Source organism: Phyllostomus hastatus, unplaced genomic scaffold, assembly GCF_019186645.2.
Source record: "Phyllostomus hastatus isolate PE091 unplaced genomic scaffold, TTU_PhHast_1.1 phas_contig_17, whole genome shotgun sequence".
Taxonomy (NCBI): Eukaryota; Metazoa; Chordata; class Mammalia; order Chiroptera; family Phyllostomidae; genus Phyllostomus; species Phyllostomus hastatus.
In genome coordinates this window covers 20,883,274-20,950,029 of record NW_025333664.1, presented here as the reverse complement: position 1 = coordinate 20,950,029, position 66,756 = coordinate 20,883,274, and the positions used below count along the sequence as shown (strand labels likewise).

The window sequence follows — 66,756 nt, the reverse complement described above, 5'->3', positions numbered from 1 at the left end:
GGTTTCTGCCTCCAAGGAGCTGGCTCTGCCAGGAAGAGGGGAATGATTTTTCATACTCCGGGACCCTGACTCTCCTGCCAAGCCATGTTGCTGCACAAGCTGGCGGCTCTCCGCCAGCACTGGGGGCATTTTCCGTGGCCAAGGAGCCACTGTGGTTGTAAGATGGTACCCACAGTTGCAGGAATCCTGGGGTCTGGAGATGTGGCTGCCAAGAGGTATCTGGGAGGGAGACTGGGAAGGAAGCAGAGAAGCCAAGGAGGCCTGTGGTCTCAAGTTGTAAGTCCCTGGCAGTTGGCTTTTGTTGTAAGGGGAGCAAGGGGAAGAGGTAACAGTAGGATGGGGAGCAAATGACACCTTTCTATATCATTGCACTCCTTGAAGGGTCTATATCACAGTAACCATGGGGTCCCGTGGAACCCTATATGAACTGATTCTGTACCCCTGAGTAGCAGTGTCTTAACCTTAGAAACTGGGTATAAGAACAGTGGGAAATAAAGCTATCGGTGTTTCAACTTACCTAGTTGGTACTTGAATTTCTTTCTTGCTTTCTAGTTTGAGATGTGTACTTGGGTATTTGAGCACAGGGCTCTGTGATAGGAATTTGCACTCATGATTGTGGTATCAATACACTGAATTACTGTTCAGTAATCCACAGGAGGAATACACTTCCCTGCCCCACTGATGTTGACCTTGGCCATGAGATTCGCTTTAGCCAATGGGATGTTAGAGAATGTGATGTAAGCAGAGGTTTAAAATGTGCCTGTGGGGTTGGCCTGCCCTCCAGCCTTTTGCCCTGAAAAGGACATAGTCCAAGAAAGATGAGTGACATGTGGTGCAGATCTGGACCCCACCTGCAGCTTGCAGTTAAACCCAGCTGATCCCAGCCTCAGTTAGAACCCCAGCTGACCTGTGGACATGTGAGAGAGGAGTACATGCTTAACCTTATAAGCCTTTGAGTTTCAGGGTTGTTCTGTTACATAGCATTATTGTAAAAATAGCTGACTGAGACACGAACTCAAGAGTTGGAGCCTACTAATATGTGGACAAGATCAAGAAGTCACTTCATGCCCTCCTGCTCTATCAGTTCACACTGCTCCACACTCTGATTTTTCCCCTGGTCACAGAGAAGACAGGCGAAACATGGGGACAGATACAATGCCAAAAGCATGATCCATGAAAGAAACAACTGATACACTGGACTCCTTTAAAACTAAAAACTTTGCTCTGAGAAGGACAGAGAAATTAAAATTAAGGAAAAGACAAACTCTGATATGGGAGAACATATTTGCAAAACACATATCTGTTAAAGACATGATGTCTAAAATATATAAAAAACTTTTTTTTAATTTTAGTTTTTTAAAATTATTTTATTGTTGTTCAATTACAGTTGTCTGCATTTTCTCCCCACCCCAGCCAAACCCTCTTCCCTCCCTTGTTTCCACCTTCCCCCGTGATCTTGTCCATGAGTCCTTTATAGTAGTTCCTGAAAACTCTTCCCTTCCTTGTCCCCTCCCCCTCCCCTCTGGTTATTTTTAGATTGTTCGTAATTTCAATGACTCTGGTTATATTTTATTTGCTTTTCACAAAAAACTCTTAAAACTCAACAAAAAGAAAACAACCCAATTAAAAAGTGGGCAAAAGACCTGGACAGACACCTCACAAAAGAAAATATGCAGGTGGCAAGTAAGCATATGAAAAGATGCTCAGTATTAGATGTCATTAGAGAAATGCAAATTAAAACAACAATGAGATACCACTACCTGCCTATTGGAATGGCCAAAGCCTAGAACACTGACAGCACTGAATACTGGTAAAATGTGAAGAAGCAGGAACCCTCACTCATTCACTGCTGGTGGTATTGCAAAATGGAGTAGCCACTTGGGAAGACATTTGACAGTTTCTTATAAAACTAAAAATACTCTTACTATATTATTCAGCAACGCACTTCTTGGTATTTACCCAAATGAGTTGAAAACTTATATCCATACAAATAACTACACACTAATGTTTGTAGTAGCTCTATTTGTAACTGTCAAAACTTGGAAGCAACTAAGATGTCCTTCAATAGGTGAATGGATAAACAAATGGTGGTACATTCATATAATGCAATATTGTTCAGCAATAAAAGGAAATGAGCTATCAAGACTCATAGAAGAAACTTAAATGCATATTGCTGAGTGAAAGAAGCCAATCTGAAAAGGCTGCATGCTGTCTATTCCAATTATGTGACATTCTGGAAAAGGAAAACTATAGAGACAGTTAAAAACCAGCAATTGCCAGGGGTGTGGTGGGGAGGGAAGGTGGGATGAATAGGTACAGCATAGCAGATTTTTAGGGCAGTGAAACTATTCTGTATGATACTCTTCAGTGGTAGATACATATCATTACATATCTGTTAAAACTCACAGAATGTACAGCATGGAGTGATCAATGTAAACTATGAACTTTGATTAGTAACAATGTATCAATATTGGCTCATCAGCTATAACATTATACCACATTAATGCAAGATGTTACTAATACAGAAAACTGGTGATGTTAATAAAGCAATATGTTAATAATACAGGAAACAAGATGAAGAGGTGTATGGGAACTCTGCACTTTCCACTCACTTTTATGTAAACCCAAAACTGCTCTAAAATATAAAGTCTAATAAATGAACAAAACAAAACATGGGGATAAATGTTGTGGCACCAGTTCTACAGGAACACTGCATGCAGTCCTACCCTGGAAGGTGGCAAAGGAAAGCGTGGACACAAGGCCCCACATCGACTTGTTTCAGTCTAGCCTCTAGCTGTGGCTTTCAGTTTAAATGTGGGGAAAACACTGGTTTCCCTGTGATTTGGAATAAAACTGCCTCCTTCCTCCCCAACCTAGGCCCTCAATTTTGTCCTGTCTCTATCCTCATCACAGTATATCCGACATAAGGCTATATCAATTTGCATTCTATTTGCATCCCTTCCCTCCTAGAGGTTGGCAGTGACTACTAGTTGTCCCCATATCCACGTTCCCCCTTCTTCTAGAGAAATAGAATTTGTATCAGGGGCATGTGACTACCCAAAATGACTACCCAGAGTGACTACACTTTCCACTTCCTTTTGCAGCAAAGTGTGACCATGTGATTAAGTTCTGATTAGCGGGTTGTAAGTGCAAGTGTGGTATAGCACTTTCTAGCATCCTTTCTTAAAAAGATAGCTGATGTGGTCCTGGCTGGTGTGGTTCAGTGGATTGAGTGCTGGCCTGCAAACCAAAGGGTCACTGGTTTGATTCCCAGTCAGGGCAGATGCCTGAGTTGGGATGGATCCCTGGGGGGTGTGCAAGAGGCAACCACACATCGATGTTTCTCTCCCTCTCTTCTCCCTCCCTTCCCCTCTCTAAAAGTAAATAAATAAAATCTTTGTTTTTTAAAGACAACTGATGTGAGTGCTGGATGGGCAACTCAGTTGGTTAGAGCATCATCCCGATATACCAAGGTTATGGGTTCGATCCCCAGTCAGAGCACATACAGAAAACAACCCATGAATGCATCAGTAATGTGACTGGGTTGCTTGTCTTCTTAGCCATTGGGTTGCTTCTTTTCTTAGCCAATCACATGCACATTCTAGATGGCATGACAGAGGAAAAGATTAAAAGTAAGGGGCAAAGGGGCCACACCCATTGTTGTTTTTGTTGTTGTTGTTGTTGAGAGTGAGAGAGAGAAGGGAAAGAGAAACATTGATTTGTTGTTCCACTTATTGATGCATTCATGGGTTGTTTTCTGTATGTGCTCTGACTGAGGATTGAACCTAATGTTCATAGCAGCACAATTTACAATAGCCAAGTGTTGGAAGCAACCTAGATGCCCGTCAATAAATGAATGGATCAAAAAAACTACAGTACATTTACACAATGGAATTCTATGCAGCAGAAAGAAAGAAGGAGCTCCTACCCTTCGTGACTGCATGGATGGAACTGGAGAGCATTATGGTAAGCGAAATAAGCCAGGCAGTGAAAGACAAACACCATATGATCTCACCTTTAACAGGAACCTAATCAACAAAACAAACAAACAAGTAAAATATAACCAAAGACACTAAAATAGATAACAGGCTGACAGTGACCAGAGGGGAGAGGGAAGGGAATTTCAGGGAAAAAGGGTGAAGGGTTTGCAGGAACACATATAAAGGACACACAGACAAAAACAAAGGGGGGGGGTGGAAATGGGAGGGAGGTGGGGAGGGCTGGGAGGGTGGGCTGGGATGGAAGTAAAAAGCAGAAAACTGTACTTGAACAATAATTAAAATAATTTTTAAAATATATTTTATTGATTATGCTATTACAGTTGTCCCATTTCCCCCCTTCACTCCCCTCCACCCTGTACACCTTCTCCCACCCACATTCCCCCCTTTAGTTCATGTCCATGTGTCATACTTATAAGTTCTTTAGCTTCTACATTTCTCATACTGTTCTTACCCTCCCCCTGTCTATTTTCAACCTACAATCTATGCTACTTATTCTCTGTACCTTTTCCCCCTCTCTCCTCCTCCCACTCCCCTGTTGCTAACCCTCCATGTGATCTCCATTTCTGTGGTTCTGTTCCTGTTCTAGTTGTTTGCTTAGTTTTTTTTGGTTTTGCTTTAGGTGTGGTTGTTAATAATTGTGAGTTTGCTGTTCTTTTAACTATACATGTTTTTTTTATCTTCTTTTCTTAGATAAGTCCCTTTAACATTTCATAAAATAAGGGCTTGGTGATGATGAACTCCTTTAACTTGACCTCATCTGAGAAGCACTTTATCTGCCCTTCCATTCTAAATGAAAGCATTGCTTGATAGAGTAATCTGCGATATAGATCCTTGTCTTTCATGACTTGGGATACTTCTTTACAGCCCCTTCTTGCCTGTAAGATCTCTTTTGAGAAGTCAGCTGACAGTCTGATGGGAACTCCTTTGTAGGTGACTGTCCCCTTACCTCTTGCTGCTTCTAGGATTCTCTCCTCTCCTTCATTTTTACCTTGGCTAGTGTAATTATGATGTGCCTTGGTGTGATTCTTCTTGGGTCCAACTTCTTTGGGTCTCTCTGAGCTTCCTGGACTTCCTGGGAGTCTATTTCCTTTGCCAGAATGGGGAAGTTCTCCTTTATTATTTGTTCAAATACGTTTTCAATCTGTTGCTTTACCTCTTCCCCTTCCGGTACCCCTATAATTCGGATGTTGGAACGTTTAAAGATGTCCTGGAGGTTCCTAGGCTTCTCCTCATTTTTTTGAATTCTTATTTCTCCATTCTTTCCTGTTAAGTTGTTTCTTTCTTCTTCTGGTCCACTCTATTGTTTTGAGTACCAGTTTCCTTCCCATCACTATTGGTTCCCTGTGCATTTTCCTTCATTTCTTTTATGGTAACCTGCATTTGTTCATCTAATATGCGACCAAAATCAACAAATTCTGTGAGCTTCCTGATCACCAGTGTTTTGAACTGTGCGTCTGATAGGTTAGCTATCTCTTGGTTGCTCAAAAGGATGAGTTCTGGGGCACTGATTTGTTCTTCTGTTTGAGCCATCTCTCTCTCTCTCTCCCTCTTTTTTTTTTGGTCTGGTTGCTCCTGTTACAGTGAGGGGCAGGGCCTTAGGTGTTCACCAGGGGTGGGCACCCCAGTCGCTAGATTGTGACGTTGTAATGTGAGGGCAGGGTCGAGAGGGAACAATGGCGGTAGCTCCGTTCTCCGTGGGACCTCAGTCCCTTCCCTAGGATCCTGGGTTGTGCACCCTGCCCTGCTCCACAATCACTGCCTCACTGGGTCTGCCAGCTGCCACTTGCGTACTCAGGGTTCACCCATTGCAATCTTTCGCGCCCCAGATGCCTTACGCGCCCCTGATTGCCTTATGCGCCCAACTCTCTCTGCTCTCCACACCTCAACCTGCGCCTGGCTGCTCAGCTCTGTGCCTCCTACCGGTCTGGATGAATGGGTTTACTTCAACTTCTTGGCTGTACGACTTTCATTCAGATAAATTTTCTGTCAGTTCTGGGTGTTATTCTGCCTCTAAATTGTTGTTGTTCCAATCTTGGTTGTGTGTGGAGGTACAGTGCACCCACCTATGCCTCCATCTTGGCCTGAAGTCTAAAATAAATTTTTAAAAAGACTTAAAAAATAGAATGTGCATGTGAAAGGTGGAGCTCTCACTCCCATACTGGACCCTGCGGAAAACGAGAGAATTCTAGGGATGGTGAAGCTGGGTGGAACCTGGGTCTCTGAAGAAATCTGAGGCACAGCCCTGTACAGCTAGGGCGGCCATCCAGACTTTTACATGAGAGGGCATGGCGTGTACTGTCAGGACCCCTTCAACATTATCTGCATCACTGTGCCCAAGGGCTCTCTTCCTAACACCGCAAAGAACTCAGCTGGCAGTGTTGCAAGAAGGCAGAAAGTGGCAAGGAATTACCACCCTCTAGGATCAGTCCTGAACTAATGATTTTTGGGAGTTGGTATATAAATACTCCAGCTCTCTTGCCTCTTTGTTGGGATAACTGTGACATGTGTGTTTTGCATTGATTCCCAGAATTTCCCCAAAGGATTAAGCTTCAGTTACCCACAGAGGTAACTTGCTTGACAACATACCCACCTCAAGTATAGTTCCAACATAAATGTCGCTTGAGAGTTTCATTGATAGTCATGAATAAGAAGAAAATGAAATAAGTATGCATGTCTTCAATCATTAGTAGATGACATGAGTAACTTCTTTGCTGAATAAGGTAAGAGTTTCCAGCACAATTCTATGCTGATCACAATGCAACAGCTACAGACACAACACACTTAAAGTTTCACCTGCATTACTGTATTAACATTGCTTCCATTAGTTTAAGTCTAGACCTGGATTTGGCAAACTACAGCAAACCACATTTTACTGGAATGCAGCCACACCATTATTTGTTGTCTGTAGCCGTTGTTGGTGCCACAAGGCAGAGTCGAGTAGTTGTGACCCAATCACATGGTCTTCAAAGCCTAAAATATTGACTATGTGGTCCTCTACAGAAAAACTTTGCTAGCGAAGCAATAACGCAAGTCCTAATTTGTAGCACTTGCTGATTTTTGTGTTGTAAATGGTACCACTGTGGCCACTTCAAACTGCCAACCAGAAATGCGTTATGACGTTCGTGGCCCTTTGGCACCTTTGCCTTTGCTGGAACCTTCTTCCATAAAATACGTACTCTATTTATAAATATATTAAATTAAATATAAACTATAGTTGACAACTGCATTGATATCAAGATGAAAATGTTAATATTGTATATGAAAATATTTTCTTCCATCCAAAGTTCATTTTTTTCCCTTCTGATTTCAAAAAAAAATTAATTTTTTTCCCTTCTGATTTCAAAAAAAAATAATTTTTTTTGAACACTTTTGTGGCCCCTAAAAGTGTGGTGGGCTTTTGCACACTTGCCTCCTGTGTTAACGGTTAAGTCGGCTCTGCTACCAACCCAAAGCCGCTGAACACGGAGCTGGGAAGGTGTATGCAGTAGCATTCCACTGCACAGCAGTACACATAAAATAGATGTAAATGACTCCAGAGCATTGATGAGCAAGATATAGTGAAACGACTAGGAAGTGATGAGTTTTAAATATAGAATGTTTTGTTTTTAACATTTAATTTTAAATTTATATAATCTAAATTTAAATAATGCCCAGGTTCAACAATCACAAAATTCCTGAAAATTTCACTATCAGCTCTTACAAGAAGTATGATCCAGCTCCTACACACCAGTGCCCTCTGAGGCCCCTTCATTTCTCAAATAAACTACTTTTGCTTGAATCCTTGTCTCAGAGTTGGTTTCTGGGGGAAACTAAACTAGAGGAAAGGAAGCTTTCATCTTGTCAAGCCCCTATTATTGGGGGTGGGGTGGGGTTACCTGGATCTATTCCCAACTGATAGAGCGAGGCTTGAGATTCATTTGTAATGCAAGCATTCAACAAATATTTTTTTTAGCATGTACTTCATAGGGACATAGTTGGGAACAATATAGACCCAACCCGGGCCTTCATGGGAGATGGACAATAACAAATAACCAAATTATACCTATATCTGTATGTGTGGCCAGGGATTCCCTCTCAGGGGAGGCAATGGTTGAGCTGAGAGCTAAACATGAGAAGGAGCTAACCACACACAATTTGGGAAAAGAGGATCCCAGACGGGAGGAACTGCAAGTGCAAAGGCCCTCAAGCGGAGATGAGCTTGTCAAGTTCTGAGGAGGTCTGTGTGGGCGGACCCATTTAAGTGGAGGGGAGAATGGCAGGAGATAAGGCCAGATCATGCAATGCCTTGCAGGCCATGGTGAGGACTTAGGATTTTCTATGAATCACAACGGGAAGCCCTTGAGAGTTTTAAACAGGGGAGAAATACAATCTGATTCTTGTTTTTGAAAGACTGCTTTGGCTGTTAAATGTACACTAGAGATTAGAGCTGACAAGAGTAATGTAGGAAAACCAGGTAGAAGGCTGCCACAGAGGCCTACATGACAGAAGAGGGTGGCATGGGCAAGGATGGCACAGTGAATTGTTACAAAATAACCCCCAATGAATCATACCTGCTTAAACTCATGCCCTTGTGTGGTTCCCTCTGACTTTGACACTGGACTGACCTTGCAATTTGTTTTGACCAATAGAATGGGGCAGAAATGATGCTATGGGACTTTGAAGCTTAGGCCTTATGAAGAGCCTTGCAGCTTCTCCCTTACCTTCACAGAATCCCTGGGGCCACAATGAGAAGAAGCCTAGGCTATCTATCCCCTTTACGGACTAGAGAGCATGCAGAGAGAGAGGCCTATCTAATAACCGGCACCAACCACATAGATATAGGAGGCTACCTTGTACCCTTCAGCCCCAGTTGAGCCATCAGATGAGAATGCATGACAGATTCCAAATGAGACCATTGAAATTGTCCAGACTGCCAACCCACACAAGCAAGATAATTAATAAATCATTGTTTTAAGCTGCTAAGTTTTAGGATGGTGTGTTATACAGCAACAGATACCTGAAACCAGTGTGAGAAAGATACAGATTAGTAGATCCTACCTTTCTCCTTGGAGACACCTAAGGATTAGATTTGTTTCCTCTAATCCCAATTCCACTCTCGTTCTCCCAGGTACCTGAAACTACATGGCCTGATGTTACTATAACACCCTTTGCTTTAAAATTGGTTTTGTCTACCTGTTTGTACAGCAGAGGTATGGATGCAACCCAGTGGATTTGAGTCAAGCCTTAACCCCCTTCTCATCTGTTGGGTTACCTCGTCCATCTTCTTCAACATCTCTTTATCTTAACATTTCCATCATTCCAAAGATAAGAAGGACTGTCCTGGTGACCTCAAAATAATAATAATATTAAACATGTATACAACATAGCACTTATGTGATAGGAACTATTCTAAACTTTTGACATATATTAACTTATTCAGTCCACATAACCATCCTACTAGGTCTGTTATGATATCTGCTCTACCGATGAGGAACTTGAGGTCTAGAGAGTTTTAAAAACCTCACACCTATTAGGATAGTTATCATGAAAAACAACAGAAAATAAGTGCTAGTGGAGAAATTGGAATGCTTGTGCATTGCTGGTGGGAATGTAAAATGGTACAGCCCCTGTGGAATATAGTATGGAAGTTCCTCAAGAAGTTAAACATAAAATTACCACATTATTCAGCAATTCTCTTTCTGGATATATGCCCCAAAGAACTGAAAGCTGAGACTGAAACAGATATTTGTATGCCCATGTTCACAACAAATTGTGGAAAATGAAGCTTAGGAATGCTGAGTGACTTGGCTCAAGTCACACACTTACCTAACTAGCACATGGTGAAGTCCACATTCAAAGATGTCTTTCTCCTCTAAATAAGCTGCTTTTCATTCATTCATTTAACAAATAGTGTATTGTATTGGGCAACTACCATACGCCCGAAGGAGTATACATGAGTATAGTGTCAACTGTGTAACATTATGTCATTGGATCCTTATCATAAAACTACGATCAAGATATTATAATACCCCCCTCCCCATTTTTCGGATGAAAATGACGCAGGACGAGGTATAACAAAAGACTGAATCCTATCCTAATAGGTTTTACATTCTATTGGAGAGGATGTAGAGTAGTCAAGCAAGTAATTAAATATGTAGTTACAAATTATTCTCGGAGTCGGGCTGCTGTTGAAGCCCTGGTACCCACCACAGTTTCTTAAATCAAGGCCTCTGGTAACCCTGGCAACGGGTTTTCCGGCCAATAATAAAGATGGCGCCCAAAGAACGTGCGCGTTTACGCACACCCCTCGTTACCCACAATGCAGTGGGGGGAGGGGGAGGAGCAGTCTCTGCCAGGAGCTAATATGGCTCCCGTAGTTACACCATCCTCTCCTCCCCTTATCAGCGATTGACTGCCTAGACCAGGATACGGATGAGGAGCTAGGTGTACTTTGCCCCTCCTGACCCCAAGTACAGGAGCTGCTGAAGCCCGGCGGCACCTTGCGGTGTTTAAGTCGGTAACTAGGGAAACACCACTTCCGTCGACGTCATCACGGCAACACGTGGATCCAAGATGGCGGCTGCGATGGTGAGTGAAGGAGACTCCGGGAACCGTAGCTAGAGCGGAGTTCTCCCGGGGATCTCAGGACCTTCCCGCACCGCATGCCTGCCCCGGGCCACCGCCGGAGTCCCTAGATGAGGCCTGAGGGACGTCCCTGACTGAGCTTGTCTCAAAATTCCCCTCTCCGGCGTTGGCCCCCACTCAGGCTTGTCAAGGCCTGGAGTTTTAGGGGAGGCACTGGGTGTGAGAAAAGGTCTCGGCTACTGCCTCCGCCGGTTCCCATTCCGGCTTTGGTCTCAGCCTTCTGTGACCTCTATTTAACAATTTTCACTTCCTAACCCTACTCCTACGAGGAGGCCCCTGTTATTACCGCCCTCGCTCCTCCCTCTCACGTCCAGATCCTGCTCTCTCCGCCTCCCCGCTGTCCTGACCAGTCCATGGATGCGACCTCACCCCTGACCAGCCTCGCAGCCCCAAGCCGTGTTTCAGATCCTTTCCCGAGCCCAGTCCTCACCTCCATCCTCACCTGTTCCCACCGCGCACCGGTCTCGACTGCCGTTATCCCGTAGCCTTATCCATCCCTACCCTACAGTCTATCCCCAGACCTTTCCCTATTTTTCCTGTCTCCTCTCTGTCAACTTCCTACCTCTCCACTGGTTCTCAAACTTCATAAGGCTAGGGAGGAAGATAGGCCTGTTGAAAATGCAGTTTCCTGAGCCCACTCGTAAAGATTCTCATTTTTTAGGGCTAGGTGATGCCCAGGAATCCGCAGTTTTATAAGCACTCCAGTAATTATGATGGAGGTGGTCTGCACTACGTTTTAAAAAACACTCTACTACCCTTCCTGGCTGTCTCCCCTTTTCATGCCCCTGCCAGGGCCACATAGACTGTTAGGGATGAAGGTTTATTAGCATGCAGCTCTTTAGTATGAAGCCCGTGTGTGGGCAAGGGTGCTGTGTGCCTGGAAAATGGGTCAGAACTTGTTGGCTCCTTGTACAAAACCCTGGAAGTAGATTTCTGAAGGAATGGCCTTTCATCCAGAACCTCAGCTCACATTCTGCTTGTAAAAATTGAAGTCATTTTTTTCAAAAGACTTTATTTATTTATTTACTTTTAAAGAGGGGAAGGGAAGGAGAGAGGGAAGGAAACATCAATGTGTGGTTGCCCCTCACGCGCCCCCTACTGGGGACCTGGCCCCACAACCCAGGCATGTGCCCTGACTGGGAATCAAACTGCCCAGTCTTAGGTTTGCAGGCTGGCACTCAGTCCACTGAGCCACACCAGCCACGGCAAATTGAAATCTTTTAATCCAGAGTGGGTTTTTTAGGTCTTCCTGTATGTTGCTTCCTTAGCTGATAATTTTATCCTGGGAGTGAATGCAAAGGAAGACACAGAGAAAAAGAAGTGACGTTTGACTGTAACAAAGGAAAATTCTTGTTTAAATTCTTTGGTGTTGGTTTTCTCCAAACAAGGGTAGGTTATTGGCTGATAATGAGTTTCCCTCCTTCTGCTAACCACCTGATAACTTACCCTTTTTGTTTAATGAGGGCTTCCTTATTTAGAACAGGGTTAGGTAAAAGAGATTTCACAGCCTTGCCTGATTTCTATGCTGTCAGACCAGTCTGAACCATGAATGGAGAAAAATCCCACAAGTGGTATGTTGAAACCACATTCAGAACAAGGATGGTGTAAGAACCTAGGGAAAGTCACACCCTCGCTTGCCTGCCGTAGGGAAAAAGTTCTGTCAAGTGGCATTTATACAATTGCACTGGGAAATTCCTGCCCTGTTCAGGGGTTTTAAAGAAGTAACGAGTTAGCAACACATATTTCTGGAACACATTTATATAATTAGCAACTGTTTGTGTGCTGGTCTGTGCCAAGGCCTAGGGATGTAGTTGTGAATTAGAGGGTCAAGGTCCACCCTTGTGGATCTTTTCTAGCCTGAGGAGAGAGAACAAGTAAACAAATACATGAACAAGATAATGTCAGTGGTAAGTGATGTGAATATAGTAACTGGTTTCAAGAAACTGAAGATGTAATATACACAGTGACCCACAGAGGTCAGTGTAAAGAGTGCACACAAAAAACTGCATGTTTGATGCAATAGTGAGAAGGTGGGGAAGCAAGTTTATTACAGGGGAATACGTGTAACAGGCCAAGTGGGGTCACAGATAGACTTTTATTACACGGAAGTCAGAGCAGCCCCCACACCCTCTTATATATGGGCTGTTTCACAACCATTGGGGATGTAAGCATGTGTGTGAGTCTGCTTTGGGGTGTGTGGCTTTCTGAGGCAAGTCATACAACCAAAGAGGAACTGAGCTAGTGGACTCAGTGACCGTGGGAACAGGCTTGGTTTTGGGTTTGTTCTTTTGTTTTGAAAGTAGGGGTGTGGGTACAAGTTTCAAGTTGTAGTGTGTGGGCTTTTCCCTCTCCCTTTTTTTAGTGAGTGGCTCTTCTTCCCCAAGGGTTGGGCTGCCACCTCCCAGGTCTTTGTTAGTACAGTGGGTGTTTCTTGAACCTGCAGGACTAGAGTTGGTATAACTGAAGTTCTCTCTGGTTTTCCTGCCTTCCTCCTGCGCTGGGTTTGGAGGACTCTATAAAGTTCCAGGATATAAGTGGGTCACAGGTGAAAGGCAGGCTCCTATCTCACTCTTTATGGAAATACTGAGCATATAGAATATGCTTTGGGGACTGTTATTGGGGTGGAACTTGGGAAATGTCCATTGAGTACATTTATAGACATCTCAGGCGTTTAGAAACCTCCATTTGGAGGATAAAATTCTGTGTACTTCTCTCACATGTCATTGTTCATATTGTTTTGGGTTTTGCCTTTTCTCCTTTTTTTATTGGATATCATTTGGATACCATAAAATTTGCCCTTTTCAAGTATGCCGTTTGGTGATTTTTTGTATAGTCACAGTTGTGCAACCTTCACCACTATCTTCTTGCAGAACATGTTCACCCCAAAAAGAAACCCATTAGCAGTCTCTTCCCACACTCCCCCTCTCCTGCCCCCCACAACCACTAATTTACTTTCTGTCTGTATAGATTTGCCTGTTCTGTACATTTCATGTAAATGGAATCATATACTATGTGGTGTTTAGTAAATGGCTTTCTTTTTCTTTCTTTTTTAAGATTTTATTTTATTTTTAAGGGAAGGGAAGGGAGGGAGAAAGACGGAGAGAAACATCAATGTGTGATTGCCTCTCGTGCCTCCCACAAGGGCCCTAGCCCGCAACCCAGGCATGCGCCCTGACTGAGAATAGAACCAACAACCCTTTAGTTTGCTGGCTGGCACTCAATCCAATCCAGTGAGCCACACCAGCCAGGGCTCTTTTTCTTTTCTTTTTTTAAGATTGATTTATTTTTAGAGAGAGGGGAAGGGAGGGAGAAAGAGAGGGAAAGAAACATCATTGTGTGGTTGCCTGTCGTGCACCCCCTACTGGGGACGTGGTCTGCAACCCAGGCATGTGCCCCAAATGGGAATTGAACTGGTGACCCTTTGGTTCATAGTCCAGCACTCAATCCACTGAGCCACACCAGCCAGGGCAAGATTTTATTTATTTATTTTTAGAGAGAGGGGAAAGGTGGGAGAAAGAGGGAGAGAAACATCAGTGTGTGAGAGATACATGGATCGGTTGCCTCTCGAATGCCCCTAACTGGGGGCCTTGTCCACAACCCAGGCATGTGCCCTGACTGGGAATCAAACCAGCAACCCTTTGGTTCACAGGCTGGCACTCAATCCACTGAGCCACACCAGCCAGGGCTGGCTTTCTTTTTCTTCTTTTTTTACATAGCATAATGTTTTCAAAGGTAGGTGATGTTGTAGCATTTATTAGTACTCCATTCCCTTTTATGGCCAAATAATATTTCATTATATAAATAGACCACGTTTTGTCATTGTATCAGTTGATGTGATTGTTTCCACTTTTTTGCTATTATAAATAACATGGTTATGAACGCTCATTTGCAAGTTTTTGTGTTTTCAGTTTTCTTGGGTTTATACCTAGGAGTGGAATTGCTGCATCAATTCACACTGTTTTGAGTTACTTGGGTTTGACCCAGTCCGGAGGTGGGGAAATGAACTGAATGACCTCAGGGTTCCTTTGAGCAGATGGAGGCAGTGCTAGCCCGTTCCCCCGGCTCAGTCAGAAGCACAGGAACTGATTTTAGTGGTGGAATCTGGATGGTAGAGTCCTAGAACAAGAGACAGGAGGCCTGAACTCTGCCACTAGTCCTGTGGAAAATCACTGTCTCCTCTGGACCTCACGTGTGGGGCAGGCTCCAGCCCACAGAGGAGGAGTCGGCAGCCTGTGCCTAGTCCCAGCACTGCCACTGACCCCCCTCGAGGTGTGGGGCAAACCAGTTTGGCTTTATTGGTTTGTTTCCATATAGGTCATGTGAGATTAAGGTTTGGGCTTTCTTTCAAAAACCTTTTAATTTTATTTCTTTTAATAATTTACTTCTTTATTGTATTTTTTCCCATTACCATTGTACCCTCTTCCATCTCCACCCACCCCCCATCGCTCCTACAACTACCACACAAAGTTTGGACTCGATGATTTTTTAATTCCAGGTTGAAAATTTTTGTGGTTTAGAATACTTACATTTAAGGTGACTTTTGCCAATATGCCTTTAAAATCAGATGGATTTTGTTTTTTCCCCCCAAGATGATAGTCTCTGTGGTCTTTCCAAGCTTTTGTCTGTTGTTGGTTGTGCTGTCTGTCTGATCTCTTGAGTTGCTCAACCCGCACATATTCTGCAGGAACCATTGTGTCTTTGGAGCTGGTGCAGGCCCCAGGCCTCGGGTCCAATGTGTTTCTCCGAGGAATCCCTTTAAAGGAGTGTGCCCTTAATCCCTTCAGGAAGTACAGAGGAGGCAGAGATCACATTAAGTTGTCTCTTGGTTTCTTTTACAGCTTGACACAAGTTCCCCTTTGATCTCATCATTAAAGATGCGGGTCACAGAATGCTTGAGAAGGTTGAGTTTTGATCTCTGACACTGACAGGAAGGTGGGAAGGACCCAGGATGAGCAGGGCCATCTGGCCACAGTCCACGACAGGAGCCACCTACCACCCCCAAACCTGCTTTGATCACTGAACCATTCATTTGCTGACACTGGTGTTTCCCAAATGGGGCACAGTTAGGACCACCCAGGACTTCTCAGTTCTGTCTCATTCCTCATCATTGCCTCCTTCTCTGCCTTCCTACCATGATGTCTCACCTGTGCCTGATTAAGCTGACAGACCTCCGAGGGCCTGAAATCCTGAGGTGTTGTACGCAGAAGGTACATTAAGTGCCACTAGCAGGGACTAGAATTAGTGGACTGATCAGAGTGTAAGGCGCAAAAACGTCGAGTCACTATATTGTTCACCTGAAACTAATATAATCAATATAAGATTATATACCAACTACATATAAAAAACATAAGTTTATTTTACAAATCAAATCACAAGTTGGAACTGAATTCTTCAGGCTGTTCAGAAGGGAGTCTGGGTCCCCGTGACATCTCTGGGCCCGGTTTCTTCCTGAAGTAGATCAGACACTGTGAATTGGCGATCCGTGCGCCACACCTTCACGTGGACTTAGTCGAGGAGGGGGGCAGGCTGGCACAGCACTTCAAATTTTTCAGGTTAGTTGTCAATGTTTAATGATTGGGAGATTTCACAGTTCTAAATTTTCCTTTCTCGAAAATTTGGGTCAAAATTCCCCATCAGCAGCATTCCGCGTGCAGGACCCAGTTTGTCATTTTCTCAATTCCCTCTTGTCTTACTCCTGAGCGGCTTCACCATTTAGTCACTTGCATGACCCCTCTAGGTGATTGAACTAGCAACCCCAAAATGAGATGGTCTCTGTGTAAAGTTTTTCCTACTCTTGATATTCTGACTCAAAAGCTGTTAAAAGTTTGTGGTAATCCCCTGTGTTGCTTGACTTTGAGGAAAAACTTTCTCCTCACATAGTACATGTCAGCTGAGTAACCTTATGCCCATCCAATAGTCCATCTTGTGAAAGTCCATTTCACAGAAGAGACTAAGGCTTGGTCTGAGGGCCTGGCCTAGAATTTGACACTGATTGATCTTATGACTTCTGGCAAACAGTCTGCCTCTTTAAACCTCAGTTACCCTGCTTTAAAAATCTTCTTTTAATTGTAAAACATACATTACATAAAATTCACCATTTTAACAATTTTGTATGTACGGGTCAGTGGCATTGAGTACCTTCACATTGTTGTGTAACCATCACCCCCATCCAGCTTCAGAACTTTTTATCATCCTTTATTAAATCAGTTTCCTTATTTTTATTTCTTAATTTTTTTGAAAATTTTTATTTATTGAGTGATTTGAGAGAGAGACATCAGTTTATTTTTTCATTTAATTATGCATTCATTGGTTGATTCTTATATGTTCCCTGACCAGGAATCAAACCTGCAACCTTGGCGTATTGGTACTATGCTCTAACCAGTTAGCTCTAACCAATTAGCTCTAACCTGAGCTAATTGGCTAGGGAGTTTTCTTATTTTTAAAATGAGATGATGCTCTCCTCAAAGAGTTATTTTGATGATTAAATGAAATATGAGATGAAACCACCTAGCACAAAGACAGCTAACTTTTCTACTCCAACGTTTGAAGTCTTTTGAGAGGTAAACCATTTAAGCCTGTTGCTTGTACTGAGAATTTATTTTATAAATACTCAAGGCAGAGAGAGAAGGTCAATGCATTTCTTAAGTTTTATTTCTGTACTTTCTGGCCACAAGGTTGAGGTCTGGTTGTCTGTTGCTTGGTGAGGGTGGTCATTTGTTTATTGCATTTCCACAACCTGCTGCAGGTTTTGCCCTACCCCCAAAGAACAGTTTTGAGTCTTTTTTATGTATCTGCTCACAGCTACTCTGTGTCTGTGGGCTCTGAAACAAAGGCTGCATTTTCAGACTCTCCTGTGGCTAATTTGATTCTGTTTTTCTTTTTTCCTGTGAGTTCTTTAGCTCCATGGGGCTGCTTGGTAAGTGTTCTTTAGTTGTCATTAACTATCCAGCATGTGTGGTTGAATTCTTAGGGAGCTTTAGCTGATTGGGTAATTGATTTCAGTTAACTGTTGGCAAACTGTGCCCCAAAGCCTTTTTCTTTGTGTTTTTTTTTTCCCTTAATCTGGGGAGCGATTACTGAGTGATCTCAAAATGGCGACTATATCTTTGAGAAGAAAAAAGAATCTAGCTTACTGTTAAGGAAGGTGCTGCTTTTGCAGCAGGAATGGCATGGAATAGGAACCAGAAAAGCTGTTCAGATTGGCCAGACTGTATCTCTAGGTAATGCTATTTATGGGAAAGGAGGCTGCAAGGCAGAGGGCTCCAGAGAAGAAAAGGTTAACTTCTAGCCACAGAGAAATGTGAGTGAATGAAATAATTTTCAGTTCTCAGGGGAAGCTTCCTATTTTCTTTGGAAGAAGTTAATGGTTCATATCTTTCAAACTGGGTGGTGCAAATTTGGCGAGTGAGGGGTACTCTCTAGTCCTAATACTCCTTCACTGGTCTGTTTGGGAGAGGTTGTTTGTTTGTTTGTTTGTTTGTTTGTTTGTTTTCCCTGGCTGCCAAGAATAAGCTAGATAAGGAAGGCATAACCTTGATTCTTGGGTCTCTTGAGCTTTATAATTTTTCAGGTCACCCGTATCTTTCCCAGTAGTGCGGTGTTAGATTACAGCACAAAGGGCTTCTAGATTGCCATCACCTTGCTCCTTGCCCTGCTACCTCTTCCATCTTGTGACTTGGAACCCAAGCAAAGCAAAATAATGTTGAATGGACTTGTTCACATCTGTTAGGACTCCCACTCCTTTCAGGGCTCTGAACATACAAAAGATGTTTGCTCAGTACTTAATTGACTTTTCAGACTGAACCACACATGAGTGTTCCTGTGGTGATCAATTAAAAATGAAAGGCAAATGCAATGGAATTTCCCAAGAAGCAGGTACTTTGCTACTCCCTAACTTCCTTACAGAAATGAACTGTGAGTCACACATCATCTACTAGGTTGCAAAGGTAAAGAATTACAAAAAGTTGCCCTAGCTGGTGTGGCACAGTGCATTGAGTGCCAGTCTGTGAACTGAAGGGTTGCTGGTTCGATTCCCAGTCTGGGCACATGCCTTGGTTGCTGGCCGGGGGCCCAGTTGGGGGCATGTGAGAGGCAACCAGTTGAAGTATCTCTCACACATTGATGTTTCTGTCCCTCCTTTCCCTCCTCAAAAGAAATAAATGAATAAAATAAAATCTTTTTTGAAAAGAAAGAATTACAAAAAGTTGAAATGGTATCATGGTATCCAATACAAGGGTGTTAGCAGGGGCCCATGAACTTCTAAGTCCTTAGTCCTCCTGGACTTGTATACTAGATTCTGTGTTTTGTGGCGTTTCTCCTGGAAGCAGGCTCTGCGGGTTTTATACGATTGGCAGAGGTGTTTGCAACACCCTACCCGAGGTGAAGAGTTGCTGATCTGATCTGGTTACCCACACACCTGGTTGCAGAATCCCCTCTGCATTGTTCTTACCTTGTAACTCCCATTTTCTGTATATCTTTGCTGAAGTATTTCCAGAGGCAACCCATTTTCTTCACCTTGAAATGTAAATATTTATTCTGAATATGGGTGATCCATGTACATGCAAAAGCTAGTATAAAGAAGCTGTAAATGAAAAGAAAGTCACTCAGCTATCCCCAATTCATTCAACAGAGGTAATTTTGATTTTGTAAAAAATATTTCTCCAAAACATTTTTATGCACATAAAAATGCCTATTAAAAATTGTAAAAGTTTCTAACATACACAAAAGTAGAAGAAATAGTATAATTAAGCCCCGACCCATCACCCAACCTCAGGAATTACCATTATATTGCCAAACTTGTTTCATCTGTACCTTCCTTAGTTTTTTTTTCTTCAGGTTTGTGAAGCTATTATTTAACACCATGGAATTACCATTTCAAGTGTGTAGTAGAATAATTTTTAGTAAGTGTGTAGACTTGTTCAACCTCAATGATAATGACACAAAATTTTAGAACATTTCTGTCACCGCCCCAACAAGTTCTCTTGTAGTCAGAGGGTTGACACTTGGGGACTGTCCCTTCTCCTGCAGCCAGCCAACCACTGATCCGCTTTGTGTCTCTATAGATTGACCTTTTCTAGACATTTCACGTAAGGGGAATCATACCGTATGTAGACTTTTGCACTTGGCTTTTAGTTCAGGTCATCGTGTTGTATCATGAGTTGGTGGTTTACTCCTTTTTTATTGCTAAATAGTGTTTCATTCTATGATTATACTACATTTTGTGTAGCTACTCACCAACTGATGGGTGTTCAGATTGTTTCCAGTTTTGGACTATTGTGATCAAAGTTGTTAGGAACACTCACGTACAGGTCTTTGTATGGACATGTATGTCCTTTTCTCTTGGGTAAATGCTTAATATTGGACATGCTGGGTAGTGTGGTAAGTTTATGCCTAACTTTTTAGAGATAATGCCAAGCTTCCAAAGTGGCTATATCATTTTACATTCCCAAAAATACTCAAGGGTGTTTGGTTTCTCCACATCTTCACCCATACTTGTTGTCTCTGTTTTTGAAGTTAGCCATTCTGGTGGGTATGTGGGGATACTTTATTGTGGTTTTGGCTTGCATTGCCCCTGGACAAAAGACACCGAGTATCTTCTCATGTGCTTATTAGCCATTCCTATACCTTTGGTGAGATGTCTGTACAGATCTTTTGCCCCTTTTAAACGTGGATTGTTTGTCTTACTATTATGTTGTAAGAGTGTTTGTATGTTCTGGATGCAAGTCCCCTATCCAGATATGTAATTACAAAGATTTTTCTCCTAGTCTGTGGTCTTTCATTTCTTACTCTCTCTTGAAGTGTAAAGTTTGAAATTTTGATGAAATCCAATTTATCAATTGTTATAATGTAGATTATGCTTTTGGTATTGTATCTAAGAGATCTTTACCTAACCCAAGGTCATAAAGATTTTCTCCTCTAGAAGTTTTATAGTTTTTTTAAAAAGATTTTATTTATTTATTTTTAGAAAAAGGGAAAGAGAGGGAGAGAAACATCAGTGCATGGTTGCCTCTCGTGAGCCCCCCTCTGGGGACCTGGCCCACAGCCCAGGCTTGTGTCCTGACTGGGGATTGAACTGGTTACCATTTGGTTTGCAGCCTGCGCTCAGTCCACTGAGGTACACCAGCCAGGACCAATTTTGTTCTTTTTAAAATTTCTTTTGGATATTCCAGACCCTTTGGATTTATATACAAATTTTAAAGTCAACTTGTAAATTTCTACAAAGAAACCTGCTGGGATTTTGATAGGGATTGCATTGAAGCTGCAGATCAGGTTGGGGAGGATTGCCATCCTAACAATAACAAGTTTTCCAACCCATGAACATAGAAGGTCTCTCCAGTTTAGGTGACCTTTCATTTCTCTTGGAAATGTTTTGTAATTTTTAGTATACAAGTCCTTTAAGATTTTTATTCCTAAATGTTTTATTCCTTTTGAAACTATTATAAGTGGAATTATTTTCTTAATTTTATTTTTGTGTTGTGTGTTGTTTGTTGTTAGTATGTAGAAATACAATTAATTTTTATGTATTGCTCTTGTAATCTATGACCTTGCTCAGTTTATTAGTTCTAGTAATTGTTTTGTAGATTCCTTAGTCTTTTCTAGATAAAAGATATGTGATCTACAAATAAAAGCACTTTTACTTCTTTTTAATCTGGATGCCTTTAATTAATTAGCTTTAGTACACATTAGTTGCATTTATAAACAGTGTTGAATAGAAATGGCAAGAGTGGCCACCCTTGCTTTGCTCCTCATCTTAGACAGAAACATTCAGTCTTTCACCACTAAGTGTGGGGTTGGGTGTGAGTGTTCCATAGTTGCCCTTTTCCCGATTGAGGAACTTCCTTTCTGTTTTGAGTTTGTTGAGAGTTTTTATCACGGATGTGTGTTGGACTTTGTCAAGTGCTTTTACTTCATTGATTGTGATAATTGTGTGTTTTTTTTCCCTTTTTTCTACTTATATGGTCTATTACATTAATGGATTTTTAGATATTAAGCTAACCTTACATTCCTGGGATAAACCCTACTTGGTCACTTTTTAATATGTTGCTGGATTTGGTTTGCTGATGTTTTGCAAAGGATTTTTTAAAACTGTGTTCATTAGCAACATTTGTTTATAGTTTCCTTTTCTTGTTATGTCTTTTTCTGACTTTGGTACGTGCCTGTTCATTCTTAGAAAACCGTCCATGTCAAGATTGTTTAAAAGTATATGTATATTAATATTTTCTTCCAGTACTACTTCTATTTCAATTTTTACATTAAAGTCTTGTCTACCCTCTCCAGTACCAAACAGTTTGGATAGCTCTGTGCTGTATTTTTAATATCTAGTAGAACTGGTTTACTTTCACTATTGTTTTCAAAGTAATCCTGAAGGATAAATACCAGACTGACTACAGTGGTTTGTTTATTCGTAGAAAAGCATTGAATTGGGGGAGGGACAAGGCAGACAAAGAATCAGAGGAGAAATAACAATTTAAAAAAAAAAGAAGAATCAGAATTAGAGGAGAAAAGAGTTAGAGAGGGAGAGTGAAAGGAGACAAAAAGCAATCAACCTGTGGCAGCACAGCTTTTCTTTGGACACCCCTAATCATGACCTCAGACTGCCCCAGTGTCCCGTAGCTCACACTCTGTTGACAAACCTCTGGTCATTCTGCTGTGCCAGGTTTGGGGCAGCTGGCCTTTCTTCACTGCAGATAACTTGCTATGTGACCACAGGTAGTGTCACTTCCTCTTTTTGGACTCCTGGATTACTTGATCCCTGAGGTTTTTCAAAAAATGTCTTCATCAAACCAACTCTAGGTGGAACTTTGCCCTTGTTTTGTTCTACCTTTAGGTTGCTAGGGTTGATACAATGTCCCATATCTTTAAGGAAATCATGAATTTCTTGAGTTTCAAGGTGGTCATAGGTTTCTGGTTCACCTTTCTTGCTAGGGTGAGAGGATCTTTCACTTCCTTCCATGGTCTGATTCACTCGTGGTAATGGCCTTTTCCTTGGCTGGACCTCGCTCTCTTGTCTGAAGGTCCCTTAGATTGAGCTTGTATCTTCCTCCTTTCAGTGTATTCGTTGGTCCTGCCTTCCATTGCACCCAGAACAAGGCCCCTCTGCCTTATCAAGCACCTGGTCCGTGCCAAGTGCTTTGTGTATACTTGATTTAATCATTACCACCATTTACTACCCTGCCATGAGTTAACTATTATATTCCTATTTTACAATAAACCCAAAACTCAGAGTTTAAAAAGAAAAATCTTGCCCGAAGTCACACATTTAGAAAGCGGTGGGTCTAGGTTTTGCATTCATGTCTGCATGGTCTTCAAAGCCTGTGCTTTTTCTGCTGCCCCAGTGGTTCTCAAAGTGTGATCCCAAGACCAAACCAGCAGGATTAGTATTTCCTGGAAACTGGCCAGAAATGTAAAATTTCAAGTCCTGCTCCAGACCTACTAAAGAAGACACTGTGGGGTGTGGGCTCAGAAATCTGTTTTAATAAGTCCTCATGGTGATTTTCATGCATGCTCAAATTTCAGAACCACTATCTATCATTCTACTTCCCCACCTGGCTGCTGCTTCTCTTCACATCTGACCAAGAATTTATAGGTGATTTCATTTATACTTAATAGACGTCAAGTTTATAACTGGAAATTACTGTCTGCAGGGTAGAAATGGGCTGCACACTCCCCCCCCCACACACACACTCACTCAGTATCCTGAACAGTCTTTAAAACTGAAGATATGATTTACCCATTTCCTACCTAAAGTATCTCCTCCCTGCACTAAGGACAAAGTCCAGACTCCTCAATGTGGCCTTTGTGGGATGTGTCCCTTACCTGTTTGCCTGCCTCTTGCCTGCACAGACTGATTCATGCTTGCTATTCAAAAGGTGGTCCAAGGACTAGAAGTGTCATCCTCATCTGGGAGCTTGTTAGAAATGCAGGATGTCAGTACCCACCCCAGACCTGCTGAATCAGAATCTGCATTTTAGTAAGGTCTGTAGGTGATCTATATGCACATTAAAGTGTGAGAAGCACCAGTCTACACTTCACTTGCCAAAACCTCCTTATGGTTTCCCCCAGGCTTTTGTGCTTAAGGTTTGCTCTTCCTGGAACACTTCTCCCTTCCCTCTTCTTTCCCTTTGGCCTTCGAGTAGACTTGAGTTCTTAGATCTGCACCCCTCCCCACCAAGACCGGGTATGTTGCTACTCCTATGTACTCCCCAACACACTGTCCTTAGCCTCTTACTCCTCCATAGCATCTGGAACTTAGTATTGTGGTTAGCCTGTGACTTGTCTGTCCTCCAGCTAGCTGAAGACTCCTAGTGGGCATGCATTCTGTGAAGCTGGCACAGTGCCTGACACATAGTCGGTACTCAGTAAATAGTGAACTATGGGATCAGACTGCCTGAGTTTAAGTCCTGACTCAGCCAGTGTTATGTTGCCTCTTTGAGCCTCAGTTTCCTGATCTGTTAAATGATAATAACGAGTCTCTATCACAGAATTGTTGTTGTGAAAATTAATTGGGTTATTGCATGAAAAGAACCTAGAACTGCTGGGCCAGGAGTCAGCGTTCAGTACATATTAGCTGCAGCTGTTAGCAGTATCATCATTGCATGCTCATCATCTTTTAATGTAGTTCACCTGCCTAAAAAGAGCATACCTGTTTCTCTACATTCTTTTTTTTTTTTTAAGATATTGTTTATTTATTTTTAGACAGAGGGGATGGGAGGGGAAGGAGGGGAAACATCAATATGTGGTTGCCTCTTGGGCGCCCCCTACTGGGGGGCCGGGCCTGCAACGCAGGCACGTGCCCTAGACTAGGAATCAAACTGCTGACCCTTTGGTTTGAAGGCTGGTGCTCAATCCACTGAGCCACACCAGCCAGGGCTGTTTTTCTACATTCTGACCTTGGGCAAGTTATTTCATCTCTGGGTCTCAAGTTAACCAGCAATCATCTGAAATGATGACAGAAATCCCCAGGTAGTTGTAGTCATGAGGATGGCACAAATTGGTGTTTTTTAAGTGCTTAGCACAAAGCAGGGACAGACTAAATGGAAGGAAGGTACTGTGTCTACCATAGTGTCTTGTACTTACTTTGTAGGTGCTCAGTGATTCTGTGGCTTCCTGTTGCTTTTTAGTGTTGTTTTCCACCAGGGTATTACCCTCATTGTTGTGTCTTTTTATTTTTGTTTTGTGTATGTGTACATGCTCCATTGGTTTGAGACTTTGGAATGGAAGCGTATTGAGGTCTTTGAGGATCTGCTTTTTATTCCTCTGCAACACAACTTGAGCTCTTAGGGAGCCCCTGAGTTTCTGAGAGTGGTGTTTCTCTGCTAAGATTGAAGGATTCTGGTTTCAAAAGAAGGTAGAGCTGGGGTGACTTCTTAGATTTAATTGGCTTGATAATCCAGGAGATTGTAATCCTCTGCCTGGTTTCAACTCATGTATCAGATAAGGTTATAAAAATAAAAGTTACTGTATCTGGCTTCCTAGGAGGGGAAATTCAGAACACATAAATTTTCAATTAGCAAGATCTAATAATGTTAATATTAACTACTGACATCCCAATAAATGCAATAAATTTAGAAAATAATGTTAACTGTATAGTTTTCAAATATGGCCTTTATCATGTTGAGGTAAGTTCCTTTTATACATATTTTGTTGAGAATTTTAATCATGAATAGATTTCGAACTTTGTCATGTTTTTTTCTGTGTTGAAATGATCATTTGGGGGTTTTCTGTCACTTAATGTGGAATATCCCATTGATTGATTTTTATATGTTGAACCATCTTTGCATCCCATGGATAAAGCCCACTTGACTTTGGTGTATGATCCTTTTAATGTGTTGCTAAATTTGGTTTGCTAGTATTTTATCAAGGACTTTTCTATTTATATTCACCAAGGATATTGACCTGTTGTTTTCTCATAGTATCTTTGTTTTGGTATTGGTATGGTACTGATCTCATAAAATAAGTTTGAAATTGTTCCCTCTTCGGCTTTTTAGAAGAGTTTAAATATTGGTATTAATTCTTTGAATGTTTGGTAGAATGCACCTGTGAAGCCACCTGACCCTGGACTTTGCTTTGTTGGGAGGTCTTTGATTACTCACTAAACCTCATTTTCTTATTGGTCTATTTAGGCTTTCTTTTTCTTGATTCTATTTTGGAGGGGATCCTCTCTTTTTTTCCTTAATTAGTGTTGCTTAGTGTTTGTCAAGTTTATCTCTTCAAACATCCAACTCTTGGGTCTGTTGCATTTCTCCTATTTTTAAAACTCTTTTTTTATTTATTTCTGCTCTAATCTTTATTGTTTTCTCCCTTTTGCTAACTTTGGGCTTAGTTTGTTCTGTTTCTACTTCCTTGAGTGGTGTAAAGTGAGGATTTTTTTCTCAGATTTTCTGTTCAGTGTAGGCATTTACCACTATAAATTCCGCTCTTAGTACTGCTTTTATTGTATCCCATAAGTTTTGGTATGTTGTATTTTCATTTTCTTTTGTCTGAGGTACTTTTAAAATTCTCATTTGATTTCCTCTTTGACCCAATGGCTGTTTCAAAGTGTGTTGTTTACTTTTCACATATTTGTGGATTTTCCCATTTTTTGCTGTTACTGGTTTCTAGTTTCATTCCATTGTGGTCAGGAAAGATACATGGAATGATTTCAATCTTAAAGTTAAGACTTGTTTGGCAACCTAACATGTGATCTCTCCTGGAGAACATTCCTTGTGTACTTGAAGAAATATACTCTGCTGTTGGGTGGGCAGGTTTTTATTACGTCTGCTGGGTCCCTGTTGTTTGTCGTGTTGTTGTTCTAGTCGGCTGTTACTGATTTTTGTGTGTGGCTTTTCTACCCGTTATTGTAAGTAAGATATTAAAGTCCCCACTATTAATTGTATTGCTTTCAATTTCTCCCTTCAGACCTGTCCATATTTGCTTTATATATTTGGGTGTTCTGATGTTAGGTGCATCTGTTCTTTAATTGTTACCCCTTCCTATTGAATTGACTCTTTTGTCATTATATATAATGATCTTTGTCTCTAGGCAGTTTTTTTTTACTGAAAATCTATTTTGTATAATACAAGGAGCCATCTCTGCTTTTTTTGTTGTTGTTACCATTTACGTGGAATATCTTTTTCTGTATCTCCACTTTCAACCTTATGTGTGTCTTTAGACCTAAAGTGAATCTCATATATAGCAAATCTCTGGATCTTGGTGGGTTTTGTTTGTTTTTCAGCCACTATGACTTTTGATTGGGAATTTAATCCATTTACTCCCCAGATTATTCTAATACCATCAGCATTGAGAATCACTATTCTTTACATACAGATAGGGTATAGGCATAATAGATATCCTTAGGGATTCTTGAACTACTGTATTTTGCCACGTATAATGTGCATGCACAGTTAAGCGGGATTTTTATGCCCATTATTATTCCCGTGGTATGGAATGATTATTCCCATGTATAATGTGCACCCTTATTTTTCTCTCAAAAATTTGGACAAAAAAGTGTGTATTATACATGGCAAAAACAGTAGGTCCTTGGACAGGTGGAATGGTGGAAAGTGTTAAAAACTCCTTAAATTTGAGACTTCAAAAAAATAGATTCTAGAGGCATACAGCAAAGATTAAGAAATAGTATTCAACCTTTATATAACTGGATAGTATTATAGATCAGAAGTTGGTTTGTGCTTATTAATTTGTTAAATAAGAATTTATTGAGTGCCCTGCCAACAAAGCTAGACAAGCCATCAGTGCAGCTGGAGAGGTGGCAGATGTGTATGTGACCATACTCAAAAGGGAAAGTGCACTTTTGGGGAGCTTTTGGTACAGAGTGCCAAATTGCCCCCTTAAAGTGTTCTTGTTTGTAATCCTTCCAGCATGTGAGAATACCAGAACAGTAACATTTTACCCCTGACCGGTGTGATTCAGTTGGTTGGGCATCATCCCAAAAAGACAAAGGTTGATGGTTCAATTCCCTGAGGGCACATGCCTGGGTTGTGTGTTTAGTCACCAGCTGGAGTGCATACAAGAGGCAGCTGATCAGTGTTTCTCTCTCACTTTCACTGTCCCTTCCCCTCTCTCTAAAAATGAATAAATAAAATCTTTTTTAAAATCACAATTTAATATCTAAAACTGACAGTGTTGCCAGGGCTGGTGTGGCTCAGTGGACTGAGTGCCAGCCTGCAGAACCAAAGGGTCGTCAGTTCAATTCCTAGTCAGGGCACATGCCTGAGTTGCGGGCCATGTCACCTGGTTGGGGGCGTGCAAGAGGGAACTGATCGTGTATCTCTTGCACATTGTTGTTTCTCTCCCTCTCTTTCTTCCTCCCTTCCCCTCTCTCTAAAAGTAAATAAATAAAATCTTTAGAAAATAAAATAAAACTGACAGTGTCATCTTGGTGCAATCATTAATTCTAATGTGAACTTCTAAATTGCTTTTGATTGCCAATTTATATTATTCAAAGAATCAAGCATATTATGGAAATATTTGCCATTTTTTATCTGTTAGTCCTTCCTCTAAGATAAATTGATTTGAGATTTATTGGTATATCTTTGTGTGAAGGTTTTGGGTTTTTTTTTTCAACATTTTATTTATTTATTTTTAGAGAGAGGGAAAGAGAGGGAGAGAAACATTGATATAAGAGAGAAACATCCTACGGTTACCCCTTGTATGTGTCTGACCGGGGACTGAACCCATGACTCAGGCATGTGCCCTGACTGGAAGTGGACCCCCGCCCCGCCCCAGCTTTCACTTTGCTGTGTGATGCCCAACCAGCTGCGCTATACCAGTCAGGGTTGTCTGTTTTCTGCACCTTTTTTCAAAAATGAAGGGTTGGGTTATTTTTATTTTAAAACAACTTTTGGGCTTTGGCAGAGTAGTTCAGTTGCTTAGAGTGTTGTCTCGATAGGCCACGGTTGCGGGGTTCATCTCCGGTCAGGGCACATACAAGAAGCAGCTGATGAAAGCACAGCTAACTGGAAGAAAAAACTGATGTCTCTGTCTCTCTCTCAAATCAGTCAATTAAAAAAATTAAACAACTTTTGAATGACAGTTTATGCCAGTAACCCAGGATTTGTCTTCCTTGCATTTTAATTAACTGGAATTCAAGTACAAAGAGGAATTAGAGGAAAAAGAGAGGACAGGGTTTATTTCTCACAGGAAGGAAGCACTTACATTCTAAGGACTGACCAGTGAGGCCCAGCAAAAAGGGCTCCAAAGAGGGAGGCCTGAATCCTTCGGGGACTGGTCAAGTGGAGGAAATCCTCTGGTCGAGAGGAAATCAGATGTGTGACCAGTGCAGTCAGAAGGCTGTCCACCACAGAAAGAGAGGGTAGAGACCTGTTTGTCGTTGCGTTCCAGACAAACCCAGACCACTAAGCCCTTCCCCTGCACGCTCATGGAGTGTCTCTGGAGGGGTTGTCTGTGGGGAGCTGAAGTGGGAGGAAGATTTTTTTCATGGTTTACTTGTTTCTACTGTTTGAATTATTTAGATGTTCTACTTTTTCAAAGCTTTTTTTTTTTTTAATCTTCACCCAAGGACATTTTTTATTAGTTTTAGAGAATGAGGAAGGGAGAGAGAGAAACATTAATTGGTTGCCACCCATACGTGCCCAGACTGGGGATTGTCCGAGTCTGGACCGGGGTCATACACAACTGCAACCCGGACTGGGGATTGAACTCACAACCTAGGCAGGTATGTGCCCAGACTGGGAATCAAACCCACAGCCTTTTGGTTACAGGAGGATGCTCCAACCAACTGAGCCACACTGGCCAGGGCTCAAAACTTTTTAAAGGTAGTTATTTTTTTAAAGCTTCTTCACTAATGATTGTGTCAAATGCTCACATCAGAGGAGACTGGGTGAAGGGTACATGGGAACTGTCATCATACCTTTGCAGGTCTCCTGTGAATGTGAACTTATTTAAAAATAAATTTTTTAAAAGGATGGGGGCGGGGATGGGGAATACTGTCTTTCTATACAGAATCCTGCCCCGTTAGGCAATTTTTTACCTTCTAGTCTTGTCATTTCCTTTAAAGATTTTCCTCCTCTCATCCCTAATTCTGCTGACCTTCTAATTATCATATACAATACAGGTCTCAGCCATTTTTCACTGTTTTTAATAGTTGGGGTCAAACTATTATTTCATATTTCATAATGAACATTAGCTGGCAGATACATACAAATGTTTACAACACATCAGGGGGAAAAACAGTCTGTGGACATACTGTTTTTAAGACTTGGACCAACCTGGGTATCTGTTTAAAAAGAAAAAAGTGTATTGAGCTCAGAACCTTAAACTTTTTTTTTAAGATTTTATTTATTTTTAGAGAGGGAAGGGAGGGAGAGAGACACACACAGAAGCATCAATGTGCGGTTACTGGGGGCCGTGGCCTGCAACCCGGGCATGTGCCCTGACTGGGAATCGAACCTGCGATGCTTTGAGAACCTTAAACTTTTAAAGCCATTTTTCTCAACTTGAGCTCCGGGGGGAAATGCAAACAAGTCTATATGTTTGTCAAGCTCTCGAGGGATTCTGATTCCTAAATTGCAGAAAGAATCATCTGCGTTGGGGGGTCGGGGGTAACTTGAAGGACGGAGGGGCTGCCGAGGCAAGTGACCAGGAGGCGGTGGCCAGTGTTCAGGCGGAGGAAATGAAGGTCTGAAATGCTCCTGCAGTTACGGGGCGGAGAGAGGAGGCAGGTGCAGAAACCAGATTGAGGTGGCCTGCAGCCATGTCAAATTCAGTGCCTGCCCCACCCATGGTCGGCACTGGCCCAGAAGGCTGCAATAGAAACACTGTGACTCATGGGCCCTGGTGGCCTCTGCTGGGCCTCAGGGATAAATTTGGTTACAGACACCAAGAAAAAGGAAGAAGAAAAAAAAGATTGAGGTGGTGATCCAAGTGTAGATGACAAAAGTTCCTTGTTCAGACCAGGCAGAGAGAAGTAGGAAGCTCTTCTAGTTCCTCAAGGGGGAGAAGAATTCTTTGATGGGGTGAATTTCCTGAGGCTAGTAATTGATCTCTCTTGCCTTTGATCTCCAGGAGGTGACTACCCTGCATGCAGATTATTTGCTGAGTGCCTGTGCCATGCTGGGTACTGGAGACACAGTCCCCCTGCGCCCACAGAGATTACATTCAAGTGGAGGGGGACAGATGATACACAGATAAACAGTTGCATATTGTCTGAGTCAAGTAGATAAGCTTGTGCAGAGAAGCAGAGTAAGGAGATGGAGAAATGGGCAATGGGAGCCCTGAGATTGCTATTTTAGTTAGGATTGTCCATAAAGGCCTCTTTGAGGAAGTTACATTTGAGGAGACCCGAATGAACTTAGGAATGAGATGAGCCATGGAGGTGTCTGAGGCAAGAGGATTCTGGCTGAGGGAGCAGTAAAGGCAACAGCCCTGAGGGGTGCAGAAGGACTTGCTGTCAAGAGACAACAAGGCCAGTGCAGCTAGAGCTGAGGGAGGAGGAGAATGGGAAGTGATGAGGTCAGCAACTTTGAAGAAGGCTCATAGGGAAATATATTGGTAACGGAGGAGCTCCCTGGCAAAGCAAGCCTGTTTGTTACTATATAGAGAAATGAGAGTTAATGGAACACTTGAGCTAGCTCTACAGGAGAGTTATACAATATGAAATGGTTAAAAGAGCATTGATCCAGCTCTGGCTGGTGTGGCTCAGTGGTTTGAGTGCCAGCTTGTGAACTAAAGGGTTGCTGGTTCAATTCCCAATCAGGGCACATGGCTGGGTTGCAGGCCTGGCCTCCAGTGGGGGGCACTCGAGAGGTGACCACACAGTGATGTTTCTCTCCCTCCCTTCCCTTCTTTCTAAAAATAAATAAATAAAATATTTAAGAAAAATAAGTTAAAAAAAAAGGAACATTGTTCCAGAAGTGGGGAAATGTGGCCCCTGTATTACAGTCTTCCCTTCTGCCCCAGTAAATTACTTCACTTATTTTATTGCTCATGTCTGGAAGTGCAGAATTGGTTCTCTGTAGCACTGTTGGGGGACTAGGAGGCAGCATTTAGAAGGGCCTTGGGCTTCCCAGAGTGGGGACGAGGCTGGGTCGGTTAAAGTAGACAGGAAGGTACTTCCTGACTTGGTCTGCCCCCAGGGGCATGTTCACCTCTTTCCCTCGTTCCAACCTTAGCATCTCTTTCTCCGAGCAGGATTGGGTCCAGTGGTCCCTGCTACTTGTCTCCCTCCCATGTGAAACAAGAGCCTTCTATGTCCCTGGGGTTGCACCAATGAACTTCCACCAGAACGACCCTGTAGAAATCAAGGTAAGTGTTTTCCTGGACTGCCGGAGCCTCTGTGCTGGACGGTCTAGCTGGAGGACCTTAGTGAGCTGGTTATACCCCTCCTGCGGCTGCAGAGAACAAAGACCAGAGCCAGTTAGCCTGGGGATTAGGGTGAAGAGGGCTCGGTGCTTGCTGCACAGGCTGGAAGTCAAGTCCCTCAGGAGCCCAGCATCTCCACCCGTGTGAGAGTGTTCTCTCTGTGTCCCTCCCTCTCTCTCCCTGGCTCTGTCTTCATTCTGCGTCTCTGTTTTTCTCTCACTTTCACTATCACATGTTTTCCTTCCCCTGACCCCGCCCCACCTCCATTTCTTTCTGTGTCTCAGCCTGCTTCCTCTATGGCATCTCTGCCTTCCTCTTTCATCTGCTCCCTTTCCTCCCTTACCAGCCTTCCCTGCATAACTTATGTCATCTGTACATGTGCAGCCTATTCTGCCCTCTTTTTTTAATTTTAGCTCCTGCCACCAGCTAGATTCTCCAGTTCATTATCTGCAAATGGTGTACTGCATATCTGGGTGGTGGTATATAAGATGATATAAGAATAACTGTCTTTTTTAATGTATATTAGAAAATATAGCTAGTACTTCAACTCATAAGTTCATGACTGTCAGTGTTGATTTTCTGTCTTAACACTGATAAAATGTTTGCTTCTTAAATGTATTTACTGAAAAATGAGTCAGATCCAAGTAAATAGTAGAGTAAATGGTAAATAGGCAGGGCAAGTTGGTACAGGAACGATTAGGATTTAAGGAAGATTGCCCTCAGTCAGAGTCCAGAGAGAAGCCTTCCAACTGGGCTGCCTCCCCTTGTCAGGCTAGATACCTGTTTATGGGTCAGTCGACCGTGTTGGGGGTGGAAACTGGGAGGGAGTCACTTAAAAAATGGTTGACTAGGGATAGTGGGCAGTCTGGCTTCTCGATTATGTCTCTAAAACAGTGGGTCATTGGTGGCGTTCTCAGAGCCCCGGGCAGGGCTGGGGGCTGCTAGCGGATCTTCTTGGATCTGGTTTCCTAGGAAACAAACTGGAAGGTGGAGATTTGGTACGGGAGATGTATCGGGGAGACTCTCAGGGTCAGCAGCTTGGTGAGAGTGAGGAAGTGGGACTGGACGCGGGAGACGCTGGGCTGTGGTGCAGCTGAGGCCTGTGGGACGCTCTGGAACTAGAATGACTAGCCCTTCATAGTGGCTCCAAATTGAGGCAAGAGGACGACCGGCTCTCTGTATCCCCACGAACCAGTCATTGGAGATGGACTGCCACCAGGGAAAGGGTGTAACCTTGTACACGGGCTCCCACCTAAAGGGACTCCCCTCTACCATCACCTGAATACACATTCCGAACACTTCAGTCTGTTAGTCATTTCTTCTGTGCAGTGTTTACAGTGTAGGACACTTGGCATTCTCACACCCCCATCAGTCCCCCATAGACAAAATAATGTATAGCTGAAATTTTTGAGTCATCTTATATACTTTTGGTGATGCTATAAAAGGAGCTAGCAGAACTTACAAAGTTAAAATAAATTCTGCTCCTAAAATAAATGTACATTTCTTGCTGTGGTACCATGTTGATGTGAACCACATCTTTGCTGCTCTGTGCAAAGGTAAAGCAGTGAGATTGTGTGAAAATAAAGTTTTCTGTTCTGAGCATCATAGCATTCAAAAGGAGAAGCAGAAGACAAGAAAGTCACAAAGGGCCATCCACATGACAGGCCCTCACATGTATGTGTCTCTTTGTTTGCCACCAAATTTTAGGTGTTATCAGAATTTCAGAACACTACACATCACGCTTATTTGGGGCATCATTTACAAGCAACTTGATGGGCTCACAGAACTGGGAGCCAGAGGCTGCTGTGATTATAAATAAGGAGTGAACGTCTTTGTTCCTAAATGTTGTCTTCATTTGGAGTTATTTCCACAGGAAAGATGCCCAGAAGTGAAAATATGGTCAAAGGATATCAGCATGTTGGAAACCCTTAGTATATATTGAATTTGTTTGTGGTTGGAAATAGAGTCTGTAATGTAGTCTAATAAACCTAATGAAATGTGAAATAATTCAGAATTGTGGGCAGCAGAGTATATAGTATGCTATAGTTGTGTCTGTAGCAGTTCGTTTGCCTCTTAGATAATGTTACTAAGTGTGCCAAAGATGCGTGGGTACCAGGGAGGACTATTAAAACGGTCTGGATTGAGGAATAATGGCCTCTCTTCTCCCACCAGGCAGTGAAGCTCACCAGCTCTCGAACCCAGCTACCTTATGAGTACTACTCACTGCCCTTCTGCCAGCCCTTAAAAATAACCTACAAGGCAGAGAATCTGGGTAAGTTCTCTCTCACTGCTGTCAACCTGTCCCAGTGGAAGCCCAGACCTTTTCCTAATGATGATAACAGTTAACCTTTATGTAACACTTAATATGTGCTGGATACATCCCTTGTTGTTTACATACATATTAGTTTGTTTAACCCTCAGAACAGCCCTAGGGAGGTAGCTGTTATTTTTATTCCCATTTTATAGGTGAAGTGGCTTGCCTCTGGTCATATTGCGAGTCGATGTGTAAGCTGCCTCGGAGGCAGGTGGTCAGGCTTCAGACTTGGAGCTCTTGGCTGCTGTTCAGATTGGCTCTCCCTTGATTTCTACATATCGTACCTTTCTCTCTCCCTCGTGGTTTCTGGAACCCACTCTACTTTTAATTAAAAGAGTGAGTGATCGCTTCTGGCCTTAAAGGAAGCAGGAGAAATCTCCATAGTTCTCGTTACTCTGTGCAAGATTCACCTCAAATGGTGTGTGAGGCACCCAGGGCAACATCTGGCATAAGTGTTCCATACGTAGCAGCTGTCTTTTTTCTAATTAAAATAACTATTTGTCAGAATTTCAGGCTTAAAGGAAAGGGTATGTGGAGGCATCTATTCAGGACACACCTGTTAGTACTTATTTCTGTGCCTGTCCCAGTGTTAAGGCCTGGAGATGAAAATACGGAAAGATGCTCTCCCTGACTTCAGAGAACTTCAGAGGCTTACCTCTTTTCCTGTACCTTAGGGAGGAGGAAGGAGACAACTGGCTCTTGAGCAGGCCCCTGAAAGGGCTGCTTCTCTGGCAGGGCTACCCATGGCTCAGATGTTTCCAGAACCCCTCACTGACAAGTGTGTCTACTGCCAGGTGTTGGGAGCCCCAGAACAGTGGGGGGCAGGCCTTGGAGCCAGTTTAACCCAAACAGGCAGCACGGCCTGTCTCAAAGTCTTGCCTTACACTGTTGAACAGAAGTTGGTCTTGGGGCCTAGGCTGACTTCCACAGACTGTCTGGACTCCTCCTCTTGCCTGCCACTAGCCCTTGGCTTTCCTGTCCACACCATACCGTGCTCTGGTCACCTTGTCTGTCTGTCTGTCTGGGATGCCTGACCAGCTGGATCCACCCGGCTTCCTGGCCCCAGGCCCCTCACAGCAGCCCCTCCCTTCCCCTGTGAGCTGGTGTGGATTCGTTGGCAGCCCAAGGCTCTGCAGTTGGGTGCACTTCAGTGTTATACTAGGTGACCCTTAACCTTTCTGAGCCTCTGCCACATTTTCCGTGAAGCTGGGGAAATGGTCCTGCCTGCTAGGAATAGAAACTTCTGTGTACAAAAGTTATCCTGCCATATATTATCCCATTCTGTCTTTGTGTGCTGCCTCCTTTCATGGCCATGGGGCTCTCTGAGCAGAGGGATCATACCTTATATCCGCCCCCCTCTCTGCCCCTTCTGACCCTGTGCCTAACACACAGCAGACATTCAGTAAGTGTCACTGCCCTGATGAGCAGAGCAGAAACATCCTTGATTGGATGCCTGTTGCATTGTAAGCCTTGTACTCGGTACATTATCATCATCATCATCACCATTAATACTTACAGGGTTCTTCCTTTGAGTCAGGCACTCTTCTAAACACTTCTGGCTTTAACTGAGCTGATTCTCACAACAGACCTATCACAGAGCTGCTCTTACTATCCCCTAATCATAGATCAGGAGACTGAGGCACCAGGAGGTGAAGTGGCTGGCCCTAGGTCACTCACCAAGCAGTGGCAGAATGCAGGAACTCTGGCCGTAGCCTTAAGCACTTTACTCTGCACCTTATCTTAGTTGATTCCTGTAGTAACTCTGCAAAACCAAATATAATTGCCCTGTGTCATAGGAAAGGGAACGGCAGCTTTCAGGGTTAGAAAGACTTGTTTGGGGTCACATGTTCAGTCGGTAGAGAAATTGAGGTATTAGCCCGTTTGTGTGTGTTTGTTTGTTTGTTTGTTTGTTTGTTTGTTTGTTTTTAACTCCAAAGCCAGATTCTTTCTGTTGTCCCAGGCTGCCTTCCCAGAAAGGCGTGACCGGGTGGTCTGAGAGCTCTGCTCCAGATCCCCTTCACACTGATAGAGCTTCGTCTCGCTGGGGCGTGCTGGGGCGTCTGTGGCAGATGTGCCGAAGGAGGACCTCAGACTCTCTTGAGGGTCCACATTCATAGCTTGTTGCCCATTTAACCTGGCTGGCCACCTGCTCACAGTTTTAAAGTTAAAAGGAATACTTCCGTATTAGAAATGAGCCATTCCCGACCAGTATGTTCTCTTTCTTGGTTTAAATTTAATTTCTAAATATCAAGAAGTGATACCCATTGTACTTGGGCTGCATCCCTGTTCCTCTCTCTGTATGTTCTTCCTGAGCTTGTGACCCTGCCATCTATATATGACCACTCACAGTTTCCATCAGTATTGACCTCTCTTCTGAGCCTTCTGTCTCGGTGTCTATTTCCCAATATATGAGGTCAAACTTGACAAACTGAAAAACTGCCTTCAGTCTAGCTTTGCTATACGTCCTGTCTTCCCAGCCAGAGCGTGGTTGTAGGAACCTCAGTCTTCCCAGTGTGCACCACTCCTCGCTCATCAGGCAGGACCAGGTTCCCCAGATTCCGCCACCTCAGTAGCTCTGGATCTGTGTACTTGTTGCCACCCTCATCACACCCTCCCATCCAGCTGCTACTGTTGCTCACTTGCATGACAGACTGCCATCGTCCCTTGAATCTTCTGTGTTTTCTTCACAAAACATCCAGAGAGAACTTTCTGTAACCAGAATCAGACAACGTCTTCCTCTGGGTCTGTTAGAAACGTTTTGTTGGCTTTCGTCACTCTCTGGATAAGTCCCAACTTCCAGCGTGGCCCACAGCCCCTGAGACCCAGCTCCAGCCCGCCTCTCCAGCTTGCCTCAAGTTGCTCTCTGCATTGCAGCCACCCAGGCCTCTAGATTTTACCTTGCTTCCCACACCCTCAAGGGGCCTTTGCATATTCTGCTCCATCTGTTTAAAATATTCTTCCCTTATCTCTTTACGTAGTTAATGCTTCTCTTCCTTTATAGTTCATTTCAAGCATCACTTCCTCAGAGGAACTTTCCTAGACCCATTCCCCCATGTCTAGAGCAAGTTCCTCTTGTACAATATGTTCTCATTATTCTGAATATTTAAGCAAAGTCCTTTTCCCATTAGACCGTAAGCCTCATGTGTATGTCTGTTCAATATTCTATCTTTACGGCCTAGGACATAGCCAGCACCTGTTTGGAAATGAGTGAGCATGTAAGCGACTAGGCAGAGAGGTGCACGCTGGTAGGCAAGTGTTAGTCCTGCCCGTTGGCTTCTTTCAGTCCGTCTCCTTTGGCTTGCCCCGTTTCGCATCATCACAACAACATTGTTAGAATAACTCAGAACAAAAACACCATTGGGTTTAGCTAACAATCTCCAGCTGCCTGGTGCCTGTGAGCATGACATCTGGCAGCAGGTTCCTCAGAAGCAGGCATGCAAGGGCCATGCCAGTTCATCAAGTAAAAAGATGCTTTAGCTGAAAATCTCAGGTACCAGTTTTACTCCGCTTCCTTCCTTGCCTGAATCAGTATCTAAAAACACAGAGATAAATAAGAAACACTTTCTGCCCTTAAAAAAACTCATAGTCAGGTAGGGAAGACAGAAACTTGGTATAGTAACAGTGTGCAAAGTCATTATTATTGACATTAGAAAAGGCACAGAGATGATGCTGATGATGAAAATAACATTTGTTGCCCTGACCGGTGTGGCTCAGTTGTCTGGGCGTCATTCCGCAAAGCAGGAGGCCACTGGTGCAGTTCCTGGTCAGGACCAAGGCCTGGGCTGCCGTTGGGGTGTGTACGAGAGTCAACTGGTGGACGTTTCTCTCTCACATCTACGTTTCTTTCTCTTTCCACCTCTCTTCCCCTCTCTCTAAAAATAAATTAATGAAATTTTTTTCAAATGGTATTTGTTGCCTGCTTACTCTGTGACTGGTACTTTATTTTTCACTGTAATCTGGTGAGGTGAGTGCTATTATCCTCATTTTACAGATGAAGAAATCGGGGCTCGGTGAAGTTAAATGACTTACCTGCCACCCAGGTGGCAGAGGCAGCGTTCAGTAGCAGGCAGCCCTGTCCTCGCCGCTCTGTGCTGCTTCCTCAGTGCAGAGGAAGTCAGAGGAGGGAGCGATGCGCTCTGTCCTGAAGAAGTCAGGACGGGCCTCCCAGGGTGAAAGAGACGCAGAGCTGGCTGTGTGAGGAGGAGCTTCTCAGAAACCAGGGGCAGGCGATGGCACTCCAAGGCAGAGGAAGGAACCTGAGGCCTAGAGGCGTGGCATGAAATGGCATGTTTGATGAGAGAGTCTGGCGGTGCTAGGGCTCAGAAAGGGAGGAGAGGCCAACAGGTGGGAGTCAGAGGGGCCAGCTGAGCCCCAGCATTGGCGATGGCCCTGCAAGTCAGCCCTGGGTCTCCGTGGCTCTGCTGACCTCAGCAACCTCAGGGCGGAAGCTCTGAGCTCCATCTGTCTCTCTTATGGCAGGAGAGGTGCTGAGAGGGGACCGGATTGTCAACACCCCTTTCCAGGTTCTCATGAACAGCGAAAAGAAGTGTGAGGTTCTGTGCAGCGAGTCCAACAAACCAGTGACGCTGAACCGGGAAAAGAGCCGGCTTGTAGCAGAGCGGATCTCGGAGGACTACTATGTCCACCTGTAAGTCGTCCTCTGCTCCCTGCCAGCCTCAGGCTCCCACGGGGGAGGGCCCTGCTGGGAGCGGTGGTTCAGAGGACTGATGAGTTCCTGGGTCCCCAGCATTGCCGACAACCTGCCCGTGGCCACCCGGCTGGAGCTCTATTCCAGCCGTGACGGTGATGACAAGAAGAAGGAAAAAGATGTGCAGTTTGAACATGGCTACCGGCTTGGCTTCACAGATGGCAACAAGGTAGAGGGGTCTGGGGGTGCTCAGAGGGCCTGGGAAGCCACACTCCAAAGTCACCAGCGGTCGGAACCACAAAGGAGTGTGAAATGTTTAGCTCTAGGCTTATAGTATCAATAGAAAAGTTGGGGCTGGTTGGGGCAGGTTCTTCCAGGCCCTCTTGGGCAAGGCTGTGGCAGGTAGAAGGCACAGTCCCTAAAAACTCAGATTCCGATGTGTAAGACTAAACCCTCCGAAAATATCCAAGGACAAAAACGTCTCTATTGAGGTACAGCTCCTGTCCTCAGAGGGCTTCTGTCCTGATTAGGAAGAGAACTGCCAGTGTGAGACCCTGCCCCTTAAGCCCCATACCATTCACTGGTCGTGCCGCCACCGTGGCCGTCAGTGCCACAGCGGTTCAGAGGGAGCTCAGCCTGTGTTCAGGCTTCCTTCCAGGACGTGGCCCTTAAAACCAGGCAGGCCTGAGCTCAGTCAAGTCAGGGCAGCACTCCAGTGGGAGTGAATGCCGTGAACAGGGCTGCAGTGTGGGGACAGCTTGTGGGGCAGGGAGCAGCTCGGGGAGACAGGGTGACCCGGTGTGTCTTAGAAGATAATGACAATCAGATGATGGAAGGCTCGAATGCCAGGCCTGGAGATGGACTGCTGCCTGGAAAACCCTAGGGAGCCCTGGCAGGTGTCCGAGAACAGGCAGCTGTGAGAGCATTGCTTTTGGACGGTTGGGACAGCCAGTCTGTTGGACAAGGGGAGTGCCTTGATACCTAGGGTGGGCCGCCAGAGTGGTTTTCTGGTTGTTTCTCGGCTCCTAGTTATCTTGGTTTCTCTGTCGGTCGGTTTTAGATCTACCTGCACAACCACCTCTCGTTCATCCTTTACTACCACCGAGAGGACCTGGAGGAGGACCAGGAGCACACATACCGTGTCGTCCGCTTCGAGGTGATTCCCCAGAGCATCAGGCTGGAGGGTGAGTGGGGAGGTGTGACCAGAGGGGCAGGGCTGGTGGCTGGGCCTGGGCTTTTACACCCAGGGTCTTCTCACACTTGATTCCTTAAATGGCTGATCGGCCCCAATGAGGCAGGTGGAGACAGCCGAGGTAGGGTCTCACTGCATTCGCATTAAAGAAGCTGGGGACAGGGAGAACTGACATCTCTTGTATCCTGGCCTGGCACCTTACCAGTTCACTACCTCTGGCAGCCCCCTGATGTATTAGTGATTATAGATGAGGAAGCAGAGGCTCCAAGAGGTTGGTGGCTTGGCCGAGACCCAGTAGCCACTTGAGGCTTGCCTGGGCCCCTCATAAAACCAGGCCAGCTCCCCCTCGTTTGAAGAAAATGGGGCAATGCACAGACAGAGTTCTCACGCAGGCAGCTTCTGCGTTTCTCACCCTCTGTGTGTGTGATTGGTGTAGACCGAAATTGGCCCAGGGTCAGCAGGCCTGGTCTGGTCTCACCTCTCCTGTCAGCACGTGCTTGCTACACGGTGCACTCGGATGTAGGAGGCCTGGCGCTATGTCCACAGTAGTTGTGGGTTTCAGGGCGTGTGGTTCTTGGTTTGTTTTGAAGCTGTGGAACTGAGTTCTCAAACAAAACCATAGAAGTCTCGTGTAAAACATCCTCTACTTTCAGAGCCTCATACTGCCTCTCCTCTGTGAGTGTCACGAGCTCAGCTTTATAGCTCCTATGTGATTATTTTGTCATTGTCTCTCCCCCACTGGCTCTTTGAGGTTGGAGACTTTGCTTTTCCCATCGTTTTATCTCCAGCACAGTATCTGGGACAGAGGAGGTGCTTATGGTATGTTTTTTGGTTGAACAAATGGACAGATAACAGGATGAATGAAGGAGGCAACTGAGTGAGTGGATGACTAAAGAGCCAGAACTTTGGAGACTCAGGGAATGAGTAAACGTCGATAAGATGAGTCTGTGGTGTTCTGCATGTTGAATGGGACTGGTGGAATGGTAGGTGAATGTTTGACTTGAGTGAAGGAAGGCGGATTGATTAAATGAGGGGCTCAGACCCCCCCCCCCCCCACACACACACACACATCTCTGCAGCCCCTGAGGCCCTTTGGAAGGTCAGGACTCTGGGGAGCTGTTCTCCCAGCCTCCACTCAGACCCTGGGTCCCGGCAGCATGCCTTCCCCTCAGGCAGCTTCGAAGGTACCTGCAGAACAGCCCTGGGGCAGTAGCATTGGCCCCCACAGGAACAGACTGAGTCTCTGTCTCTCACAGACCTCAAAGTAGATGAGAAGAGTTCATGCACCCTGCCTGAGGGCACCAACTCCTCGCCCCAAGAAATTGACCCCAACAAGGAAAATCACCTGTACTTCACCTACTCTGTACACTGGGAGGTGAGAAAGGGCTGAAGCCCACAGCAGGGGAGGAGGGTCCTGGTCTGGGCAGCAGTGGTCTAGCAGGGCTCTGAAGTGCTTGCTCCCCCCACCAGGAAAGTGACATCAAATGGGCTTCTCGCTGGGACACCTACCTGACCATGAGTGACGTGCAGATCCACTGGTTTTCTATCATTAACTCTGTAGTGGTGGTCTTCTTCCTATCAGGTGAGAGGTTGTGGGTTGGAGGGTGGAGAGGACAAGGGGGTGAGGGATAAGGGGCTGAGGCATCACATCACTAAGGGGAATTTCTTGGTGGTTCTCGGGGCCAAGCATGGGTTAAGAACAGTACTCAGGGCTCTGTGGTAAGCCTCAGGTACACAAAGGTGAATAATATTTGGTCACTACGCTGGAGAGCTCCTAGGGGACGCGGATACCTCGCATGTACACAGTCAGTCAGCAAGACTCTTGCACATTCTCCGAGGGCACCGTGCCACGTGCTGGGATGTGGTGGTGAGCAAACCCAGCCCAGTTTCTGCCCTCAGAGTCTGTATTCTGCTGGTGGGGGAGACAGAGAAAAAGCAAAGAAACAGTGATGAATGCTATGAAGCAGGTAAACAAGGTGACCAAATACACAGCCATGAGGAAAAGGTGAAGGCTACTTTAGAGAATACTTCTCTGAATGAGGAGGAGCCACCTTTTGAAGAACCAGGGAAAGACTGGCCCAGCAGGGGCCACTGCCCTGCAGTGGGATGGCAAGAGGGTGGTGAGCAGAGGTGAAATGAAACTGACCATTCAGTATCATATGAGAAATAAAAGATAATACTGCTTACTGTTTAATATAATAAACATTTAACCCAGGGCCCAGCTGCTGTGCTAATAAGCACTTTACAAGCATGTCAGTCCTTGAAGTCCCGTTGAGTTAAGTTAGTTCACAGTCATACAACCCATTGTTGTAACCTGTGCCCTGTGCTGCCTGAAGAGGTAAATGGTGCTGTGGAAATACAGGTGGGGGCACCTCTGAACTGGCTGGGGTGTTGAAAGGCAAAGCTGCCTGGGGTGAGTCTTAAAGCTTGAGTAGGAATCAGGGCTGAGTGGGGCATTCCAGGCAAAGGATAGCCTGGGTCAAGGCATGGAGGTGAGAGAGCGATGCAGCTGGGAACTGAACAGAAGCAGCAAAGAACCAGGGCCGAGTGAGAGGAGGGGAGCCTGGGAGGAGGTGAGGCTGGAGAAGCTGGTGGGACCGGGCCATGGAGTAGCTGGGATGCTGTTCTCCCTGGAATAAAAAGCAATGTCCTCTGGCTGCCTGCGCCTATCCCAGCAGCGTTTTCCCTGCCTGGGGGTAGCCCTTCGTGCACCCCTGCCAGAGTAGCTGGAGTAGAGCTATGCCCAGGAGTGGATCTGAGGCAGCTGTACAGCCAGTTCTCGCTGGAGGGAGACACACGTGTCCACCATCCCCTACTGGGTCCCTCAGTGAGACCCCAGTCCCAGGAGGGCGTACAGCAGACTGGGTGGGCAGTGCTGATGACTCTGCCGCTCCTATTCGTTTCAGGCATCCTGAGCATGATTATCATTCGGACCCTCCGAAAGGACATCGCCAACTATAACAAAGAGGATGACATTGTACGAGGTCTTGGCTGGGGAGGGATGGTCTTGGAGAGGGCGGGCAGTCTAACAGTAGGGCTATAGGCCTGCCAGAAGGGGGTGTGTGTGTTATCATTTATGGAGTAAATCTTAAAAATGTTCAACAGAAAAAAAAATGTTTAATAACCCAGAATGTTGAAGATAGGCTTTCTAAGCATAAAACAATGAAAAATCACAGAAAAAACCTTGATGAATTTGACATTAAATATTTTAAGTCTATGATAGAAGATTATACAATTAAAAGAATTGGTGTACATTTTTTCTTTTAAATCTACAAACTCTAATGTGATAATGAACAAGGAATTTACAGACCAGGAACTGTATGTATATGGCTAGTAAACATGAAAAACTACTTTCACCCCAGACATAACCCCCAAAATTGCAGATTCAGAAAGGCAACTTTGGACCTTCAAGATAGCACAGATTTTTGTCTTCATGTGGAATTAGTTTTGGGCAAGTTAACGTGTGATAAGCACCCTTCTGTGCCACCCACACAAGTGTGAAGTGGTCGTTTTCTGAAAAGTAATTAATTGGCAGTACATATAATATAGCACATACTGTAATACCTTGTTTTGACCCAGTAATTCTTTTAGAATTTTCCTGAGGAAAGCATCAGAAACACAAAGAACTGGTCTAGGTATATTTATTACAGCTTTATTTATAATTTAAGTATAATGGATATTGTCTAATATTTTATAATGATGGTTGAATATGTTATGGTATAGCTGTACAATGGAAAAGTGTACAAACATTAAAATAGTACTTCTAAGGAGTGTTTATTGGCATGAGGAAATGTTCACAATCAAATACCAACTGAAAATAACAAGTGCATAGTAAATACCCCAATTTCATTGTTTACGAGTTATGTATACATGTACACATATACATACATAAAGGACTAAAGGAGATAAGACAGTGCTATCATTGTATATAAATCATTTAATTGTCTGTATCTTTTTTGAAATCTTTGAGTATTTATGCATTTTATATCTTATTCAGTTTTTCTAGATACTTTTAAAGATTTTATTTATTTATTTTCAGAAGAAGAGAAGGCAGCAAGACAGAGAGGAAGAGAAACATAGATTGGTTGTGTCTTGCTTGCCCCCAACTGGGGACCTGGCCCACAACCCAGGCGTGTGCTCTGACTGGGAATCAAACCAGCAACCTTTTGGTTCTCAGGCCAGTGCTTAGTCCACTGAGCCACACCAACCAGGGCAGTATTTCTAGATTTAAAAAAATTTTTCTAGAATAAACATTTACTACTTTTTGATCATTTGAATATCATGCCATAAACCAATTTTTTTTACTTTTTTATTATACAATTATAGCACATATTATTTTTACAATCGTTAAAAATATAAACTGCTTCACCTTGGCCAGTGTAGCTAAGTTGCTTGGGCATCATCCCACAGGCCAAAAGGTTTTGATTCCCAGTCCAGGCACATGCTTAGGTTGTGGGTTCAGTCCCCCATCGGGGAGCATACAAAAGGCAACTAATCGATGTTTCTCTCTCACATCAATGTTTCCCTCTCTATCTTCCTCCCTTTCTCTCTTTCTAAATAAACAATGAAAAAGTGTCCTCAGGTCAGGAAAACAAACAAACAAATTTGCTTCTAAATCTCACCACCTAAAAACTACCTTAGCATTTTAGTATGTTGATATTTACATTATTTTCCCATGCATTAGATTTGGGGAGGAGATTTTCCCTTTATGTAGCTGTAAGTTTCATGTTTGTACCCTCCTCGTCCCATGTGAGCTCTCTGGGAAGCACTTTATTGTCTTTATTGTGTCACTTAACACTTCTATGTCAGAGCGGAGCTGATTGACACCTGAGGGACCCTCTGCCCTAGTTAGAGTGCGTCCTTGAGTGGTCCCTACAGGAGCTAACTTCTCGAGAGCCAAAGCAGCAGCCTCCCTTTCTGGCTCTTTGCTGTAGGAAGACACCATGGAAGAGTCTGGGTGGAAGCTGGTGCATGGTGACGTCTTCAGGCCCCCCCAGTACCCCATGATCCTCAGCTCCCTGCTGGGCTCCGGCATTCAGCTCTTCTGCATGATCCTCATCGTCATCTGTGAGTGGGCCTGGCGGGCTCGGTGTGGGAGGCTGTCGCCAGAGCAGCGTGGGCCTGTGTCTGGAGAGGGCGGGCTTTCCTTCCTGGAGAAAGGAGGCATGTCAGCATCTCTGGACTGTCAGTCCCAGCAGAGTCTGGGTCTTCTCAACCTGGGCCCTGGCAATTCGATCCTCCCCCAAGCTTTCCAGCACTGTTGGTGGCCTACCACGTCCACTCTGTCAGTGAGGCCACTCGTCCGTGCTGAGGCTGGCTTCCTTTTGCCATCAGGCATTGAGTGATTTACCACGTCAGCACCAGGATGAGGGCTGGAATCAGGTATTTTTTTTTTTTTTTTCTCAAAAACAGCCCTCCAAAAACTAACATATAGTAGTTACAAACAGTTCTGAGGTCAGTTTGCCTAGAATTTTTTTAACCATTTTATCTGTCTTTTAATTGACGTACAACATGGTATTAGTTTAAGGTGTGAAACATAACGATTTGATATACGTATATATTGTGACATGATCATCATAATAAGTTCAGTTAACATCTGTCACCTTACATAGTTCCAATTTTTTGTGTGTGTTAAGATCTAAGCTTGTAGCAACTAATCTGCCTAAATTTGTATCTCAACTCCAAACTTTGTGACCTTTACTTCTGTGAGTGTCAGTTTTCCCATCTAAGAAATGGGGAAATTAACCTCCACCTCAGGGTTGATAAGGCGGATTCAGGGAGCTGGCGCTCATAAAGCTCTCAACTCAATGCCTGGTTGGTTGAAAGTGCCCCGTGGGCTGGAAGCTGCAGTTAAGATGCAGCCAGCCAAGGCGATGCAGCCAGGGCCCAGCAGCTGCTGCACCCCTCTGAACCCAGCCAAGACCCAGCCTTCCCTGTTGAGAAGAACAAGTATGCTTACTTTGTCCCATCTGCCCAGGGACATGTCAGCCAGCCGGGATGGGGGATTGGGCTTGCAGTGATCAGCCACCCCGACTTTCTCTCTCCTCTCTCCCCTCCCTCCATAGTTGTGGCCATGCTTGGGATGCTGTCGCCCTCCAGCCGGGGAGCTCTCATGACCACTGCCTGCTTCCTCTTCATGTTCATGGGGTAGGTGTGTCTGAGTGGGCTCCGGGGGCTGGTACATGCCAGCTGCGCTCCAGCTAACCAGGTCCCTTGGTATGGATCCCTGCCATTTCCCACAGGGTTTTCGGTGGATTTTCCGCCGGCCGTCTGTACCGCACTCTAAAAGGCCATCGGTGGAAGAAAGGAGCCTTCTGTGTAAGTGCCCTCAAACTCCTCCCATTGTGGTGGGGAGCTGAGAAGCTTCTCCCTGGGCGCCTCAGGAGCAGTGTTGGCAGGCCCTGGGAGAGTTTTCGGGCCAGAGGCTGAGCAGCAGCACGATGGACAGGGAAGAGTACGTCCTGAGGTCGGGAGTGCTGCCCTCTCTATCCTCCATCAGGCCATAGAAATCAGAGGATGCCGGGAGCTAACCCTGCCTCCCAGGGAGCCCGAGCCCCTTCTCCCAGAGCAAGTGAGGCCTTTAGAGGACCAGGGAGTCCCTTGGTGCCAAACTTGGAGAAGCCCTTAGTCCCAGTGTTCTGAAATCATTTAGAAAGGCTGGGGGAGTGCAGTTTAAGCTCAGATCGGCTCAGCTCTGGCTGCCACACCCCTGGCACACAGTAAACCCTCAGTATAGTAGGGAAATAATGGTGATTATTCTGGAAGGATCAAGAAAGGTTCCAGGATTCTTGATACATCAAGCATTTTCTCAAGATTCTAGATGTGATCTACAGAGGAGTAAAGCCCTGCCTTCTGCCCTGGTGAGGTCTCCCTTCAGGATCTCCCAGTGGGTCTCACACCAGACCTGATCTCCCTTTCCCCAAACCTGTTCCTTGCATCTGGCGGCACGGTCATTCAGCCAGGCCCCCAGTCCACACACCTGGGTAGCTTCTTTTGCTCCTCCTCCTCCTCAGATATTAAGTGTTGAGAATTTCCCTGCCACATAGTCCATGAATTCTCTCCCGTCTCCATCTCTAGGACTCTTGCCCAAGTTTAGGCATCTTTGCTCTCACCTCATCCTTTGGCTATCCTAGGCCTCCCTGGTCTCCCTGCAAGTTTCTGACCCTTCCCTGGTACCCTGACTCCCACAAAGGTGGGCATCTGCAGCAGTGCAGGTAGATGATGGCTCTTCTCTCCTCCGGCCTCTGCCATGCACTCTGCCCGGGCACGCCACCCCTCACCCTCTCACTTCACTTTTTCACTCTTACTAGCTCCAGCATCACTCTTCTAGGAGCCGACCTCCCCCCTTCTCTCTTTGTCCTCTTTCGTGCCCCAGAGGAGCCTGCATAGAGCCTCGTACCCACAAGTAGCACCATGTACGTTATTTCCTATTTATGGGTCTGTCTTTCCTCTTGGAACTTTTCCCTGTTCTTACCCCTGGTATCTATCACAGTGTCCAGTCCATAAATATCAGCCAGGAAAGCAGGCAAGGAATTCCCCACTACATGGCCGAGTGAAACAGGAACATACAGGAAGAGAGGAAATGATATTTGAGCTGGGCCTTAAGGGTTTCAGATTGATGAAAGTAGCCACAGGGAGTTCTCAGGTTCCGGAGTCTCCTAGAACCCAGTCTTGGCCCTGTTCTTTCCTTGGTTGGTAACCTCGAACAGCCTTCTGAGCCTCAGTTTTCCCATCTCTCCCGTGGGGGATGGTTGCACCTGCCTCTGGGGGTAGCTGTGCAGATGGAAAGAGACTAAGCAGGAAAGGTTCCTGGTAGAGCATCGGCACTCAGGAGGCAGAGACCCTGAGGGGCTGATAACTCTACGTGCACAGGCCCAGGAGCATGCCAGAGTAGGGACCAGTCACTGGGTGGGGAGGCTCTGGCCAAAGACGGCACTGGCACCGGGGGTTGAGTACCAGGTTGCAGGGGGCCTCAGGCATTGTAGTCAGTGACCCCCCTGGATGCTGAGGCAGCCACAGTGTGGCAAAGGAGGCTTGACTGTAGTTCTGGGGCTTTGGTTCTATGTGCCAGGGCCCCAGTCCAAGAGATTCTAGCTGAATAGAATACACCACGGGCATCAGGAGCATGGGCTCTAGAGTCAGGTTGCCTAGGTTTGAACCTGTTCCACCCGTAACTGACTGGGCGGGGGGGGGCGTTGTATTTAACATTGCTGGGCCTCCGTGTCCTCTTGTCCTCAGTCCCCATCTAGGCCTACAATGGACTAGGTGACATGGTGCATTACAGCTCGGCACCTGCTGCCCCTAAGACTTGACTGAAGCTTAACCACCAGTCTAGGCAGTTTGAGTTGGGACCCAGACATAAATGATTTGTAGAAATTTTACTCACTCAGTCCTGATCTGTGTGGCTCAGTTGGTTGGGCATCGTCCTGCAAAGGGAAAGGTTACTGGGTTGATTCCTGGTCATGGCATGTGCCTGGGTTGCAGGTTCGGTCCCTGGTTGGGGTGCATATGAGAGGCAACCAATTAATGCTTCTATCCCCCTCCCACACACTTTCCCTCTCTCTTAAAAAATGTTTTATTAATTCACTGCTTGTTCAACAAATATTTATGGAGCAGCTGCTGCATTCTAAGTCTAGGAGTACATCGGTGAACGGGGGCACACTCTCCCCCAGTCTGGGGTAGGCGGACACTGGTCAGCTAACGACAGTACGGATTTATGAACTGGAATGAGGGCAAGAACGGGGCAGGCCACTGCTCTGAGAGGACAGAGAACAGGAGCCCTGCCTAGTCTGGGCATCAGGGATTGCTGTCTGGGGGGAATGATTCTTGAGTCTGGAAGACAAGGAGGGATGGGTTGAGAACCTGTAGCGTGGGAGCCCCACTGAGACAGGTGGGAGCTCCCTAAATGAAGCTCCCCAACTTGGGCCTTCTTGCTTTCAGACAGCGACGCTGTACCCTGGTGTGGTTTTCGGCATTTGCTTCATATTGAATTGCTTCATCTGGGGAAAACATTCGTCGGGAGCGGTAAGTGCCCTCCCCGGCGAGGAACGGTGTGCTGTGCTCAGCTGCGTGCTGTGCTCAGCTCCACTCCCGCAGCTCACTTCCTGCCGTTCCCCTCTCCCCTCTCTCCTCGGTCTTCAGAGTTCTGTTTCCAGCCCCAGGCGCTGAGGGCTAGCTGGGGTTTCCCCAGCCCTGCCCATCTTTTGGCCCGAGGCCTGGGCTTCCTGTGGGCTTTTTCAGCCAGCCAGCCAAAGCTTACTTCTCTATAGGGAGGTTTCCACAGCTAGGGGCCAACTGGGGAATTTCCCTTTGTCCCAACCAAGGGAAAGCTGCCTGGTGTGAGTTTAGTAGGTCAGTATCCCCAAACAGGGCTCTCCTCCACGGGTGCCTGTACTTCAGCACCAGCCCCCGCTGGTTATCCTGTCCTCAGAGGGAGATCCCGCCAACCCGTCCTTGTTAGCACTGCCCAGGACTCACTGAGTAGGGCTGTGGAGTCCGTGAGGGTCAGGAGATGGGGTCTTGACCCATTAGTAAGGCTGTGGTAGAGGCAGCGCAGAGCACCCCCGGACCGGCAGGTGCTCACTGCAGGTGCAGGGTGGGCTCCAGTCCAGGCTGCCGGAGACCTGGGTCTTCCTGGTAGTCCGGGAAGCTGCCCTCAGGAAACACGGAGTTGTGCTCTCCCTCTCACTTCCTTTTTTATACCTGTCTTCCTGCTCTCTTTCAACATTCCTCTCCCAGTTACCAACTGCTCGTTACAAAACACTCATTGTAGAAATTTTGGAAAGTACAGAGAAGTTAAGGAAGAAGTCAGAAATAACCCGTAATCCAGCCACCCAGAGATAAATGCTATATAGATCTTCACTCTGTGGTTTTTCAGTCATTTTCTTTTCTTTTTTTTTTAGATTTATTTAAAATCAAATTATGTAATTTAAAATTATAAAATAACAACAAACATTTATATGGTGCTCACTTTGGAATTAAGTCCTATTCTAAATACTTGACATACATTCACTTTTTTTGCACAATTCTTATGAAAACATAATACTTTAGAGAAAAGGATAAAAAAGAAAATGAAAAATCAGTTCTAATCCTCTATCTCTGCTGGGAAAATACTAGTGACTTTCTGGCATAGGTCTTTCCAGGCACTTACACATATAAATATTGGTGTTTTTATTGAAATGGAGTTCCAGACACATAGTTTTATAACCTGCTTCATTACTTAGTGGTTTACTCTGGGGTTTTATTTTAACAAACTGGGCAACACACTGTTGGCGCAAGGGGTTCTTTTTTCCCTTTTATTTCTTCACCTAACATACCGGACACCTAACGTCCCTTCCTTCTGGCCTCTCTCCCCCCTCATGCTCTCAGTTCCCCCCTTCCCTGTCCTTTCCCCTGTCCCTCCCTTGGTGACAACCTCTAGGACACGCAGTTTCATCTTCACAGCCCAGGCAGCCCACCGTGTGCTCTCCGCCTGTCCCCTCGGGTGCCGGCCAAGAACCCTGTGGGGGTGTGTCTGCAAGACCTTCCCCACCATGGTGGCCCTGCCATGCTCCTCCTTCCCTGGGAGCCCAGAAGGTCCCCTAGCCCCCTGCACAGCCACCAGCCCAGGCATCAGAGCCTTACGGGCCCTGCTGGTGCTGTGCCCCTGCAGGTGCCCTTTCCCACCATGGTGGCCCTGCTGTGCATGTGGTTCGGGATCTCCCTGCCCCTCGTCTACCTGGGCTACTACTTTGGCTTCCGCAAGCAGCCGTATGACAACCCCGTGCGCACCAACCAGATTCCCCGGCAGATCCCCGAACAGCGGTGGTACATGAACCGATTCGTGGGGTGAGTCTCCAGCAGGGCCCTTCTGGAGTGGGTGAGGCCAACACTGCTCTGAACCATCTCCTCAGGAAGACATGGGAGAAGGTCCCCCCGCCCCCCGAGGATGCTGTGGCTGGTGTCCTGCAGCTCAGCTGGCTCTAACAGACTTCAAAGAGGTCTGAGTTATTGCCAGATTTGGTGGTGGCCCAGCAACCAGGACAGGGGAGTCACCTCACCGATCTGTGCCTCAGTTTTCCCATCTATAAAATGGAGAGAACAATGCTTACCTCTCAAGAGGCTATCATGGTACAAAAGCATGCTGTGAAAGCATTAGAACCACCACACCACCTACACCTTCTCAGTCAGGCTGGCTGGGGAGGGAGCCTCGGGCTTCCCGTGGCCGAGTCTCATCTCCTCACAGTGTTAACACGCCTGTTCTGCCGCAGCATTCTCATGGCTGGGATTCTGCCCTTCGGTGCCATGTTCATCGAGCTCTTCTTCATCTTCAGTGTGAGTAGTGCTGTCTGCTCCCCACCCCTCCACACACACAGCCGTCGTCCGCGCCAGCCTGCTCCCCACCCCTTCACTTAGGTGCTCTGCGTCCTACTGACTGTGACATTTCACTGGGCCATTTCACTTCTCAGAGCCCCTATTTTCCCCTCTGACGTGGATGGGGTCATGGTCCTGCCTCTCAGAATGGCTTGGAAGGTCGGATGAGATAGGGCACATGTGCAGGGTCTGGTGTGGGGGGGCGCAGTGAGAAGAAGCTGCCTCAGTAATACTGCGCTCAGTCACCACTGTTATTAATATTGTTGCATCTCCTTTGATTTCCGAGCTTCTCCACATCTTTACTTGAGTTACTCAAAACTCCCAGGAAAGTGGGGGGCGGGAATGAGGCCTAATTGTCAGGACCATTGTGAGGTTGGAATGTGATAATGTCTATAAAGGCATAGTACCTGGTAACATTCAGAAAATGCTTGTTAAGTTGTAGTTGTGGCCCTGGCCGCTGTGGCTCAGTTGGTTGGAGCATCGTTCTGTAATCAAAGGGTTGTGGGTTCTATTCCCAGTCAGGGCACATACCTGAGTTGCAGGCTCAGTCCCTGGTCCAGGCATGTATAATCGCCGATCCAGATATGTACAGGAGGCAACTGATTGATGCTTCTCTTGCATCAATATTTCTTTCCCTCCCTTCTCTCACTCTGTCTCCAAAAGCAAGGAAAAAGTGTCCTCTGCTGAGGTTAAAAAAAATCATAGCTGTGTTGTGATGATGATTGCTCTGGTGCCAGGCCTACAGAGATGAAAATTGGCAGTAGGGCTCCTCCCAGCCATTGGAGTCTCTCTGACCTAACTCAGTGCCCAGCACAGAGAGTGCCTTGCATCAGGTCAGTGCTGGACAAGTATTCGCTGCTCTGGAGTGGCCCAGCCCCTCCTTGCTGAGATCCCCTCACCCACCCAACCCTGCCAAGGAAAAGGGTCAAAGGATGGTTGGCTGCCCTCCCAGGAAAGCCACCTGAACTCTCTTTGTATGACCCTGAGCCAGTTACCAGCCTCACTGAGCCTCGACTTGTTCAGCTGTAAAAGTCCACACTTTCAGAGGTTCACATGTGGAGATGTCCATGAAGCATGTGGCTTGCCTGGCATGTGGTGAGCTGTCCCTGGGTGGTGGTGGCTGCTGTGTCATTTTGATGGGGGTGGGGTTTGTCACTTTCTACAAGCTGCCATGTTCAGTCTGGGGCCCACCCATCGCAGGGTCAGCCATGCCCCAGCCGCTTTCTAAGCCTGGCTCACCCTCTGCTCCAGGAGGAGGGACCGGTCAGAGCCACATGCCAGGCCCACAGGCCCCAATGGCGTCATGATGATGACCTGAGGACAGGCAGGGTATGCCAGGAGACAGGGCCACGGGGTAGAGGCAGGCTAGCTGAAAGCCAGCTGTGATATGTCCACAGGCAATCTGGGAGAATCAGTTCTATTACCTCTTTGGCTTCCTGTTCCTCGTCTTCATCATCCTCGTGGTGTCCTGCTCACAGATCAGCATCGTCATGGTATACTTCCAGCTGTGTGCAGAGGTAAGGGGGATGGGGCCGGGAGTTGGGGGTGGGGGCCTGGGGCCAGCACTGATGGGTCAGTGAAGCTATCTGAGTTGCCGTGTGGTCTCCTCATTCTGGCCATGAGGTCTTGAGGTCACTTCCCCTCTCTGAGCCTCCATTTATTCAGTGGACTCTGTCATTAGGAGCTTTGGTTGACAGTTGCTTAACCTCTGTACTTTCCTCACATGATGAGGACAGCAGTAGGACCTGGCTCAGAGGGCTGCTGCAGTGATGAAATTGGCCTGACTCACATATAGCACTTAGAATGGTGCCTGGCATGTGGGGGAGCATTTGCTTACAACATGTCAGTTGTCGTTACTACTGTTGTTTTGTTGTTGATTTTTTTAAACTGAGGTATAGTTTATCAACAGTAAAGTTTACCCTTTTCAAATGTGTTTTTTTTAATGCAACAGTTGTAAAACCACCAATTACAGTCCAGATATAAAACATTCCCGTCACCCCAAATACTACTGCTCTTACCCAGAATCTGCAGCCCCAGGGCATCTGCAGAACTCGGGGAAGAGGTGCTGACCCTTTTGTTTCCTCCTCAGGATTACCGCTGGTGGTGGAGGAATTTCCTGGTCTCCGGGGGATCTGCATTCTATGTCCTGGTCTATGCCATCTTTTATTTTGTTAACAAGGTACTGCCCTTATTTTGTTAACAAGGCTTCTTAGCCCTTCCGGGGAAGGGTGGTGGAGAGGAGAAAGTCAAGTATCTGGATCTTACTTTCCCATCACTGTGGGGACCAGTGACTCTGTGCTGGAACACGCGTCTTTTTAGGAAGAGAGAATCTGTGTTCCGTATGTTTGGGAGACAGAAGCCTTCAGAATATATACCCATAAGAATATTGCATGCAAAACCTGTGAGATCCAGCCAGAGGGATACTTAAGGGGAAAAAAATACCATACACTGCTTTTAATAGGAAATAAGAGACACTGATAATACCTCAAGAAGCTAGAAGAAAGGAACATGAGAGGATAAAGGTAAATAGGAAGAGTTAACAAAGATGGTGAAATAGCCTTTAACACCCGACTTGGGACCTCGGGCGTCCTGTCTCTGCACGCGCCCCTCCCTCGTGCACCCCTCCCTCATGCACGCAGGCACCGTTCCAGCCCTCACAGTAAGGACAGGTGGGCCAAGGGCTTCGCCAGCATCTTGGGTCGTCGGTGCTGTGCAACCCCAGAGTAACGTGTGGGCGCGTGAAAGGGAGCCTGACGTGTCACCCGACTCGGGCACATTCACAGAGCCTTCTGTCCCCAAAAGTGGCATGAGTGAAAGGACAAACCGCCCACGACAGCTTTGGTAGAATGATGCATGACACCAACAAAACAGGCCCCTGAGAGAAGGCTGGGCGCTCCGGCGGGCCCCTCCCCCCTGAGGCTAACACGACAGACTTGGTCTCACCAGCTGCACTCTGGGTCCCCAGAACCCAAAAGCAGATGGTCCTCTGCTTGCAACCAGGGCATATTCCCAAACTAGGGTCATAGGTCGGTTGGTTGAAGCTTGGAATGTTCTTCCCCAAACAGATCGGGTTGGAAAGGGCTGTAGGAATCATTTTGTGTGGTGCTGCTCCCCTGCTTCCAGTGTGCTGACCATGCCCCTCTTTTCCAGGGATTCCATCCCTTTTCTGGTTTTACCACTGGATATACCACTGCCCTGTCCCCTACACCCACTTCCATCACCCACACTCTATTTCCAGCCACAAGAAAGCTTATAAAAGGAGAGATGGGGCATCAACCCTGAAAACATGGTCTTCACCCCAGTCTGAGACTTTGACCTCAGGGAGAAAGTCTCAAAACATTGGCGTTTATTGTTATCTTGTGGGCTCTTGGCATTTTGTGACCATGTGTCTGCCCATGAGCCCTGGAACGGGACCCACTCAGGCCCGTGCGTGCTGGGCTGGTCTTGATGCCAAGGTTCCACCACAGCACAGATGCTGGGCCTCCCTGCCCAGGCATCTGCACTCTACAGAGCGCCCTGAGGTGGAATCCCTATGAAATGTTAACAGAAAGTGACAGAAGCGATTGAGGAAGAGAGAACCGTAGCCTGGCGCAGGCATATGGTGGCTCCCTGGTCCTTAGGCTGGGCATCTTAAACACCTCTCTCCTCCCCCATTCCCTGTCTGCTGCTCCGGCCACCCGGGAGTGTCACTGTACTGTACTGGGGACTATGGAGGGTGAAGGAATGACACAGCTGCTGCTGTTCCCGCCTGCTGCACTCTGGCCCTCACCTCTGAGGTTATACCTGTCTTCCAGTGAGCTCGTAGGCCCTTCCCTGGAAAGACTCCTTCCCCCTCTTACTCTAGCCAGAAATGGCCTAGGTCGGATGAACTGGGCCTTTGACTCCCAGCCCTCTGACCCCCAGGTTCAAGTCCCAGCTCTTTCTACTTCCTAGCAGTATGACTGTGGGTGTTAACCTCCTCGTGCCCTGTGCGTAACATGGACTGGTAACCTACCCTGGTGGTCATGAGAAGCCAAGGCAGTGCGCGGGCCCCGGTATTGAAAAAGGTTCGCAGTGGCTGCAGGCCCTACCTCCCTTCATTGCCCACCTGGAGCAAGCCCCTCTCCTGCCAGGCTTCAGCTTCACCACGAGGTCGATGAGGAGGGGCAGGGGGGCAGTTGGCCGTGGCAGGCTGGCACTAAGCGTACACCCTTCTCTTCTCTCTCCCACCCGTGCCCCAGCTGGACATCGTTGAGTTCATTCCCTCTCTCCTCTACTTCGGCTACACTGCCCTCATGGTCCTGTCCTTCTGGCTCCTCACGGGCACCATTGGCTTCTATGCAGCCTACATGTTTGTCCGCAAGATCTACGCAGCTGTGAAGATAGACTGACGAGGGTGGGCACGGCCAGGCCTGCCCCGTCCACGGACAGGAAGCCACCTGCGTGGGGAGCTGCAGGCGTGCAAAATAAAGTAACGCCTGCTCGTTTGGAATGTAACTCCTGGCAGTGTCCCTGGATCCCGGGGCTGGCTGCGTGGGGGTGGGAGGGCCTGTAGATATGTCTTGCGTTTTTCTTCATCATCTTATTCCAGTTTTGTGGGGGATAAAGTTATTTGCGGGTGGTTTTCTCTTCAGTGCTAAGAAAGTTCCCTCCAGCAGGAACTCTCGGACCTGTTCAGGTTTAGTTTTGATTAGGGGTTTTTCCTTAGTTCTTGTTTAAACAATGGATCCAGCATGGATAAACCCACCGAGACACCGGGTTTTGGTCACTGTCTCCACCTCAGTTTCTCAGGGCTGTTGGCCATCCCACAACTAACTGGAAGAGGAAGCACTGGGCCTTCGGGGCTTCAGTGAGGTTTCCGAGCCTCTCACCGCCCGTGCTCACCATTGGTGCCGCCGCGACAAGCACAGCTCTAGCCGGACACGCATCCTCAGTGCCATCCTGCCTCCGCCAGCCACTTTCCTCCCTCTTCTCGCCTCCCCAGCGTCCCCTCAGGGCTGCCCACGGCAGGGCTTCCGGCCAGGCCTCTGGGTCATCTTATCACCAGGAGCAAGCCCAGTCTTGGTTGCTACAAGGAGATCCCCGGAAGTACTGGGGAGCAGCAGGAATTTGCTGGACCAGAGAAGAGACTTGAAATGAACTGTGTTTGTGCCAAGAAACCCTGGGTCTAGGGCCATGTATTTCCAGAGCCAAGCCAAGTACCCATGTGTCTGTCCGGGCTGAGGGTCCTTACCCCTCAGGGTTGCTCTACCAGCCCCTTCCTCGAGGGGCTGCTGTTCTTTGCAAAGTGTGCTGGTGGCAGGGCCTCTCCTCCCCCACTCCCAGGGCAGAACAAGGCCTGGACCTCAGACCTCTTCCTTTAGGTGGCTGGGAAGAGGCCTTGCTTCCCTGACATCCCTCAGCCTCAGTGCCCATGCACAGCTCTTTTAGCCAAACCCATCACCCCCCCCACCCACCATCTGAGTTCTTGCATCCTTTGGGGACACCCAGAAAACTGCTAGTGAGAAGAGAGATGGAAGGTAAGTTGTGTCATTTCTTCCCCAGTCCCCAGGAATAGGTGAGGAGCCCAGTTTCCCCAAGTTAGAGGACGCTAACGTGGCAGGTCGGCTCCTTTGTCTACACGCTTGGGGCCACCCCACCGCCCCCCCCCCACTCTGTTCATGTCACATTTGCTCTTAAATTACAAGAGACCAAACTCACCCAGGGATTAGGGACTAAGTAATAGTCACTCACCCTTGCTCCAGCCCCTTTGGGGCCCCCACTGCAAGACAAAATTCAGGATGCTGGTTAAGCTAGGAACACACTCTTCCCCTCTCCCCCCACCCAGATCCTTCCAGCGGTCCCCACCAGCCCCCAGTCAAGCCAGTGAACTTCTCAACCTTGCCTCACAGTGACGCCATGGTGCCACGTGGCAGCCACGAAGAATCAGGTTGCAGTAAAGGGAGCCCAAGCAGTAGAGAATGATAATGAAATCTTGTTTCTTCAAATCTTGGATTTTTTTTCCCTAAGAGAGTCTCTTTTTGGGGGGAGTAGGGAAATGAACTTCTAGTGAAGGATTTACGCATCATCGGTTTTTCGGACTTTTTAAATCATCGTCATTATTTTTAATTAAAAAATGCCTGTATGCCTTTTTTGGTCCAAATGTAAATAAATATGCCATTGTCCTGTTGTCGTGTTTCTTGAGTCTCTTGCAAGGGTTGGGGGTCTGATGTGAGGCTGCTTCTCCAAACGGTCTGAGCTGAGTGGTTTCTCTGGAAGGCGTCCCACGTCAGGCTTCCCAGTGTCAAGGCCACTGCTGTTCCCCTGCCTGGTGCAAGTCCACAGCCTCTCCCATCTGCTCAGCCCCTGCATTCTGAACCATAAGCATCTGTCCCTCTGATCCCACAAGTAGGAAATTGTATTTAACTGGGAACTTTGGGAGCAGTGAGGCCTGGTTTTAGATGCCCACCGTCTCCAGTGTATTACTACCGGCTCACTTCACTTCTCTGTCATGTATGACTCCTTCAACTGCAAGCAGTAGAAACAGGTCAAATTGGCTTAAGCCTGAAGAGGAACTGATTGGCTCCTTAAGTCACCAGAAGGAGAGGAATGGTTTGGCCTCGGGCCTGCATAGATCCAGGTGCTTAGGGTTCTCCCTTCTTCCACTCTGCTGCTCTCTGGCCCATCGGGCCCACAGTCCAGAGTCTTCCCTGTGCGGAGGTAGGGAGGGCATGGCACACGTGGCTTTAGGTTTACATTAGCCGGTTTGGAAAGCCTGGGAAAAAAAGACCTCTCCTTCCCGACTTGCGTATATTTAATATAGATAAATTCCAGGAAAGGTCTCTGGCAGGCCCAGCCTGGATTACTGTTGACACATCTTGGGCCAGTCACTACTAAATGCAGGGCAATAGAATACTATTATGGGCTGCATACTCCAAGAGTATTGGCTGTGGTGAATTTCAGCCCCACCAGAATCACTTGGAATGGGTGCTGGGGGAGGAGGACTTCCATAGGGAAGGGGTATAAAGCAACAAAAACAACAGTTGTCTAGCCCACTCCATCCCCTCCAACTCCAGTGCCTTGGTTAAATTGCTCTATTCCAGTTTCTTAAGGTAGAAGCTGAGGTCATGTATGTGAGGCCTTCCCCCCCCCCCCAATATAGGTACTCAATGCTATAAATTGCTTCCTAAGTACTGCTGTAGCAACATCCCAGAAATTTCGGTATGTGGTGCTTCATTGACATTCAGTTCAAGATACTTTCTAATATCTGATTTTATTTTAAAAAACCATGTGTTATTTACTTTCCAAGTATTGGGGGATTTTATTCTCAGGGATCTTTCTTTTATTGATTCATAATACAATTTGGGCCGAGACTTTGTATTGTACAATATGACTTAAACCTTTTAAATTTATTGAGATATTTTTTGTGGCCCAGAATATGGTCAGTCTGGTAATTGTTCAATGTACACATGGAAAGAATGGAGATCCTGCTGTTCTGAGTGGAGTATTCTGTAAATGTCAGGTCAGGTTGGTTAATAGTGTTCGAGTCTGTTGTATCCTTGCTGGTTGTTGTGCCTGCTTGTTATGTAAATGCTTGAAAGTAGGGTATTGAAATCTTGGATCATAATTGTAGGTTTGTGTATTTCTCATTGCAGTTTTGTTCTTGCTCTGTATTTTGGAACTCTGTTAGGTACATATTATTTTTTGGATCAGTTTATCCCTAGTAATAGTCTTTGCTCTGAAATCCACTTTGATATTAATGTAGCCAATTCCACTTGCTTTTGGTTAATGTTGGTACAGTATATCTTTTTCCATCCTTTTAGCCTATTTGCGTTTTTATATTTAAAATGTGTTTCTTACAGCAGTGTAAAGTTTGGCTTTGTTTTTTAATCCAATTTTACAATCTCTGCTTTTTAATGGGAGTGTTTGGACCATTTACATTTAATAGGAGTGTTGGTTTGGGTAGGTTTGTGTCTATAATCTTGCTAGTTATTTCCTATTTGTCCTATCTGTTGTTTGCTTTTTCCTCTTTTCCTGCCTTCTTTTGGGTAAATCAAGGACGCTTTGCATTTTAATCTCCTTGGTTTATTGTCTATAACTTTTTGGATATTTTAGGGATTAATTTAGGCTTTACAACAGTATACTTCCATTTCTACGATACCTTCCCGTCCTTTGTAATATGGTTGTCATGTTTTTTACTTTCATATATGCTATAAACATCACAATATACTTTTGCTATCTTTATGTAAAGAATTGTCTTAAAGGAATCGAAATAACAGGAACAAGTCTCACATACATGCACCCAACTAGGCACCTTTCCCACTGGTCTTCATTCCTTTGGGTGTAGGTCCGGTTTCCATTTGGTATCCTTGTCCGTCTGCCTGAAAGACATTTTTTAACATTTCGTGTAGTGAAGATCTGCTGTTGATGAGTTTTCCAGCTTTAATATCTCAATTTTACCTTCGTTATTGAGAGATGGTGGGGGGCGGTGCTGGGTACAGAATTCTAGGTTGACAGGTGTTTTCTTTCCTGGTGCTTTAAAGATGTTACTGTACTCTCTCATCCCTGGAACCGCTTCCACAGCGGAGCTGATGTCCCCTCTTCACCCTCCGCCTGCGACAAGTCTTCTCTCTGACGGCTTGTTCTGTGTGGCCGGTTTTGAGCTATTGATTATGGATGCCGTGGCACAGCTTTCTTCACGTTTCTTGTGTTTAAAGTACATTGAGCTTCTTGGAACTGTGTGTTTATTTTTTTCAGTGAATTTGGAAAGTTTTAGGCCATTATTTCTTCAAATATTTTTTCTGTTCTCCCATCTCTCTCTGTTCAGCCATTCTGACTAATAAATTAGGCTGCTTGAAGTTGTTCCACCGCTGATGCTCTTTTTTAATTTTCTTTTTTAGAAAATGACTTTTTCTGTGTTTCATTTTGAATAGTTTCTATTGCTATGCCTTTAAATTCACTGGTCTTCTGCCATATGTACTCCGCCATTAATCACATCCAGTGTGGTTTTCATCAGACATTGTCTTTGTCATCTCTAGAAATTTGATTTAGGTCTTCTTTTTTCTTTAAGATTTTATTTATTTTTTTTTAGAGAGAGAAGGGAGGGAGAAAGAGAGGGAGAGAAACACCCATCAGTTGTCTTTCACACGCGCCCACCTGGCCCCCCGCACGCAGGCGTGCGCCCTGACTGGGAAGTGAACAGGCGACCTTTCAGTTCACAGGCCGGCACGCGACCCACTGAGCCACACTGGGTCGGTCTTCTTTTTTTCTCATATCCTCCCCATCTCTACTTAACTTTTTATTGGGTAAAATATACATACCATAAAATTTACCATTTTAAAGTGTACAACTTAGGGGCATTGTGTACATTCACAATGTTGTACGACCATCACAACTAGCCACCTCCAGAACTTGCCATCATCCCAAACTGAAACTCAGTACTCATGTAACTCTTCCTCTTCCCCCAGCCTCTGGCAAGCACTACTCTACTTTCTGTCTGTGTGAATTTGACTGCTCCAGTGGAATCGTGCAGTACTTGTCCTTTTGTGTCTGGCTTGTTTTAGTCAGCATAATGTCTTCAGGGTTTGTCCATGTTGTAACGTGTCAGAATTTTACTCCTTTTTAAGGCTTACTGTTCCCTTGTATGTATATACATTTGTTTATGCATCCACCAGTGGACATTCGGGTTGTTTTCACCTTTTGGCTGTTGTGGATGCTGCTGGTATGAACATTGGTGTAGAAATATCTGTTCAGGTCTCTGCTGTCAGTTATTTTGGGTGCATGCTTCAGTGTGAAATTGCTGGGCCATGTGGAAATTTCTATGCCTAATTTTTTGAGGAACTTCCATACTGTTTTATAGAGTGGCTGTACCATTTTGCATTCCTACCAGCAATGCACGAAAGTTGCAGTTTCTCTGCATCCTTGTCAATACTTGTTACTTTTGCCCTGGCTGGTGTGGTTCAGTGGCTTGAGTGCCAGCCTGACGATCAAAAGGTTGCTGGTTCTTCCCAGTTAGGGCACATTAATGGGTTGTGGGCCAGGTACCCAGTTGGGGGCGTGTGTGATGCAACCAATCGATTTATCTCTCATATGTTACTCTTCCTCTCTTTTTCACTCCCATCCCCACTCTCAAAAAGTAAATAAATAGCCCTGGCTGGCATAGCTCAGTGGATTGAGCACAGGCCTGTGAACCAAAGGGCCGTCAGTTTGATTCCCAGTCAGGGCACATGTCTGGGTAGCAGGCCAGGTCCCCAGTTGGGGGTGTGTGAGAGGCAACCACACATTGATGTTTCTCTCCCTCTTTCTCCTTCCCTTCCCCCCTCTCTAAAAAGAAATAAATAAGATCTTCTTAAAAAATACTTTTCTGTTTTTTAAAACAATACCCATTCTAGTAAATGGAAAGCGGTGTCCTGTGTTTTGGATCTGTGTTGGTGATTGGTGCTGGTGAGCATCTTTTCATATGCGTATTGGCCATTTGTGTGTCTGCTTTGGAGTAATGTCTGTTCCGGTCCTTTGCCCTTTTTTAAATTGAGGTGTTTCTTTTGCTTTTGTTACTGAGTTATAGAAGTTCTTTATATATCCTGGATATTAAGTCCTTATCAGATACAAAATTTGCAGTATTTTATCCCGTTCTGTGGGTTGCCTGTTCATTCTGTCGATAGTGTCCTTTGATGAAATTTTGATGACTCCCATTTCTGTTTATTTTGTTGCCTCTGCTTTTGGTGTTATAGCTGATAATCCATTGCCAAGCCAATGTCATGAAGCTCTTTCCCGGTTTTCTCCCAAGATTTTTATAGTTTTAGGTGTTACATTTAAGTCTTTTGATCTGATTTAACTTTTGTATATAGTATAAATAAGGTAAGGGTTCAACTTTATTCTTTTCTTTTTTATTCACTGATTTTAGAGAGAAACATCAATTTGTTGTTCCACTTATTGTTGCATTCATTGGTTAACTCTTGTCTGTGCCCTGATCGGGAACTGAACCCGCAACCTTGGAGAATTGGGACGACTCTCTAACCAGCATAGCTCTCCAGCCAGAGTCGAGTTTGTTCATTTCTATTTAAGAAATGCAGTTTCCCAGCATGACTTGTTGAAAAGTCTGCCCTTTCTCCTTTGGTTCTGGCTCATTTGTCAAAAATCATTTGACCATATATGTGAGGTGTTTTAAAGCTGTGGAATACAATTATAATCTTTAATGTTCTTATCTGCTCATTTGTTCCTCTGGTTTTGATTGCTTATTTTCCTCATTGTGGATTATGTTGCTTATTATGACTTTATAAGCCTGACAGTCTTTGCTTGGATGCCAGGTGTGAGTTTTACCTTGTTAAGTGCTGAATGTGTTTGTAATCCTGGAAATCCTCTTGAGCTTTTTTCTGGGACAGTTAAGTTACTGGAAACAGTTTAATCTTGTTGGATCTTGCTCATGAGATTTTCTTAGGCAGTTTCAGAGCAGTGCTCATTCTAGGGCTAATTATTAGCCACCAAAGCAAGACCTTTCTAAGTATTCTCAGTGCCCTATGATGCTGTCCCCAGTGCCACGGCTGGTGGGAAGAGACACTATTCTAGTCTCTTTAACCCTCCTGATGGTTCTTTGCCTGCCCTCAGAGAGTTCCCCTCCCAGGCTTAGGCCCATCAGTCTTCTATTGAAGACTCAAGGGGACCCTCTGCAGATCTCCGGGGGTTCCCTCTGTGCAGCTCTCGTTCCCTGGCATTTTGTCCTAGGAACTCACCCCTTGGTCTGCCCAGACTCTCATCTCCGTCCGCAGCTCACTGCGGCCCTGGGCTCACTGCCATCCTCCCTCCTTGTGCCGCAGCCTGAAGACTCCCCCAGGGCGGGAAGCAGGGGCGGTCACAGCACTTCTCTTGCTTGTTTCCTGTCTCTCAGGGATCACTGTCCTTTACTGGTCAATGTCTAGAGCCTTGAAAAACACTGTTTCATGTGTTTGGTCTGGCTGCTTTTCTGCTTGCTTCAGGTGGATGCATATGATCCCTGTCATTCCATCTTGGCTGAAAGCAGCAGTCTCTGCTGCCAGCTTTTTCACCTGTACGATCACAGGCCTCTGTGAAGGACTGTGTGACTTCTGTTAAGTGAAAGGGTCCCTCGCACAGTGGGTGCACAGGAGTTATTCCCTCCTCACCCACCAAAGGGAAGTCTAAAGGGCCTGGTGCCTGGGAATCTTAGCTTGCCAGTGACTTATCTGGATTTAAGGAACTCTCTAAGACCAGAAACCTTGCCGTTGGACCCATGCTGGCCCCAAAGTCAGTACCCTTGGACCCTGAGGACCACTGCAGCATGAAAGTGCCGTCTTGGGGGTCCCCTAGAAGGGCTGAATTGTGCCTGCGAGCTCCCAGAGATGTCAGTTACCCCTAGATGTTGTGGGCAGACGTCCATTTCACCCCTGAGGCTTGGTCCGAGCAAGTCATGGTCCCGTGTTCCCTGAGTGGACGTGTCACCCCATTCTAGCCAATTGGATGGAAGACTCTGCAAGTCTAGAGTTGCTTCTAGAAAGGGTTTCCTCCGTTTTACAGGTGTCATGGGAAGACACAATGAGGCTTCTCTGGAGTTGCCATATCCTAAAGTGACTCTTGGGGCTACTGCCACCATGTCGGTAGCAACCCGAGGGTGGACAACGGGAAGTACGGCAGATTAGAGAAGGCCCAAGTCCTTGAAGACATTGCTCTGAGCTGCTGAAGCAAACTGCCCCAAAGCCCATCTTGCCTGGATGTTCACATTAAAAAAAAGAGAAAGAAAAGAAAAAGAAATATCTTGTTGAAGTCAAAGTTTCTGTTAGATACAATCGGAAAATCAAAAGTATTGTCACTGAGCCAGCCGGCTGGAGGGCTGGAGGGCTGTGTGGAGCAGGAGACGTCTTGAAGGGACATTTTCCTCTTGCTAAGGAACTCCAAGTTCTCCTTTAGAGGAGAAACGGGCTGAGAGCTGTCCAAAGACATGCCCAAGGCCCCGCCATGGGGAACCGGGAGCACGCAGGCCCACCAGCCTCTCCGCCGGTGCCTGCTCCACCACAGCCCCTGCCCGTGAGATCCCGAGTCAGCTGTGACGCTGGGGGCCTCGAAGGCCACCAGCCCAAATCAATGTCTAGTTCCGCTGCTGAGCAAGGGCAAGCAGACACCAGAGAACTCCTTTAATTTTTGTGCTGAAATCATGTCCATGGAGGAAAATATCAAAAGTCCCCCAAGCTGTAACCAGCAGCTACAGGTAACAATGAATTGCTATTTTTCTTACTGAAAAGAACTTGTCCAAAAAGTCCTCCTCGGGCCAACAGGGCAGACCTCTCAGAGCAGAGGTGAGAAAAACCCTGACGTCAAGGCTCGTGTTTGCTCTCCACACCAGAGCAGGGAGGCCCTCCTCACCCTGGCCTTCCTCCGTTCTGTGAGCATGTAAGCCAAGTGGCTGTCTCTCAGTAGAAGGGACTGGGAGCCACGTTGCTGCAACCCCGGAGACTGCCCGGAAAGGAGCTGCCTTGGGCCACACAGAGCTCCCATCTCTAGAGGCAGTCTTCTCCTTGCCCACCTGGAAGGCCCTCCCGAACCTCGAGGATGTAAAGCATTCATTCATTCCACAGCTTCTGAGTCCTGCACTGTGCCGGGTGCTATTCTAGGGGAGCGGTGTTCTGCAGTGAACAAAACAAAGTCCCCATGAGTGCAGAGAAACAGGCAGATAAATAAATACACAATATAATGTCAGATGGTTGTGAGTGCTATAACAAAATCCAAATCAGAGAAAGGGCTTAAGGAGAGTGACGGGGTGTTTTTTAGAAAGGGTGGTCAGGGAAGGCTTCCCTGAAGAGACGAAATTGCCACAGATGAGCTTAGAACTTACTGAGTCGAGAAGCCGGCCATGCAAGTATGTAGAAAAGGTTCCAAGTGGCGGGAAGAGCAAGCAAGGTCTTGACACAGATTTGAAGACCAGCAGAAGGCTGGAAGGAGAAGCATCGGAGAAGAGGTGACGGGGCCAGAGGACAAGGGCCAGGCAGGGTCTTGCAGGCCATGAGCACACTCTCTTTTCCTCTTACTTGCCATCAGACTGGTTGCAGGGCTGGGAGCAGGGGAGGGGCGTGGCCTGACAGATTTCCTCTCTGGCTGCTGTATCCTTGTCAGCCCCTGGCCCAGAGGGAGTGCTCACTAAATGTCAGCAGTTGCTATCACTGTTTTCAGCCTCGTGGAACTCTTGAGCTCGCTGGGGGCAGACACCTGAATAGGGTCATCCTGCAACCCCAGTGCTTCATACAGAGGGGGCACTAAGATGTGTGGATAAACAAATGAGTGGCTCATGCTCCAGACGCGTGGCTGGGCTGTACCCTTGCCCAGGTCAGTCAGTGCAAAGGAAGCATGCCCGTGGTCATGCCATGGAAAGGTCTGGTAAGCACCTGTTTTGGTGAGCACCCTTGTCCTGGGCCTAAGGACAGGCAGGATGCAGCTTGGCCTATATTTGGGCTGCAGGAACCAAAGTGCACCTGCCAACCACCAGGTAGGTACAGGGCAGGCAAACCACATGGGGCAGCAGCTTCCAGGACCACCGGGATGCTCTGAAGCTCAACCTGATTCCCCTAGGATCATCAAGAACAGGTGTTTGGCACAAGAGAAACCCAGAGGGTACAGCCCACCCAGGCACTGGTGTCCAAAATTCAGGTTCTATGCACTACTTGGGAGGTGGCAGAGATGATCGTGGGTTAGGGCAATCAAGGAGGGCCTCCTGGAAGCTGGGCAGGATTCAAACTGAAGACACTACAGAGCCGGTGTCGTCTCCCCTGGCCTCCAGCTGCCCTGTGCGCTCTCCCACCTCTGACCCACATCGATCCTCCCCGTCGTTAGCCTTAGTTTTTGCATTCAGTTTCTATTTCCAGAAAATGGCCTTAAACTACCCACCTAGCCTTGCCTCTGCCAAAGAGCCACACCCAGGGCACACGCTGTGCTCTGAACACATCACACATCGTTTATCTCAGGGCCTTCGGTAACGCTGTTGACTGTCAGGAACTCCCTTCTCCAGCCCCACTTTCTTTCTAAACCACTTACTGCCCACTCTTCAAAGCCCAGCCTCAGCGTCCAACTTCACAGAACTTCCCACCCTCTGGCCACACACATCATGCAGCGTTGGGATGAGCTGCGTGCCCAGCTAGACTTAGTTGGGTTCTGTCTCTGGGCCGACCATTATGTGCCAGTTAGTCCTCTTGTCCCAGTGTAATTATTAGTCGTGTCCCTTTCACTCGCAGCTGTGTTCCTGCTAGATGACAATTTATAAGGTCACCCTTCATCACCTCCACCCTCCTCTGCCCAGCTGAACCCCGAGGGTGGGAACCATGTTGTCAGAGCCCGGCACAACGCTCCGACA

At 45.9% G+C, this 66,756-nt stretch overlaps 1 protein-coding gene and 1 non-coding gene across 2 annotated transcripts; both read left to right on the top strand.

Annotated features, from left to right (window-relative positions):
- The first annotated feature begins 10,391 nt into the window (after positions 1 to 10,391).
- On the top strand, positions 10,392 to 57,597 carry TM9SF4 (transmembrane 9 superfamily member 4). Its single transcript, XM_045833284.1, has 18 exons — positions 10,392 to 10,568; positions 31,773 to 31,886; positions 34,116 to 34,215; positions 38,737 to 38,905; positions 39,005 to 39,134; positions 39,966 to 40,089; positions 41,354 to 41,472; positions 41,568 to 41,679; positions 43,004 to 43,074; positions 45,032 to 45,164; positions 46,163 to 46,244; positions 46,340 to 46,415; positions 49,038 to 49,121; positions 50,749 to 50,924; positions 51,347 to 51,410; positions 52,847 to 52,966; positions 53,539 to 53,628; positions 55,670 to 57,597. The coding sequence occupies exons 1-18, from the start codon at positions 10,554 to 10,556 to the stop codon at positions 55,817 to 55,819; spliced, it is 1,929 nt and encodes a 642-aa protein (XP_045689240.1). The 5' UTR covers positions 10,392 to 10,553; the 3' UTR covers positions 55,820 to 57,597.
- LOC123815402 lies at positions 30,330 to 30,464 on the top strand. The gene has a single exon (XR_006785069.1). It is a non-coding gene; the product is annotated as a small nucleolar RNA SNORA5 (small nucleolar RNA).
- Positions 57,598 to 66,756: the final 9,159 nt, after the last annotated feature.

Coding starts and splice junctions, on each gene's coding strand:
- TM9SF4 (XM_045833284.1), top strand. Junction 43,075..45,031: donor ATAACAAAGAGGATGACATT/GTACGAGGTCTT, acceptor TCTTTGCTGTAG/GAAGACACCATGGAAGAGTC. Junction 45,165..46,162: donor CATGATCCTCATCGTCATCT/GTGAGTGGGCCT, acceptor CTCCCTCCATAG/TTGTGGCCATGCTTGGGATG.